At 45.3% G+C, this 71,669-nt stretch overlaps 5 protein-coding genes and 1 long non-coding RNA gene across 8 annotated transcripts in view; 3 read left to right on the plus strand and 3 right to left on the minus strand.

Moving 5' to 3' along the window:
- Positions 1–257: 257 nt before the first annotated feature.
- On the plus strand, positions 258–2,547 carry LOC310780723. Its single transcript, XR_014552930.1, has 3 exons — positions 258–347; positions 1,047–1,157; positions 2,450–2,547. It is a non-coding gene; the product is annotated as an uncharacterized lncRNA (long non-coding RNA).
- A 3,555-nt stretch (positions 2,548–6,102) lies between these two features.
- Positions 6,103–14,932, minus strand: ppdpfb (pancreatic progenitor cell differentiation and proliferation factor b). The gene is made up of 5 exons (XM_083642040.1): positions 14,773–14,932; positions 13,696–13,788; positions 12,373–12,450; positions 9,075–9,168; positions 6,103–6,606 (listed from the first exon to the last, which is right to left on the minus strand). Exons 2-5 carry the CDS (start codon positions 13,748–13,750, stop codon positions 6,492–6,494), a joined length of 342 nt encoding a protein of 113 aa, XP_083498166.1. The 5' UTR covers positions 13,751–13,788; positions 14,773–14,932; the 3' UTR covers positions 6,103–6,491.
- Positions 14,933–17,012: 2,080 nt separating this feature from the next.
- Positions 17,013–18,767, plus strand: LOC310781390 (E3 ubiquitin-protein ligase TRIM39-like). Its single transcript, XM_083642011.1, has one exon. It carries the CDS (start codon positions 17,030–17,032, stop codon positions 18,473–18,475), a length of 1,446 nt encoding a protein of 481 aa, XP_083498137.1. The 5' UTR covers positions 17,013–17,029; the 3' UTR covers positions 18,476–18,767.
- Positions 18,768–25,019: 6,252 nt separating this feature from the next.
- slc26a10 (solute carrier family 26 member 10) lies at positions 25,020–34,919 on the minus strand (the record flags this gene model as incomplete). Its single annotated transcript, XM_083642004.1, has 18 exons — positions 25,020–25,058; positions 25,174–25,280; positions 25,426–25,480; positions 25,570–25,658; positions 25,881–25,935; positions 26,050–26,232; positions 26,817–26,886; positions 27,192–27,298; positions 28,774–28,869; positions 28,976–29,053; positions 31,052–31,165; positions 31,280–31,427; positions 31,517–31,599; positions 32,128–32,280; positions 32,401–32,565; positions 33,224–33,381; positions 33,567–33,677; positions 34,655–34,919. The coding sequence occupies 18 exons, from the start codon at positions 34,917–34,919 to the stop codon at positions 25,020–25,022; spliced, it is 2,076 nt and encodes a 691-aa protein (XP_083498130.1).
- Positions 34,920–63,727: 28,808 nt separating this feature from the next.
- sp5l (Sp5 transcription factor-like) lies at positions 63,728–65,578 on the plus strand (the record flags this gene model as incomplete). The annotated part of the gene is made up of 2 exons (XM_083642015.1): positions 63,728–63,781; positions 64,526–65,578. The coding sequence occupies 2 exons, from the start codon at positions 63,728–63,730 to the stop codon at positions 65,576–65,578; spliced, it is 1,107 nt and encodes a 368-aa protein (XP_083498141.1).
- A 2,391-nt stretch (positions 65,579–67,969) lies between these two features.
- The window catches only part of arhgef25a (Rho guanine nucleotide exchange factor (GEF) 25a), a 61,946-nt gene continuing 58,246 nt past the window's right edge, over positions 67,970–71,669 (minus strand). For 2 of the 3 annotated variants that reach the window (XM_083641996.1, XM_083641994.1), the window contains one exon: positions 67,970–70,163. In XM_083641996.1, coding sequence (XP_083498122.1) covers positions 70,032–70,163 — 132 coding nt within the window. In that variant the 3' untranslated portion in view covers positions 67,970–70,031. The remainder of the gene's footprint in view (positions 70,164–71,669) is intronic. The other variant, XM_083641995.1, reaches the window with a different exon arrangement.

The raw sequence follows: 71,669 nt of genomic DNA on the forward strand, positions 1-71,669 counted from the left end.
AGATCATTGGTTTACAAGTCAAAGTAGGAATAACAATTGATTCCTGCCTAAAAACATTTGAATTGGGTGATGATCGCTGCAATAGGAGATTATCGTCCACTTGACTTGTCTTTCAAATTATTCTCTCTCTCTATCTCTCTGTCTCTCTCTGTCTCTCTGTCTCTCTCTCTCTCTCTCTCTGTCTCTCTCTCTCTCTCTGTCTCTCACTGTCTCTCTCTGTCTCTCTCGCTCTCTCTCTCTCTGTCCAGGAAGTTGACCCTGGAAGTCAGCGACCCCGCACATCCGACACACCATGACCAGCGTCAACTCACCTGCCTGTCTGCTCGCCCGAAACCACTTCTACAGAAGTACAGTCACACACACACACACACACACACACACACACACACACACACACACACACACACACACACACACACACACACACACACACACACACACACACACACACACACACACACACACAGCCCTATTTTTAAACATTGACATTAACTTAAAAAATGGTCAGAGAGAAGACAAATATTTGAATGGGAACAAGGTTGATGTCTCGTGTGTGTATGTACTGTATGGGTCATGGGTGGGTGTGTGTGTGTTTGTGTGTGTGTGTGTGTGTGTGTGTGTGTGTGTGTGTGTGTGTGTGTGTGTGTGTGTGTGTGTGTGTGTGTGTGTGTGTGTGCGTGCGTGCGTGTGTGCGTGTGTGTACACGTGTATGAGAAGAACCAGCCAGACAGTACCGGTTTCTGAACCTTTGACTGTCGACGCGTCAGATGAACTCATCTCTGTGTTTGTCTGCTGCTGAGCTGAGGTTCTGTCCCACCACAGAGGAGAGATGCAGTGGAGGGAAGGAGCACGGCCGGGCCGGGCCGGGCCTCCTCCGGTTCGCCTCGGTTTCTAACCTCCACCCGTATCCAAACCCTAACCCCAACCAAGTGGCTTTCCTTGCCTAACCCTAAGCTCCGGCCAGCGTGAGGCACTGTCTTGAGGCTCTCTTCACCACTGTGTCTGTGTGTGTCCCCCCCCCTCTCTCCTCTCCCTCTCTCTCTCAGACTTGTCCTCCAGTCCAGACCCGGTGGAGCCGGTGTTCAGCCGTCAGACTGACTGTTCTGCCAGACACAAACAGAGACAGATCACTGTCTGGGTCACCATGGCAACACCAGGTACACACACACACACACACACACACACACACACACACACACACACACACACACACACACACACACACACACACACACACAGTATCTATCTATCTATCCATCCATCCATCCAAATAGTAGGGATGTGGAGACCAGTATTTATGTATCCTGGCTTGTCCTCCTCCATGGCCCAAAAGCATGGGGAGACATACCCCCAGTGCCAGCAGCGTCCCAGGTGGGAATCGAACCCAGGACCTTCTTGCTGTTAGGCGAGAGCACTACCACTGTGCCACCTTGCTCCAATAAGCTACCACATTTCACAAAGCAGGTCATGAACCCATCTCCCAGACAGCAAAGCAGAGAAGAGGAGAAAGATGGAGAGATCATGTAACCTGGCTATGCTTTTTCTTCTCCAAAACAGATCATTTTTAAAATAGTTGTATGTATTTGTACTATAGGGGAAAAACACTATTTGTGCTTTTCCTTATACTGTATTTGTATTTGGCTCCACCCCTACTAAAGGCCTACTTACGCCTAAGTATACTGTAACTATTTACAGCACACATGGAGGCCACATGCACATACCATTCATAACATGCATACAGTATATGCACTCATAGCTACTGTATGTAGGTCACACACACACACACACACACACACACACACACACGCACACACACACGTACACATGCAGCACGCGCACGCGCGCGCGCAGACACACACACACACACACACACACACACGCACACAGCTATTATGCACAATTAGCAAGCTCTTTACATGACAGGTTCATTTATGTTCAACTAGTCTGGCTGCTTAACATTTGACAGACTCTCTCTCTCTCTCTTCCTTCCCTCTCTATGTCTCTCTCTCTCTTCCTTCCCTCTCTCTCCCTCTCTTTGCCTCTGTCTCTCCCTTCCCCCTCTCCCTCTCTTTCTTCCCTCTCTCTCTCTGACTCTCTCTCTCTCTCTCCCTCTCTTTCTTCCCTCTCTCTCTCCCTTCCCCCCCTCTCTCTCTCTCTCTCTCTGACTCTCCCTCTCTCTCGCCCTTCCCCCTCTCTCTCTCTCTCTCCCTCTCTCTCTCCCTCTCTTTCTTCCCTCTCTCTCGCCCTTCCCCCTCTCTCTCTCTCTCTCTCTCTCTCTCTCTCTCCCTCTCCCTCTCTCTAACTCTCCCTCTCTCTCTCCCTTCCCCCTCTCTCTCTCTCTCTCCCTCTCTCTGACTCTCCCTCTCTCTCTCCCTCGCCCTCTCCCTCTCTTTCTTCTCTCTCTCTCTCCCTTCCCCCTCTCTCTCTCTGTCTCACTCTCTCTCTTCAGGATTCCCAGGTGGTGTGGGAACAAAAGGTTTATGGGTCAGCATCATCCTGGGCTCCCCCTCCAAACCGCCCGGCCCCGCCGACCGGGGCGTCAAGTAGGAGGAAACAAGCGCTCCTCATTGGTTCAGAGACAGGAAGGAAGTTAGGATGTCGCGATCAACTTCACTTCCTGTGTTTCAACCCTCCGGCCTGCTCAGGATTTAATTGCCTGGACTAATGTGGACGAATTCTAGTTAAAAAAAAGACTGAGATACTTGTGCTGGACATTTATTAATCAAACTTCTTGGTGTACAGAATTTTGGTTACAATTTCAAATCTGAGGCATCGAGAGGCCGCAGAAGTTATCGATCCTCGCAAGATCTCAGATTTCCGATTATCTGAGGTTATTTAGAGGAAAGTAGTTCAAATTGCCTGATTCTATCAAGAAAAGGAAATGTTTCTGCGTCATAAAGTGAAATACAACAACATTCTACATAGAAACCCATGAGAATCAGGCGTATTTGAATGGCTCAGTGCTGTGATAGCGTTGCAGCAGGAATGAACTGTGATGCTCTGACCTACTTGGCAGATCGAGACATGTGGGCTTGAATGAGACATTTGTTGAGGAATCCTGCCAGCTGCCCTGATACACCTGATCCTGATCCTCTGACCTGCAGAGGGAAACCAGTCGACAGCAAAACCACAAGCTGATGTTGCTTTTGGTGAACATTCCCAGGTGGCAGTTTGCTATTTTTGAAGTAATAATTTACTAATTGAATCGAGTGTAGCTACGTGAATGTGATGACATTTGTGAATCTAAATAAATGATATATATGACTGTCTCAGTTTGTTATACTTCTAACATGAATGTTGAAAAAAAAAAACATTCCTGTTCCACGTTGAGCTGCAACGATTAATTGATTGTCAACTATTAAATTAATCGACAACTATTTTGAAAATCAATCCGTTTGAGTTTTATTATTATTTTAATTCTCTGATTCAGCTTCTTGAATGTGAATATTTTCTTTGGGTTGTGGACAAAACAAGACATTTGAAGATTTGAAGGTCATCTTGGGCATTGGAAAACACTGATCGACATTTTTCACTATTTTTTTTTACATTTTATAGACCAAACAACTAATCGATTAATCGAGAAAATAAGCAACAGATTAATCAACCATGAAAATCATCGTCAGTTGCTGCCCTAGTTCCATACATGGTGAGAAAACTGGATCCTTTGGCCTGCGAGCCAAAAGATGAACAGATATGGAGAGAGAGAAGGAAGAAAGGGGAGGGGACGGAGTGAGAAAGAGATGAGATGATGAGAGAGAGAGAGAGAGAGAGAGAGCTTTTAATGAACCTGGCAGCAACCCGTTGACCTGGAAGAAGTGCAGCATGAGAGAACAAATCCTATTTTCACACAGAGGCCATTTTGACCCACCACCAATTGTTTGTTTTTCCTGCGTTTCGTAGAGACAGAGAGGTGACACCGAGGTGACAGAGGACAAGCCTGCGTTTCATAGAGACAGACAGAGAGACACCGAGGTGACAGAGGACAAGCCTGTGTTTCATAGAGACAGAGAGGTGACACCGAGGTGACAGAGGACAAGCCTGTGTTTCATAGAGACAGAGAAGTGACACCGAGGTGACAGAGGACAAGCCTGTGTTTCATAGAGACAGAGAGGTGACACCGAGGTGACAGAGGACAAGCCTGTGTTTCATAGAGACAGAGAAGTGACACCGAGGTGACAGAGGACAAGCCTGTGTTTCATAGAGACAGGCAGAGAGACAGAGAGGTGACAGAGGACAAGCCTGCGTTTCATAGAGACAGAGAGGTGACACCGAGGTGACAGAGGACAAGCCTGTGTTTCATAGAGACAGGCAGAGAGACAGAGAGGTGACAGAGGACAAGCCTGTGTTTCATAGAGACAGGCAGAGACAGAGAGGTGACAGAGGACAAGCCTGTGTTTCATAGAGACAGGCAGAGAGACAGAGAGGTGACAGAGGACAAGCCTGCGTTTCATAGAGACAGAGAGACAGAGGACAAGCCTGTGTTTCATAGAGACAGGCAGAGACAGAGAGGTGACAGAGGACAAGCCTGTGTTTCATAGACAGGCAGAGAGACAGAGAGGTGACAGAGGACAAGCCTGTGTTTCATAGAGACAGGCAGAGAGACAGAGAGGTGACAGAGGACAAGCCTGTGTTTCATAGAGACAGAGAGACAGAGACAGAGAGACAGAGAGGTGACCTAGGACAAGCCTGTGTTTCATAGAGACAGAGAGACAGAGACAGAGAGGTGACCTAGGACAAGCCTGTGTTTCATAGAGACAGGCAGAGAGACAGAGAGGTGACCTAGGACAAGCCTGCGTTTCATAGACAGGCAGAGAGACAGAGAGGTGACAGAAGACAAGCCCGCTGTACAGGCAGAAAACTCTGGCAACGAAGCAAGTTTCACCTTTTCACAGTAATGCAATGTGTAGGTTATATACGCCATAACCAAATCCCACATCACAAGAGGCATAGTTTGGTCCAATTCACCAATAATTACCCCTAATTTCCCTGTTTGTTTGGGGGGTTTGCAATCATGCATTTCATCAAGACTTCTGAACAGACATGCACTGCTGCAAAATATTTATTTCTCCCATTCTTGCTATTTGGAGTAGATGAGAGGTGACACGAAAGAAAACCTCTTAGGGGTGCAACAAGCTGGGTGGGTTCATCCTAATTTACCAAAAACATTTAACATGAAGAAACTAAAATTAACACTTGAGCAGCAAACATTTCAACTGAGTGCAGTTTGCACATCAGCAGTTTTAGTAAAGCGGTCTGAGGTTTTTCGGACTTCATTTCCAGATGTGATGGTTCTGAATGGGAGCCAGCAGTTATGCAACTCCAGCAGCTGCTGAGAACTTTCTGTTCAGTTCACTGTTCTGGAACAGATCTGTACAACACTGACCAGCCACACAGCCTCCAAACAAACACTCGACATCAGTTCCTTGCTCCTATGTGCCGTGTAGACCCACAGCTATGGTGGCATCACAACACCACAGAGACCACCAATAAGTCAGGATTCCTATCCTTGTGTATCCTGCCATGATACAGTGGAATCTGCTTATAGTGATCATGGTTATAGTGATCAACCGCTTATAGGCTACCGATGAAAAGGCTTGGTCCCGAATCATTCATATACACATGCCGTTTAAATCATTCACTGACACTGCTCATTTTGGGCCTTGTCCCACCGGAGAATGGAAAAAATGTTTAAACCTACAGTAATTTTATATTTTTTTTTTACTTCCAAACTGCCAACAATTAGCCAATGAGCTACAGCAGCGATACTCGGTGCATGTCTGTCTGTATATGGAGAGATCACAACATCTCCGTCTGTGGAGAGATGGCGGTGTCTATGCGAGACCGCTGTGTTTGAAACAGCTGGAGGGCTAACTTACTGTATGGATTTTTAAAGACAATAACATTCCTTTATTTCACTGTATTCATGTCATACATATTCAAATGTCAATTAGATGGTAATCTGCATGAGAAATAAAGAAAATCGGTTATCATGACCATCCGCTTATAGTGATCAATTTAAGGTGATCAGTGATCACTAGACGAGGCGTGCACTCTATACCCGTGTGTGTGAGGAGAAACTGAAAATGAACTGGACAGAGAAAGTTAGGCTGCAAGTCTACTTTATTGCATCTGCAATCACAGGGTGACAGAGTGAAAAATGCTCAACAAAAGCAAGTGGATGTGTGTTCACCACAGTATCACAGACACTGAATAGTACAAATGTAAAAAAACAAACCAACAGTTACGTCATAGTCTCATCATTTAGTCTCATCATTTATTTTTTGTTTTGTTTTTCTTCTTCTTTTTTTGGGCTGGCGATAAAAAAACACAAGGTTACAAAAACAAGAACACAAATAAGGCAGCCTCTACTACTATGGTGGATAATAAAAAAAAACTAAAGCTTGTAAACGGGACGTCCTCCCGTCCCCTAGCGTTGGTCGTTGGTTTGATTCCCCCCGAGGTGCGGAATAGAACGGAGCGAGGGGGCGGGATCAGGAAGAGGTGGGCCTTCCTGATTCGCTGCCCTCGCTCGCCTGCCGCTGCATCACCATCTCCCTGGCAACGCAGGTGATCTGACCGTTGGTCACCACGCCCGAGACCCCCGCCCTGAGAGAGAGAGAGAGAGAGAGACTGAGTAAAGCTATTCTAATTTCAAATCATTTCATTTCATGTAATAATAATACACTTTATAGAGCATTTTCACACAGTTATAAAGTGATTTACAATTCAAATACAATAATACAAATGTATGGGTGAGTGTGTGTCAAAACTGGAAGGCTGAATTTCACAGGAACAGATAATCTTATAAAAAGTAGTTCAATTCTTTAACACTTTTTGGCACAAATCTGATTTGTTCATGAAGAAACCGAACACAAAATATGCTTTTTATCCCATTTATAAAGCCTGGGATTTTCCAGATCCGTTTTTCAAGTCCTGGAAAACTCAAGGAGAATAAGAAAATTGTCAACATCGTCTTGAAAACCCTTGGGTTGTGGAGCAAAGATTTTTGTATAGGGGTTCAGATCACATTCACACAGAGCTGGATGTCAGATCAGATCACAGGCACACGAGAGCTGGACGTCAGATCTTGGCCACTATAGTTCAAATGTGGTTTCATTGTGAAGGCAGCGTGAGAAACACTAAAGAAAGACATGAAGACTTTTGAAGGGAGCACATTGAAATGTGACAGCCGGCCTGCTACACTCTGTCAACACTCGGCTTTATCAAAACACGTGCACAAAGCTCCAGGCTTTACTGTACTGACCTACATTGTTCTACAGCAGGGCTGGAAACCTCATTGGAGTCCACGGCCACATGCGACCCGTCAAGTGGGCCAGACAATGAAAATCAATAATAACCTATAAACGACAAAACCTCAAAATGTTCCCATTTCTTTTAGTGTAAAGAATGATGTACAAACCTACAACACGGAGGGTTCATCTCAGCTACCATCAAGCACATTATCTACTGTCTGTACTGTGCATTACAAAAAGCTGTGTTCACACCGAGATATTTATTTTTCGCTCTGTCGCTTGATTCAACCCTTTGGAATCGCTCTGTCGCTCTGTTTAAATCGCTCATCAACAGGCACACGAAATGACGGACATGTGGGGGATATAACGTTATGCAATGTCATGCTGTTTGTCCACTACGAGCCACCGTCATTGTTTACAAGCTAAAGCCTATCAGCGTGCTCCTAATGCGAGCTCCATTCCGGTAGGACAGACTTCACTTCATGTCAGCTGTCAGCCTGTCAATGCGGTTTGTTGCCACACAATAAACCAGCGGTTTGTTCCAAGCCAGTGTGATCCTTGACTCGCTCTCACACGGCAGCCAATCAGCGTTGAACAGCGAGCGACTGATGCCAGCGTATTTTCGCTCGAGTTGGGATATTTCAGCGACGAGCGTATTTTCTCCCCATCGCTCTGTCTCTGTCGCTCGGACGCCCAGCGATTTTTCTCCCAGGCGAATATACGCTCAATCGCTCGTTTGTATTGACTTTGTATGTAAACTCGACGCCAGCGAAAAACTTTAATAGGTCGGTGTGAACGCACCTTAACTCACCTTGGATAGTTTACCCACATCTGTATTTATCACTACACTTCTGATTACAATTGATGGCAACTGTGCAATTGTCTATAGTCAAGCAAAGGTCATGAAAATAGCCGACCATTTAGTGATTCATGAATACAGATAACATGAATAGGCAACTTAATATTTAACTTGCTCCTGAAACCTGGTACCTCTTAGCCTTCACAAGTGCATCACATTGGATTGAAGGACTTCTCAGTGCAACTTTCACACTTTGCAAAGTCATCCTTTGGGGGGCCGGATCTGGCCCCCGGGCCGCATGTTTGACACCCCTGTTCTACAGGACTAACACCAGGCAAACATGTAGCTCCAGGTCACACGACAACACATCGTCCAATAAGAACGCTGCTCCCAGTCAAACTGCCCAAAGGCACAAGTCTCAGAAAACTCATTAACAGCCGTGGCAGCGGGGAATACATATCGCTGCGGGGCATTCTTCTTCGTTAAATCTGTTATATTACATGTGTCTCCATAGATTTATGATATTAAATGTGTCTCCATAGATTTATGATATTACGTGTATCCAGAGATTTATTCATCTGGAGTGCATGAGGATGGCATTCTGATACTGGTGGTGTGAATTAATGCTGGGCCATAATTGTATATATAATAATATTTCCATGTATTTATTGTGTAAACAGGAACTTGGACAGAACTTGTAAACTGGTTATGAAATACTGGTGCCTCTATATGACCTACGTGAGCAAATAAGACCGTCGGCTCGGAGATTGGACATTTCGTCTGCAGTGTTTTCACGTCACCGCGTGGTACCGGGTCCACAGCCCTGGAACCTCGACAGAGGCGGTACTAGAAGTTGTACGACTCAACCCGGGTTGTCCCGGTTTTTGACCGGTGGAAAGCTACAAAAAGTTGTATTTGCCTCCGACGCACCCGTCACATATTTAGGTGTGCAGAGATTTCCCTCAGTACTTTATAAATGCCTAAAACCATGAGTTGAACATCAAAATCATAATAAAACGTACTTCTGCTGCGCCTCCTCGGTCAGTGTGGTCATCCCCGGCTGCTTCCCAAAGAAGAAACTGGACCACCAATGGCCAGAGTCCTGCTTGGGGAGACCTGGGAGGGGGGGGGGGGGGGGGGGGGGGGAGGGGGGAGGGGGCAGAGAGGAGACAGGAGTCAGACTTTAATCACTTCTCGTAGAACGCATCACTTCCTGTGCGGCAGAGGATTTCTTCCAGGAAAGAGGTAGCAGACACCGGCTGTGTAACACGATATACCAGTAGGTTGGACCACTGTTGTGTTAGAGCAGTAAACTGTGACCTCAGCCACTGTAGTGAGTGCAGACAGACAGGTGTGCAGACAGACAGGTGTGCAGACAGACAGGTGCGCAGACAGACAGGTGTGCAGACAGACAGGTGCGCAGACAGACAGGTGCGCAGACAGACAGGTGTGCAGACAGACAGACAGACAGGTGTGCAGACAGACAGGTGTGCAGACAGACAGGTGTGCAGACAGACAGGTGCGCAGACAGACAGGTGTGCAGACAGACAGGTGTGCAGACAGACAGACAGGTGTGCAGAGACAGACAGGTGTGCAGACAGACAGGTGTGCAGACAGACAGACGTGCAGACAGATAGACAGGTGTGCAGAAGACAGGTGTGCAGACAGACAGACAGGTGTGCAGACAGACAGATGCGCACACAGACAGGTGTGCAGACAGACAGGTGTGCAGACAAGACAGACAGGTGTGCAGACAGACAGGTGTGCTGAAGTGAAGCCCTGCTCTGCTGAACAGTGACTCAGGTTTCCCTCCACGGTGTTTGGCTCCAGGTCAAACGAGACTCCGACGCAGCGCTCAGCATCTGAACCATGAGGCCTTTCCATTCCCCCTCTGGGCCGTTATACTTACAGTATTACAGCTGCTGCCAAACTTAGTTTCTAGGTCACGTTTTTAAAATAGTACCAGGAGGAGATTATTTAGCTGAAGAGTCTGCAATTAGTTCACTGGCCACTCAAATTACACCAAATGCTCTTTTTTTTGTGGTTCACTTTGTACTGAAGCAGGACATGCTGCTCCTGTGTGTCACTTTGTACTGAAGCAGGACATGCTGCTCCTGTGTGTCACTTTGAAGCAGGACATGCTGCTCCTGTGTGTCACTATGAAGCAGGACATGCTGCTCCTGTGTGTCACTTTGTACTGAAGCAGGACATGCTGCTCCTGTGTGTCACTTTGAAGCAGGACATGCTGCTCCTGTGTGTCACTTTGAAGCAGGACATGCTGCTCCTGTGTGTCACTTTGTACTGAAGCAGGACATGCTGCTCCTGTGTGTCACTTTGTACTGAAGCAGGACATGCTGCTCCTGTGTGTCACTTTGTACTGTTGTTGTATTCAAACTCATTCTGAGAAATGTGGCTTTTTCCACACAATTATTACGTCCCAGTGGATGAGAGCAGAATAGACTTTTTTTCAATGGAAGAATGCCCATGTCTGTACGCACACACACACACACACACGTTTCACCTTTCACCTCATTTCATTTATAATGTGGAGGTTGGGCGTGTCCGCGCATGTGTGTGTGTGTGTGTGTGTGTGTGGCCGTGTGTATGTGTGTGTGTGTGTGCGTTTTCACCTTTCACCTCATTTCATTTATAATGTGGTGGAGGTTGGGCGTGTCCGCGCACATGTGTGTGAGTGTGCCAAAAGACAGGCGAGCTGACTCAAAGCTGATGCAAGCATTTAACTGCAGCCCAGCTGGCTTCATATGAAGCTGCTGATCCAGGATCAGTGTTGAACTGCAGCCCAGCTGGCTTCATATGAAGCTGCTGATCCAGGATCAGTGTTTAACTGCAGCCCAGCTGGCTTCATATGAAGCTGCTGATCCAGGATCAGTGTTGAACTGCAGCCCAGCTGGCTTCATATGAAGCTGCTGATCCAGGATCAGTGTTCAGCCCAGCTGGCTTCATATGAAGCTGCTGATCCAGGATCAGTGTTCAGCCCAGCTGGCTTCATATGAAGCTGCTGATCCAGGATCAGTGTTGAACTGCAGCCCAGTTGGCTTCATATGAAGCTGCTGATCCAGGATCAGTGTTGAACTGCAGCCCAGCTGGCTTCATATGAAGCTGCTGATCCAGGATCAGTGTTGAACTGCAGCCCAGCTGGCTTCATATGAAGCTGCTGATCCAGGATCAGTGTTTAACTGCAGCCCAGCTGGCTTCATATGAAGCTGCTGATCCAGGATCAGTGTTGAACTGCAGCCCAGCTGGCTTCATATGAAGCTGCTGATCCAGGATCAGTGTTCAGCCCAGCTGGCTTCATATGAAGCTGCTGATCCAGGATCAGTGTTGAACTGCAGCCCAGTTGGCTTCATATGAAGCTGCTGATCCAGGATCAGTGTTGAACTGCAGCCCAGCTGGCTTCATATGAAGCTGCTGATCCAGGATCAGTGTTGAACTGCAGCCCAGCTGGCTTCATACGAAGCTGCTGATCCAGGATCAGTGTTGAACTGCAGCCCAGCTGGCTTCATATGAAGCTGCTGATCCAGGATCAGTGTTGAACTGCAGCCCAGCTGGACTAGTCAAATGAACTGAAGGACTGGAAATGTGTTCAGGTGATTTCATCAGATGGTGTGTGCGTGTGCGTGTGTGTGTGTGTGTGTGTGTGTGTGTGTGTGGTCATATAATCAGTTTAGAGTCAAATAAGGATGTGAGCTGGGTCTGTGGTCCAGGATGACTCAGTCACAGCCAGGTCATTCTGTATCCTCACTGCGGCAACACTGACTCAACACCAGCAATCCTGAGGTGACTGTGTTCTGCTACAGAAGCTGGTGCAACGCCAACAATATGAGGGAGGGGGCAATGTTCTGACAGGTTATTGAGCAATATCCTCAGCGTAAAGAGAGTGAGGCTGTCCTTCCTAAAATGTCAGTTGAGTCTCTGGATCTAATCGTGGGCCAAACTACACATTATTATGGTGACTCACCAAGATGTGTTCAGACACACAGAACAGTACTGTGGCTACTGGACTAGGAGCACGTTCTGTTCTGTCCCAAACCATACTACAGTTACAGTACATACACGCTGTGTCATACCGAGTCATTTATTATTTTAGACAGCGAATCATGTTGTTCCCTGTGCTGTAACAAGTTGAAATACATGCCATTTGGAGCTAGCTGAGGTTATGTTTAGTTATTTGGAACATATTGTTTTCCCCAGCAGTCACCAAACTACACACCAAAATACCATTTTGGCCAAACAAATAAATAAATAGATAATTTGTTAATTTTGGGAAGATTGTGTTTCCACAACAACACAAAGACACACCTGGATGGTGGGGGATGACCTCTCCAGTGTTCTCCGAACTGCCGCACGAGCTGCTGCTGGACGTAGAGCCGATGCGCCCTGGCAGGAGAGAGGCGGGAGGAGGAGAGTGAAGATGGAGCGGAGAAGCCGTGGAGGAGAGGGGAGAAGATTGGGACAGAAGAATCCATTTAATATCACTCATCAAACTGTTTGTGACAAAACACAAATGCATTTCAAAGTGGACTGTGCTTCAATTGCCAGCACCAACAAATGTGATTCATTTTGTCTGTATGTAGAATGGAAAAAGTAGCGAGGGTCTAGCGTCCCCACTGGCATCAAGTTCCATTTGACGTGGATCAGGCCTATACAGTGTTTGGGCGTTGGATTCTCTGACCCAAATGCAGAACTCAGTAGTTGTGTTAATGTTCTTGCATAATCGCCCCCCCCACTGTCTGATCCCTTCAAGTGAGGAGAGACCTGAACCATTCAAATCACTTTTCTTATAGCTGCATAAGCGAAGCTAGAGGGGCAAAACTGACTATTTGTAGGCTTGATCGGATTCACAGACAGGCCCAAGATACAAATATAAAACGGACTCTAATGTAGGCTTGATCTGATTCACAGAGACAGGCCCAAGATACAAATATCAGTGCAGAAAGGGTGTCGTCTTGTTGAACACATAGCTCCCCTCCCCAAAGCCCTATGTAAATATAAGTCTGGCTGTACATGTAAGACTTTGATATATGTCTTGACATTGGATCGCTCCACATGAATGCATGGTGACCAGGCAAATAATGGTGGATTTGACCTGTAGTTGGTAATGTGAACTCTCTGTGACTCTCTGGGAGGTAACAAGCCATTAGTCCATTCTCTATTCTAGTCTAAATATCACATGTGTCTGGTAAACAAACAGAATGTCTGGTCAACTTTATAATCTATCAGTCACTGTGGCTGGAGCTTTATTTCCTGCCCTGATCCAGATAAACAATAATATTGTTTCTAATATAATACTCATATTTTGCTGTCATTAATGGCACATTCTACAAAACCACATATGAACAGCCACATACTTCACTAATAGTCAGTAGGGGTGGGACAATAACGGGTATAAATATACAAACCATATATTAACAACATCTATGACACCGGCCCTAATGTTACTTGTGGCTGAATGACAAATGCAAAAGGTCCATATTTTACACTGAAAAAGAAAAATGTCTCATGATTGATTTGATGAAATATAATTTTTACATAATTGAAGCATCAAAGTACTACTAAAGCACCAATATGACATGGCACCAAGCGTATAAAGGACTCATTTTGACCACAGGCAGATGGACTCACTTCGGTAGTAGTCGGTGGTCGCCACGAGAGAGCCGCCTGCTGGAATAGCTGCCATTCTACTGTTGGTCACTGAATGCTGTGCTGGATGGAAACCTAAACACAGGGGGAACAGGGGGACACGAAACAGATGCAGGCTTGTGAATCATCAAAGCAGTATTTGGATATTGTTTTAGAACAAGAACACACAGGCTCTAAATATAATGTGATTATACACAGGAACAATGTAAAGCTAGAAACCCCCTGATAACACATCCTGGTCCCAAAAAATAAAAATAAAATACACTGTGCTTAAAATGAAGTACTTGGAGAAGTTTCACTCTTAAGTGTGGTAGATTTTGTTTTCATTTCTTATTTTTTGGACACCATACTACCTTCACTCAATTCACGAAAAACAAAAACCAATGCATCTAACAAGGGACAAAGAAAACACAGGACGTGTACCTATAAAATAAATAGAAAGTAGCCATGCCTACATCGCATTTTTTTCAGATACGACGTTAGATTTATTAGAGATGATCGTGAGGTACATCCCCCCACTGTCAACACGGCTCATCAATACAATGACGTCACCCCATGTTGTGTTTACATCATGACAGACACTGCGACAAACTGAGAATGCTGTTTGTTTCGTTACCAGCAAATGCATTTCAAATTATTTTACAAGACGCTTTACATCAGTGTGAGGTCAAGTATCTTTTAGAAACTGGTTGAAACGTGCCTGCTCGTAATGGGAACATGGTGGGCAGACAACACAAAGAAAAGAAAAAACAAATCTGACTTGGACAGCTGAGCTAACGTTAGCTGACGTAGTTAACCATTGTGTTTTGACATCAGTGGACGCAACGTCAATATAACCGATGGCATCCAGGGGGGGGGACTCTGATTTGAAATGATGAAGTAAACCGCTAACCTTTAACGTTAACGGTTACATGAACAAGACAATGCCATTAGAATCAGCTGCCGTTAGCACACGCGTTAGCATCGTTAGCTCATCCCCCTCTGGAGTCTGTCTGGACCGACCCTCCTCCACCACCAAAATACCCGACATTTTCCCCATCTCCCCGCACCAAAGCTCACCTTGTAGAGAGTCAGAGACGTGCTCGATGTTAAGTAGCTCAGTCGGCGAGGCTGGGGGAGTAAACGCTAGGCGACAGGACCCATTTGAAAATAAGTGTTGGCTAAATGTAACCCTCCAAGGTCCGATAGGATAACGATGCTATTTTTTGGCTAAAATGAAGGGTCCGCTGGTGCTTTTATAGAGATGCTGTGACGTCACATCGGGGCGGGTCGAGAGAAACCCACACGTACACGCGAGCCATCACTCTCTTGCTCTCTGGCCCATGCTCTGGCCTGCCTGGCCATGTGCCTGGCACATGCAGACATGGTGGCACGTTGCAATAATGTGTGTCACTCACTCAACTGTTGATCTGACTGTTTACATTAGGGCACAAAGCCAAAGGCAAACAGTAGAAAGTATTTTTGCGTTTCACAAGCAAAGTCAGAGGTCTGACACACACACACACACACACGCACGCACGCGCGCACGCACACATATATATACAGGCAACCGCGCTGGAAAGGGGGAGCTGCCGGGGCTGCAGCCCCCCCTGGTGGCGGCCTCAGCCCCTGCACCTTCCTGACGCAGCCCCCCCCAGCCCCCCCCAGCAGCCCCGCCCCCACCCTCATTTGGCGAAACTTCAGTGACTGTCACAGGCATCTCTCTCTCTCTCTCTCTCTCTCTCTCCCCTCATTTCCCCGTGGGTGCTCTGCTCTGGGCTCTAGGCTGTGGCTGGGCGGGTCGAGTCTCTTTACATTGATTTGATAGCAAACTCCTCCACCCGAGGCCCGCTGGCGGCCCCGGGTTACAAAACGAGTTGATCAAAACATAGCCCAATCTGATTGGCTCAGCTGCATGAGTCAGTGCACTCTACCCTGCTGACGTAGTGAGTAAACACACTTATGCATTGAGCGGTATCAGAGAGAGAGTGACAGACTGACACATACAGCATGCTTCGGTCGCTTGTTCCTATTCTGTCGAACTGAAGTGGTGTGTGAAGTGTGTGTGTGTGTGTGTGTGTGTAGGTCGCTGTTAAATCTCCTATGGTGCGTTTGCGTCAGCTTTATCGCTTTATCGGGGGATGGGTTGGGCGACGGGCATGCGCAAGCATGGGCACGCACTGGCACAGACATAAATCGGCACCCCTGATTCCATTCAAGTTTTAAGACAATAAATTGTGCATTACAAGTGCCAACTTCACGCAGCATGCTCGCACAAGGCCGCGCCGCGCAGCGCACTTTGCGTGTGCTCGCACCTCGCACGTGCACGCGCACGCACCTCACACGTGCACGCGCAAAGTGCTCGGCGTCCGACTATGCTTCAGACCCCCTCGTGGGAGATAGCTTCCCGCGCGCCTGTATACAGGCTATATATAGTGGGTCATATGGACTCATAATTCCATGTGCAGCTTTGTGTCTTTGTGTTCAGCAGATTCGATCACGATTATTCATTTGTCTATCTGCCAATGTGGACTGCGAATGCGATTGTTGTAGCCTACATGTGGAATTGGGGGGGGGGGGGGGGGGGGTACGTTCCTTAACCCTGATCCTTGTACAAGCAGCGCCTCCTTGTGGTAAAATTTGCGAATTACACTTTCAAGCCAGAAAGCCAGAATCATACCACCACAACGCACGGGGGTCAGCGGATTTTGGGAAAGCCTATTGGTCATATTTAGGGTTTAATAGATAGCATAGATAGATATGTGCTTCGTTCTGGCACAAAAGTGAAGTCTGGCTCGATAAAGCAGAGCCTAGATTGCGTTGGTTGGTATGATGTAATGACTCTTCCTTCTTTTATAGGTTCCTTGCGATAAACCGGTCATTGTTCCACTCAGTTGCATTTTCTCCCCAGGATGGCGAAGGCATAATGGTCCCACCCTACTCTATATCTGATTGGATTGGGTTTAGGCATGAGGAGTGTTGATTGGTTGGGTTCACGAAGGGGTAAGGAGGCGATCAGGGTGAGCCAATCACAGGCAGAGTAGGGTGGGTGATGCCTTCGCCATCCTGTGGGGAAAAATATCGCGCAGACCTCACGGAGAAGAGAGACGTTTCGAGAGACAGACACACGATAAAATTCACCTTCAGACCAACCACAGCTACAGGAAGGAATACTGGAATACTTCAACCTGCTGCTGACTCCTCTACGTGAATTTGAGAAGAAATACGACTCAAAAAAACGAACGCAACTTGCAGGAAAATTCTAGAGGGAGTGGTGCCACGACTGCAGCCCTATCTCTCTCTGTCGCACTGACTGACTGACTTCCTGCCCCATGTCATGGATCAGTTAGGTCTGTCCGGTTTGTTTTCAGCTTCACTCAGAGAAGACATGGCTCCCGGATCAGAGGAGGATCTCTGCTGTTTCGTCTGCTCGGACATCTATAAAGATCCCGTCATTCTGTCATGTAGCCACAGCTTCTGTAAAGCCTGTCTGAAGGGCTGGTGGGCAGAGAAACAACTAGATGACTGTCCACTTTGTAAGAGAAGATCTTCACAGAGTGATCCACCTCATAACTCGGCGTTACAGAACCTGTGTGAGGCTTTCGAAATGGAGAGAGAGGAAAGAGCAGGGACCGAGCATCTCTGCAGTCTGCACTCTGAGAAGCTCAATCTCTTCTGTGTGGACCATCAGCGGCCTGTGTGTGTTGTCTGTCAAGATTCAGAAACACACACCGACCACAGATTCAGACCCATCGACCAAGCTGCACGGCAACACAAGGAGGAACTCCAGGAATCACTGAAGCCCTTAAAGGAGAAACTGGAGCTCTTCAATGAAGTGAAGGGAAAATGCGATGAAACAGCAGAACACTTTATGGTCCAGGCCAGACACACAGAGAGGCTGATTAAGGAGGAGTTTAAGAAGCTTCACCAGTTTCTCCAAGAGGAAGAGGAAGCCAGGATGGCTGCACTGAGGGAGGAAGAGGAGCAGAAGGGTCAGACGATGAAGGAGAAGATTGAGGGTCTGAGCAGAGAGATAGCAGCTCTTTCGGACACAATCAGAGCCATAGAGAAGGAGCTTAGAGCTGAAGACGTCTCATTCCTGCAGAACTACAAGGCTACAGAGGAACGAGCCCAGCGCCCCCTACTGGATGATCCAGAGCTGGTCTCAGGAGCTCTGATAGATGTGGCCAAACACCTGGGCAACCTGAGCTTCACTGTTTGGGACAAGATGAAGGAGATGGTCTCATACACTCCTGTGATTCTGGACCCCAACACCGCCAGTCCTCTACTCATCCTGTCTGAAGATCTGACCAGTGTGCGATCTGGAGGGAGACAGAAGCTTCCTGAAAACCCCGAGAGGTTTGACAACCTCATTGTCCTGGGCTCTGAGTGCTTTACCTCAGGAGCTCACAGCTGGGATGTTGAGGTTGGAGACAGCACACGATGGTTCCTGGGTGTGGCGGCAGAGTCTGTCCAGAGGAAGGGAATCATACAGGATGGACTATGGATAATCGAGTTCTACGATGGGAAATACACAGCGTACTCCTCACCAGATCTATTCACTGCTCTCCCTGTGAAGACGGAGCCACAGAGGGTCAGAGTGAGTCTGGACTGGAACAGAGGAAAGCTGTCATTCTCTGATGCTGATACTGGCACACACGTACACACCTTCACACACACCTTCACCGATAGACTTTTTCCATACATTTACACTGAGAACGAGCTCTCTCATTCCAAGATTTTACCAGCGAAGATCTCTGTAACAGTGGAACAGCACTGTTAGAGATGATGATGACGATGATGATGATGATGATGATGATGAGGATGTCATCAAAATACACAAGCAATCTATTTATTTTATTTTTTGGGGGGCTCTTGTATTTGCCAGTATTATTATTATAATATCACGTGCTTCACGCACTAATTTCTAGCTTCCCGTGCTCGCACACTTGGCATGCTCATTTCTAGCATGTTTCTGCACATGAGCAATTGTGCGTCGCGCAGAACCCCTCGGCCTTATTAGAGTAGTGAGATTCTGCCTCTGCTGAGGATCTCCAATATCTTTGCTCAGTTGACACAAAACCGTCGTTAAAAAGCATCTTCAGACTGTCTTCCACAAACGAGCCAGCCAGGTTTTTGAATTAACCAAAATTGAGCCGACACTGCATCAAAATGTTTTGCTGTAAACGGTACTGTAAACAGCTACTGCAAATTCTCGCTAAATAAATCTTCAATGTTCATTAAAATAATTGACAAAACTTTGTTGTCATGGTAGATGAAGTGGTATATCAAATTTGTATCTCAAAAACAGATTATTTTTTTCGGGCAGTATTTTTTACTTTTGCCCACATGTCCCTCAATCGAAATAGCATCTTTAAACATACATTTTTCACTTATGGCACAATCCGTCTTTCTAAAAACAAAATTAGAGACATCTCTATTGTTGTCTAGATTAAGTATGCAAATTCTCAGAATTTTGTCTGAGAATTAAATTTTTTGTCAGAACTGCCGTTACATGCTGTTTTATGCATCCTGGTGGTTACCCTCCTTTTTCCACTTCTCAGGTAGCTCAACTAGATCATGACTTGTCTTTGGTGGCAAAGGTTGAGTTGGAGCCCTGGTTGGTGTAGAACAGCGCTTCCCAAACTTTTCCAACTCAGGGCCCACCCTTGAGTTGAGCACCCCCTTGCTCCTCAAAATGGCCAGGCTGACTCACCGCTGTATAGCACAGCTATAGTTTTTCTTTTTTCTTTTTATTCAAATTTTAATGAATTATATAAGCATTATATATATCCATTATTCTTATGTCTAGGACAGTCAGTGAATATAATCAACTGCCTAATCTGTGAAGATCTATCCATGTTGTCCGGATGAGGATGTTGCTGTCATGATGCAGATATCTATAACAACAACAGGAAACAACAGGAAACAAAATATAAAAACATCAACCATGTAATATGTTTATTTAAATAGCAACATACATAATTCAACATAAAGTCCTTTACATAAAATAGATGACTTAAAACAATAAATGGATTAAAAATAGTAAACAATAAACCATTACATTAGTTTAAAATGGTAAAAAATAATCCAACATAGGAATTACAGTATAATTAATTATATCTGTGTGTGTATGTGTATATGTATGTATGTGTGTGTGTGTGTGTGTGTGTGTGTGTGTGTGTGTGTGTGTGTGTGTGTGTGTGTGTGTGTGTGTGTGTGTGTGTATGTATGTATGTATGTATACTGTATATGTGTGTGTATATAAGAATTTTCCCATATATATATATATATATATATATATATATATATATATATATATATATATATATATATATATGGGAAAATTCTAAGTGCTCAAAATAATTAATGGAAATATTATTGAATAATTAAGCTAAATGAAAAAGTAAGATTAATAAATATAGAGTTTCTCTCTGTAAAAGCAGCAGGTCTGGCCTAGGATACTCCTTGGATGGGAGACTGTTGCTGGAAGTGGCGTTGGAGGACCAGTGGGAGGTGCTCTTCCCTCTGGTCTGATGAATAATCTCCCCAAATGCCCCAGGGCAGAGACAGGGACTCTGTCCTGTGAGTGAGCACCGTCCTTCAGATGAGACATTAAACCGAGGTCCTGACTCTGTGGTCAATAAAGATCCCATCGGAACTCTTCGCAAGAGTAGGGGTGTAACCCCGGTGCCGTGTGGGGTGTAACCCCGTGCTCTGGGGGGTGTAACCCCGGTGCCCTGTAACCCCAATGCCCTGGGAGGTGTAACCCCCTTGCCCTGGGGTGTAACCCCAATGACCTGGGGGGTGTAACCCCCTTGCCCTGGGGTGTAACCCCAATGCCCTGGGGGTGTAACCCCCTTGCCCTGGGGTGTAACCCCAAATGCCCTGGGGGGTGTAACCCCCTTGCCCTGTGGGGTGTAACCCCAATGCCCTGGGGGTGTAACCCCAAATGCCCTGGGGGGTGTAACCCCCTTGCCCTGTGGGGTGTAACCCCAATGCCCTGGGGGGTGTAACCCCAAATGCCCTGGGGGGTGTAACCCCCTTGCCCTGTGGGGTGTAACCCCAGTGCGCTGGCTAAATTGCCACACAGACCTTCCTTCCATTGTGGCCGCCTAATGATCCCTCGTTATTCAGTCCTCAACTCTCCACCGTGATAGGCTGATGTGTGGTGAGCGTTCGGTCACAAACTGGCTGCCGCGCATCACCCAGGTGGTTGCTACACATCACTGGTGGATGAGTTGAGTTCCCTCCCGATATGTGAAACACTTTGAGTATCTAGAAAGGGCTATATAAATGCAACCAATTATTATTATTACTATTATTATGTATTTGTTTGTGTATTTTATGTAGCCTTGTGTGGTGTTGTTGTAAATTAGCGTTTCGCTACAAACACTCAACACAGTGCGTCTGTTCCTTGTACATGTATGTTACAATTCTAATGCTACTGTGATGTCCATCAAATAAAATCAACGTAACCTCCTGTGATTATTTTTCATTTACTCCTGGATAACTTTGCATCTAAAACCAATAAAGAATGAAGTTAATATTAAATTATTTTGTATCATGTTGACAAATACCTCAGTTGCTGCTGTTAGTAGTTGACTAATTCGATCATTCAACGCACCAGCACTCACTGCAGAGGCTGTCATGCTGATACTTCACCACAAGATGGAGAGAACAGATCAGACAAAAATAACACCAATCCTAAATGAACTTCCTACTTTGTTCTGTCATGAAGAACATAGTGTTGTTATTAGTTGTACAGCAGTTAGCAGTAGTAAATTGCAAATATGAGATGAGCTTTTGATTGACAGGCAGTAAGATATCACATTAGCAACTGACCGTGTTTTTCTATTTATGACAGGAATTAATGTCTTGCTAAATCTCTTGAAATATTAATTATAAACAAGATTAAATCATTGCTTTATGTTTTATTCTTTTTCATATCACTCCACTGGACTTTGGAATCAGTCAGATTTCTTTTGAGGGGTGGAAGGTCCATGTATTGACTTGATTATTGACTCTTTTTTTATATTAATTTTTTATCAATTTCCTCAAAGGTTGTTGTACGGTGGTTGATTCCAGAATTTTAAGTGGGTATGGATATGTAAATTTACCATTTTGCACACTTACCTGTAAGCATTTTTATAGACAAATCAAAGCTTTGTATTCAAGCCTGGACATTCCTGGAGGAGTTTGAAGGTCTCCTTTTTGACTGTGTGTGTGTGTGTGTGTGTGTGTGTGTGTGTGTGTGTGTGTGTGTGTGTGTGTGTGTGTGTGTGTGTGTGTGTGTGTGTGTGTGTGTGTGTGTGTGTGTGTGTGTGTGTGTGTGTGTGTGTGTGTGTGTGTGAGTGTGCGTGTGCGTGTGCGTGTGCGTGTGTGTGTGTGTGTGTGTGTGCGTGCGTGCGTGTGTGTGTGCGCATGTGTGTGATGGCCTGTGTGGGTAGGTGTACAGTATGTGCCTGTTTGTGGCTCTGCCTGTGGAATGTGCCTCAGTAAACAGTTGGCCAGAGCCTTGTTGTGTACCATGTTCTAATTGAAGTGGACTACTTCCTTCCAATTAGTGAAATACTCCTTGAGCTTTAAAGGGAAAACCCAAAGGGTACAGTGTCTAGAGGCCTCTTTGAAATATGCACTGGAAAAAATTAATAACTTGGCTATCCAACATCAAGCAAGCAAATAATTAGTTTTTGCCTTTTTATTGCCCTGGTTTTGAACTCACAATATAGTTTTATCGGGTCAAGGTAACATGGCTGATGATAAGGTGCAGTGTGCACTGGGAACAAAGCCTTTAGCTTTCAGACAGCAGGGGGCAGTATGGTGATGAGGTGGATGCAGGCTCTTCAACTGATTCACTGGCATTTACCCAACTGTGGTGAAAGGCTTCTGGAACATCTTATGGTGTTGGAAGGAAATGTTTCATTAGAAAACTGTGCTAGCATGTAAACACTGTATTCCTTTGTGTTGATAGTACTATGATCATTAGAATACTGTTCTAGCATGTCAACACTGTATTCCTTTGTGTTGATAGTATTATGGGGTATTATCTATCCCATACGGCACTGACGCCCCCCCCCCCCCCTCATATCAAGAGGAGCGTCATCATATCATGGAGTCATACGCCACGCTTAAACTGTTTATTGGTTCAATAAAGTCTATTAATCTTTCCTGACACACTGGTCTGCAGTATCTTTATTTTTCAGAGACTTGGTGAACATCATATCTCAGCTGACACACTGGTCTGCAGCATCTCACCAAATAGAGACAAAGATTGCTCTTCTTCTCGCTTCAAACCTGAGGAGGAGCGTGCTTCACATTCCACTTCCAAATGCAACTGCATTTTCCCTCCAAATTACATCCAATCTTTAAAAAAATCCTAACCCAGGTATTGGTTTAATATTCAACAGGAAAATTTTCATCCATTCAATACATTTCTTTTTTTTTATTCAGCAAGAAGAAAGAGACACTTCATTTCCAGTTTTCTCATATATTTATTGTCAAAATACTAACGTAAGCTACCCACTGGATGGTAGTTGTCGAAAAATACAAAACTCATTCCAAGAATATCTTGTGCAGTCTCTCTGGAGTGAAAAGAAAGAACTTTTTAAGGCAAAGGCAATGCGATGGCATTTACACCGTTGCATATTCAAGCACATTCAAATGATATAAATATACATAATATTTTAAGAAAGTAATTCAGTGCAGTTCATGTTTATCTGTGTATTGCAAAAAATAAAATGAGAAACTAAATAAATACCAGTATCCTAATTTTCCAGCATATATGACAAGTAAAACTGAACAACAGTTATACAAAAATAATATCTACCACATACATATGTATACATATCCATAACTCATATTATTTGTCTCTTCTAACAGCTTCAGCAGATACTGAATGACGTGTGTGTGTGTGTGTGTGTGTGTGTGTTTGTTTTGTTTGCTTGATTTCAAAGTGAATTTGAGATTATATACTTTTAAATTAAATGTGCCAATAGATTTGTGAAAATATAAAAGAGATTTCCATAAATCCTAAAAATGCTAACACTGTCATGGAATAACTCCAATTTCATAATGTAGTGCTACAACAGGCTACTGCTTGTGTTTTTTAAACACTGGCATACAGTACAGTCTGACAATCTGCATGAAGTCCACACTGAAGGAGAAAAGAAGAAGTCCTAATGCAGGGGTGTCAAACATATGGCCCGCGGGCCAGAACCGGCCTGTCAAATGGTCCAATCCAGCCCATGGCATGACTTTGCAAAGTGTGAAAATTGCACTGAGAAGTCCGTCATTCCGAGTTTTCAATCAAATATGCGTGTTCTGAAGTGTTTTCCTCGTGTTACTGAACAGAGAATTGTCATTCTCCTTGCCATCAGTTCCTTAATGAGCAGCAGCCTAAACGTGTGCACCAATTGTTTTATAGAATGTGGAAAATCTGAGATATAATATTGTTGAAATTGCACTTACTTTGTCTTAAGACATCTCAGGCTGTTCATCATCTCTTTTGTAAATGGATGGTCCATTCACTCTGAATGTTTTCAAAATGTACCTGTACTTCTTTAAACTAAAACCAACTGGGAAATTGGGAGGTGTTGTTATTTATAGGTTATTATGCTATGCTTTTCTTGGTCTAACACACTTGAGTGGTCGCGCTGTCGCCTCACAGCTAGAAGGTCCTGGGTTCGATTCCCACCTGGGACGCTGTGAGCGCTGAAGGAGTGCGTGCCCGTCCGCATGTCCTCGAGTGCCCACCGCCCGGGTGGGCTCGTCAAAAAGGGCCTCTCTGTGTGGAGTTTGCATGTTCTCCCCGTGCCCCCTGGGGGTTTCCTTCATATAGGAAGCCGTCACCAAAAAAAACATGCAATATCCTGGTCGCTGAAGTGGTGCCTCCTCTGGTTGTTCGGGGCGCCTGTTCGGAGGGAGGGGAACTCGTTGGAATAGCGTGATCCTCCCACGTGCTATGTCCTACCGGTGAAGCTTCCCCTGTCAGGTGAAAAGAAACGGCTGGCTACTGCCCATGTCTCGGAGGAAGCATAGAGCCAGTTTTGGCTCTCCCCAGATCGGCAGAGGGTGGAGCAGCAACCAGGATAAATAAAATGTTAAAAAAAATAGCACTAATGGGGGATAAAAATGGGATAAAACATTTTTTGAAAATAAAATTAAAAGGGAGAGAGACCAAATCGGTGTGATCATGTGGCCCGTGAACTAAAATGCGTTTGACATCCCTGTACCTAACGCCTTCCGCCATTTTCTTCCCAGATAGATACTAATCAGCTTCATCTGTGAGTTGATCTGTGAGTACGGCCCATCATGAACCGCCCACCTCACACCCACACAGTTGTGGTGTTTTCTGGAGGTTTTTCCTGTGGTGGATAAAGCAATCATGTCATTTTTTTTGTTACGACCACATATGATGTAAAATTCAAATCAAATTCTGCAAATTCAATGCAGTTGTTACATTTCTGTTCTCCAGCTCACCTTTTGCTGTTGAATGTAAACCACGGCATCATGGACAGTAACGAAAATATGTTGAGGGTTCATGTAGGTCATTAGACCACTGGATGTGAGGATCTTCAAGACACTCTCTGAGGGAATGGAAATAAGATTTTTGATCAATTTGATAAGCATCATCATCCTTATAAAAGAAAAGTCCCTGAAATCATGTGCTATCATTAGCCAGAATATAAGAGAATCATTAAGAAGGACATGCATATTGATACTGGGCCTTACCATTGCAGTTTGCCAAATATATGTGAACCCCGACTTTCTGGCATTCAAGACACATCTGCAAAAAGCATAACAGCAAAAAATCAACTCCAATGACTCTATAACTAAACATATAGAGTATAACATGTCCTGCGTTAGCAGACTCACCTGAATAAAGAATCTAGCTCCAGCAACGTCAACGAATACGACACTGCTGCAATCGATTAGCACTGCCTGGATATCACTCTCAGATGTTTCTGCATGAAAAATAAATAAATGTAGCATTGCAATTAAATACAGCACATGACAATCTATATATAAAAATATATATATTTACATGTAATTAAAACACATTGGTGATCAATCTCTACAGTTGTTGTGATTATCAAACAAAACAATTAGAACAATCAAATATTTTCTAAAATTCATAGAGCCATTATGCAAATTCAACAAGGTGCACAAAGATTTTCAATACCTACCGGATTTGAAGAACTCACTTTCTGATGAGAACGAGGTGTTGGCGACACCTCTCTCCTAAAGGATGATCGGGGAGGAATTAAAAAACAAAGACACTGAGAAACCGGATTTTGATTTGACGTGCGAGCTGTAAAGCGTTTGACGCAGCACCAGTCAGTGTGGCGGGCTTACCACAGTGTTGAGGGCGCTCTCTCTCTCCCTCTTCTCGCGGGCCTTCCTCGCCTTCTCTCGGCTGCGGATCCTCTCTGGCGTCAGGCCCAGCAGGCGGCTCACCTCCTCCCTGAAGAAGCTGCGGTTGCCGTAGTAAATGGGCCCGTTGTAGGTCAGGATCTTCACTCCAGGCACCTCATAGCACTGAGGGGGGGATACAGGAGGATACACGCCAACTTCATTCTAGGCTATAATAGCATTGCCTTTAAGCTTATGGCTATCACTTAGTCTTGGAATAACAAATACGCTGGTAACACTCTCTATGAAGGTCACGTCTATAATGCATTATGAGCTTTAAATTAATCTGGAATCTTGTATCCCCATGGGGGGATTTTGCTGCCCTCCCTGCTCGGCGTAGCTTGATGCTGCTGGGCCGATTCAGGGAGGAGCATCTTCTGTAAAGAGCGGAGCCTTCAACGCCAAACATAACTGTATTTCCATTTATGCAATAAATGGTTAAATCTATAGACGAGTGTTCTTGAATGAAACCTTGTTATACGTTTCCATGCATGATTATAAACATTCTTGAAGAGTTTTATAAACCTTTTTTATAAAGCCTTGTATATGCATTAATAAAAATATATGCATTAATTATGTCTTATTGTGAATGTGCTCATAATGCATTATAGACATGACCATAAAGGTTGCTTCAAGAGGGTCCTGAAGAGGATTGATATATTTTGCATGTTAGACAGAAGAAACTCATACTCGAGCAAGTGTCCTCTCACCTTGCTGTGGTTCTCCACAGGTCTGTAGATCTCCGTGTTGCTGGCCCGACCAAGCACTGAACAACCAGCCCTGTTGAAACACCGTGCGTCATTGTTGTGTTTTTAATTAAAATAACATAGCACAAGTCTCCATAGCCTGAGAGTGATGCAGTGGTGTTTCCCTTTAATACATTTTAGAAGTTCACAACCCCATGAAAAAATCTGAAGAAGTTCTCAGCGTCCTCGTCTGAAAGAAGATATTCATGCAGTGGCCTCCAGGGGCTTTATATTTCCAATAATGAGCGTGATTATTGTTGCCGATGAGAGTGATGTTCCCAATTCATGTTTCCACCTTCAGATGTGCATCATATTGTGCAGAGGGGATGGACAATGTACCTCTGTGTACGGCAGATGACGGTCATCATAGAGAAAACCACCCCAATGGCTAGACCAAGGTCCACGTTGAGGACCACCACAGACAGCCAGGTGACCACCCAAACCGCCTGCACAAACACAGAGCCACACAAGTTCTTCTCATATCAGAAGACAACACTGATCATTAATGTCTGTGCAAATCATGGTTTATTCCACTAAATGGGACTAAAAGGCCAGTCACACAGGGACAGATATTCCGCTAGTCACAAAGAATCTAAGCTAGCATCATCTACAACCAGTCAAGTCCAGTGGTTTTCTACCACTTGAGAGAGCTGCAAGTTACAGAAGGACTATCTTGCTGAAAGTCAGTAGTAAGAAGAGCATAAATTAAATTAAATTAAATTAACACGTTCACTGCCATTGACGAGATATCTCGGCTTACAGAATCCAACAGTTCACTGCCAATGACGAGATATCTCGGCTTAAATTTTTTTTTTTTTTTTTTGACGGTGGGACGTGGATCAACGCTCCCCACGTCTCCTATAAAAATATTGAAGCCAGCGAACGTGTACAACCTATTCCACGGACCCACTAAGTGGCGACAGTGCTCTCCCAGACTAGAGGAAGGCAAGCAAAAAGCAGTTTGAGGAAGCCATTCTCATGAAAATGGATTGGCGAAAACGCTTTCGTTTTCGCGCTGATTGCTGGTGGTGCGGGATTGCAAATTTGCATAATAGATTACGGGTGGAACACACTTTGAAACACGCAGCATAAATAAGACCAGAATCGCAAAAGCTTCATCAAAGCTCTCAACCGAAATCACAAGAAACGAGCGAGCCCATATCCAGACTTGCCGAGCGGCCGCCAGCAGACAGGCAGCAGCAGCAGAAGCAGTGAGCCTGGTGACGCGAGGTTACAGCAGCAGCAGCAACGAGCTTGTGACATGCCCGCTGCAGCCAAGAAGAACACACACGGAGGGAGGAGTTTGAAGCAGAGGGGTGTTTCCTGCTGTTATGGAGGAAATTACTGTTCAAAACTATTGTTTAGATGTCTGACGTCTTACTGATGCCAGAAATGAATGGTTAAAGTGACTGTTCTATCGAATTTCACAAAAAGCCGTTTATCTCAGAATAATTTTCCAGACGCTGAAACCATGCTGTATTCAACTGCTAATGCTTACATAACTACTAACTCTACAAACTAACTCTTTTAGACAGAGAAAGCACACATTCTATTAGTTCTTTTGAGATATTGTGTGTTCACAAAATCTTAGCAGAAAATAATCCTCGGGTCTTGAAAGATGAGCCAGAATCCTCAAAAAAACCCTCTGGCAGAACCTACCTACAGTAAAAAAAAAACGGCTGGCAGTGAATGTGTTAAATTAAATTAAATTAAATTAAATTAAATTAAATTAAATTAAATCGATAAAAGATTAAGAACACTTTATTTAATTAAAAATGTGATTGTATATTTTGCAAGTGGCTATGGACATCCAATTTGTGCCGTTTTTGAAAAAGCCCAAATACCGTAGATTTGTGTAACCAATGCAGAATATGCAGAATACACTCCCATGTCTGACTGTTATATCAATCAATGGCCTCACAAAGTCAATCTTGCTGATTCTCCACACTTCAGGTAAGTCGTGGAACTGCAGAAACATCTGTCTGAGGCTGGTGACATTGATGCAGGCCAGTACTGCCTGGGGACAGAGATGAACAGAAGAATGATTTGAGTGTACTGCTCTCTCTCTCTCTCTCTCTCTCTCTCTCTCTCATACACATAAGTACAGACACAGGCAAACACACCTTGGGTAGGAAGTAGAACAGCGGTCCAATCAGCAGCAGGACAATCAGAACCACCAGACTGGTGAACAAGCCAGAGAGCTACAGGAACACACAGAGATACAGTACACACACATCAGTTATTCAACCAAAAAAAAGTTCACTGTGACCCATAAACACAGGACCTTTGTCCTCCACATAGTTAATTCCTGCATATAGATAATATACATCAGAGTGAATGCTGCGTTATGAAATACCTGTGGAAAGTCACTCCTACATTTTAAGCCATTTGAATAGGATCCCTTTCATGTGTCAGACAGTGTCTATTACATGATAGTTTACATGAGATGACGGTCCACAGTTCAAGCCTGGCAGAGTGCCAGCGCTGAATGAAAAGGGCTTACCAGTAGCCTGAGATGCTTAGAGGCAAGGGCGACATTTCCACTAGAGACCACGACTTTTTGACCGCAAAAATCACAGACATGGCTGACATGACTGTCTTTCAGAGGCTGCAGCAGGCCAACATGGCTGACACGATTGTCTTTCAGAGGCTGTAGCAGGCCAACATGGCTGACATGATTGTCTTTCAGAGGCTGTAGCAGGCCAACATGGCTGACACGATTGTCTTTCAGAGGCTGTAGCAGGCCAACATGGCTGACACGATCTGCGCCTGCGTGAGTCCTAGGACTGTGGATATACAAACCAGATACATGAAACAAAGCAGTGTTTGCCCAACATTTCCCCCCCACCATCGCTCAAGACTTTCATGATATAGCTACTTTTAATCAAGAATATGTGATAAAAAGTTTCAAATGGCAGTGGCGTAGTCAGCCCTGGCCTGGTGTTTTGCTTGTGGATGAAGAAAGGAGGAGGCAGAGGTGGAAAATAAGGAGAAACTGCACTAAATGGGTGATATACAGCACCAGGGTCAAGGTTTTTTTCCTGAAGGCCATGTTTTTGTGAAAATAGTTGTGTGTTAGAATTATCAGATGAGACAAAGTTGAAAAATAAAGTGCATTTTTTGCATGCCCTCTCTTCTCCTGCACTGAGCTGACCAGCCAATCAGAGGGATTTCTCTCACCGGCTGCCCGACGCCGATTCATTCAGGGGATGTCTGGCTTTATATTGATAATAAGGAGGTTTCTGTACTCGTCACCCAATCAAAGAAAAATGCAATTCTTCCACAAATGTCAAACGTTTTTCATATCAAATCACAGCATGAATCTTTCTACGATGTTCCTCAATGTAACTGGCTTGTTTGTCATTTTGTGCTCAGAATTATGTTAGTTTAAAAATATTTATATGCAGCCTTTGCAGACAGCTCTCCTGGTTGTAGCTTTGAAAATCAAGCATCACACTAGGCTACCAAATACTGTAGAAAATATCAATATAAAATTGCATGAAATTGTGTATTAGAACAAAAGATTCTGGGGGAGGTCAGCCCACTTCTCAAACCAAAGTTACTGTTGGAGCCATTGCATGTTAGTGCTGCCCCTACCTTTGGCTTGGGGAAATGGCAGCCTAATTTACTTGAATCATGAATCATCACTCTCCAGTATGTTAGTGGTAGTCATAAGAGTGGCTGAGTGCAGTACCTGTGTTTATCCTCCAGCACTCTCCAGTATGTTAGTGGTAGTCAGAGTGGCTGAGTGCAGTACCTGTGTTTATCCTCCAGCACTCTCCAGTATGTTAGTAGTAGCCAGAGTGGCTGAGTGCAGTACCTGTGTGTATCCTCCAGCACTCTCCAGTATGTTAGTGGTAGTCAGAGTGGCTGAGTGCAGTACCTGTGTGTATCCTCCAGCACTCTCCAGTATGTTAGTGGTAGTTAAGGGTGGCTGAGTGCAGTGCCTGTGTGTATCCTCCAGCACTCTCCAGTATGTTAGTGGTAGTCAGAGTGGTTGAGTGCAGTACCTGTGTGTATCCTCCAGCACTCTCCAGTATGTTAGTGGTAGTCAGAGTGGTTGAGTGCAGTACCTGTGTGTATCCTCCAGCACTCTCCAGTATGTTAGTGGTAGTCAGAGTGGCTGAGTGCAGTACCTGTGTTTATCCTCCAGCACCCTCCAGTATGTTAGTGGTAGTCAGAGTGGCTGAGTGCAGTACCTGTGTGTATCCTCCAGCACTCTCCAGTATGTTAGTGGTAGCCAGGGTGGCTGAGCTTGGGAAGCAGGTGAACAGAGAGGACACAGTGTTGGAGATGCCATGAGCCAGCAGCTCCTGTAGGCAAACAGAAGTTCAATGCAAAGAGGTCAGACTTGGGTTTGCCTCTAACAAACGCACTGGTGACAAATTTAGATTTCACTAAGTAGCCATATCACTTCAGGACTATACCTGGTTGGGGTGTATGGAATAGCCATGTTTATCAGCATAAATCATTGCCAGTGAAACGGACACCGCATAACCGACAAATGTGATAGCTACTGTGTCTCCAGCAATATCAGGGAAAGTGCGCAAGGCCGGCATCCGCGGACTCGGGAAGCTGAGGATCGGAGATTCATAGTTAAGCCACTGGAAAAGTCACACGGGATCGACAGCGTTTTGAATTTTGCCAAATCTACAAAAGCTTACCCAGCGGGGATATGGCCGACTATCTGAACGTCATAAGTTGAGTCCAGCGAGGAGGCGTAGGCCACTCCTGTAGCTATAATCACCTGAAAAATAAAGACATTAAATCATGATTCATCACCTGTTAATTACCATGTAAATATCAAATACCACTGCCTACCAACACAAGGGTTGCAGGTTCAAGCCCCCATGTTACCTCCGGCTTGCTCGGGCATCCACACAGGCACAATTGGCCATGTCTACTGCGGGTAAGAAGCCGGATTAGGGGTATGTGTCCTGGTCACTGCACTAGTGCCGCCTCTGGTCGGTCACCTGTTCGGTGGGGAGGGGAACTGGGGGGAATAGTGTGATCCTCCCACGCGCTACGCCCTGCCTGTGAAACTTCTCACTGTCAGGTATCGGAGGGAGCATGTGCTCGTCTACAACTCAGATCGGCAGAGGGGGCGGAGCAACAACCGGGACAGCAGGGGGAATTGGCCAAGTACAATTGGGGAGAAAACGGGAAATCAGAGGGGAAATCAGATTTTTTTTTTTTATAATAATAATGATAAAAAATAAAATAACTAACACTAACATTCATCATACTAGCGGGTGTAGCATATAACCAGACTGACCGTGAGAATCTCCACAGGGATCGGTGTGCGCAGTCGCTGGCGGAAGCGCATGTTGATCTCCTTCACTGGCACCAGGATGGACAAGCATACCAAGGAGATGAGCAGCTCAGCCAGGTTGGTGTGAGGCAGGTTCTCCAGCACTGACGCTAAGGTCTGAGCACACAAACAACGCTATGAGCCAGTGCTACAAGACACACGCCCCACCACCCCTGCATCGGTCGTCCCACTATTGGATCAGACCAGGAGATCTCATGGTGAAGCACAGTTGTTGACCTTGAAGAGTGAGAAGTTCCCGGTGTGGCGAGGGAGCCGCAGCCCCAGCATGCTTTGCAGCTGCGAGATGGTGACATGGAAGGCGGCGGCGCTGGTGAACGCCTTCACAATAGGCTCCGACAGATAGGTGGACAGGAAGCCCAGTTGAAGACCAAACATACAGAGCTGGGGGGGCACAGAAGATTAAAACATGACATAACGCATTGTGTCAAGGAAGGAGGTCTTCTTGTCTCAACAAAAAAACAGAATAAAAATGAAGATGGCTCTGCCACCTCTGTCCAATTTTTTTTTTTACTGCTTTAGGTTATTTAAAGGTCCCATTTCATGCTATTCTTAGCTGTTTAAAACATGTCTCATGAGTCTTTAAAACAAGGTTATGAATTCTGTGGCAAAGCACAACAACGACGACGACGGCGATGACGACGACGACGACGACAACAACTCAAATCTAGCCTCTGTGGGATTTCTCCATCTGCTCTGTTTCTCCCCTCATTAACTATGTGCTGATTTGAGGGGGCGGGGCCTCTGATAAGATGATCTGATAGGATAGATCCATCTTTGATGCAGTTGATTGTTTTCTGGATATTTTGTGATGTCACGGAAGTCAACACAGCTCATTTGGAGGCACTTTTCCAGTACATGGCTGGTGTGGCTTTATCTGGGGACCATGTGTGTTTTGAGACTTCCACGATGTTTACAGGCTATATAGCACGCTCAAGTCCTTTATAATCACAGAAACAAGGACATCTTGTTTGACATGAAATGGGACATGTAACTAACTTCACTATACTTCACAATACTTCACTATACTTCTCCCAGTTACCATCATGATCCCTGAGAGCAGCGCCACAGCTGAGGCCACCCCGATCCTCTTGGCCTCGAATTCTGCTGCTTCAGAGGAACTGGAGTTCAGCTCCAGAGGGGTCGGCACCAGCTGCTCCACCACCGAGCCGGTCATCAGACTCACCACAGCAAAGGTACCTGAGAAGTAACAAACGGACTTACATCAACATGAACAGTGAGTTAACGGGCATGTGAGAGAACATGACAGGGTTTAGTAGCTTCTGATACAGCAAAGCCATTGTCCATGTTTGACAGTCAAATGAATATGGAGCATAGGCTAGTTTTGTGTGAAAAGGAGTCGCTGTGATGTGGATGAGTCTTACCTGTGGACACGTGCCGACCTGTGCCAAACAGCATATAGAGGACCACAGGGAAGAAGGAGGTGTAAAGGCCAAATATTGGTGCCACAGATGTGAGTAAAGCGAACGCCATTCCTGTTTAGAGAAGGACACAGGTATCCATATAATCTGTGTATATATAATAGGACGAATCAGCGTGACGTCACTTGCCACCCAGTCAGAAATGCGGAACCCCGCGGCAGTTAACTAGTATGAGTTGTGCCAAACAAACGTTAATATCTAAAAAAAACTATCGATCACATCGCTTATATTTTGACATTCTGAGTGAGAGCAGAATTAGCTCAAGAGTTTGATGTTAAAATGTAAACACAGTCAGCCGGCTAGAGTCAGCCACTCAAGCCTCGCAAAGCTCAGGCATGTAGGCTATTATGTCCTTGTTTCTCACACTAAAGGCTGGTGCAACATACAGGATATGAGGACTAGCCTACTGTTAAAGTAAAGTAAATAAATAAATAAATAAATAAATAAAATACAGAAGTGGCTGCCAATAACCAGTGACGGCATTATTTATCTTCACTGTGTGACAATATATGTTTTTGCAATTACAATAGCCTATATGTATTGTATTATCTTTCATATTTTGCTTGAATAGTCTGTGCTTATAGAAGAGTTGTAACAACAAAATTAACAACAAAACTGTGCATTTCTCTTATAGAAGAGTTGTAACAACAAAATTAACAACAAAACGGTGCATTTTTGTCGGAGTAATATTTTAGTGATGAGGCTTTAAATGTCATGATGACCAATCAGATTGCTTGGTCGGAACTACCTGTTGTATAATTGTAGTTTAATTTGAAGGTTGTTCAATCTGACACCTGCTAAAAAAAAAGAGTTGAAAGAATTGTAAAGCTGTCCTTGCCACCCACTAAAGTTCGTAGGCTATTCAAAACAAGTGGGGAAATGAAATAATTAGGCTAGCCTACATCATTTTCTCTCGAGCTTGACCGACCGACCTTCGTATGAGCGACAGCGAGACACGGTAATTGACAAATGTAACTTTGTGATATAAAGGTGTGTAGTTGTTAGTTCTTTAGTTGTTTTAGCCGACTCACCTTGCGGAATGTGAAGAATACCAACTGTCAGTCCCGCTATGGTGTCTCCTAAAATCCATTTCTTTAGCTTGTATCTGGGCAACCAGCTGAAAATGGGCACTCTCTCCTTCAACAGGTGGACGCAGGCTCTTCGGGAACACCTGCAGCCTCCAGCGAGCTTCTCCCGCAGCCGCACGCCTCCAGTCGGCGTCTCCTCCGAGCCATATGCCTGTTTGAAGCGGTCCTCCGTGTAGATGTTCCGGTAAACAGCCACAGAAGCACTCATCTTGTCCCAGGTTAGTTCACCGGTCCATGCGAGGCGAGCACTCCGCTCAGAAAGAGTCTGAAAAAGATCGTCTATTGTGCATTACATTATATAGCAGACTCTGCCCTGACATCAGGAGCCATTGTACTTTCCTGTCAGACGCTTCTTAGCCAATGACATGGCTCAAAGCTCAACCTGTTTTGTTGCTGTGTTCAACTACTTTGGAAGGATTTTTACATCTTTGTCTGACAGAGACCCTATGAAGGTGTGCTTGTCCTGTGTGTGTGTGTGTGTGTGTGTGTGTGTGTGTGTGTGTGTGTGGGGGGGGGGGGGGGGGGGGGGGGGGGGGGGGGGGGGTGATGGATATCCTCTGGGTCCTACTGCTAAAAGGTGTTTACTACCAGTGTTGGGCACAAACTTACTGTAATTGTATTACTTTTCCCAGTAACTAGTCATGTAAAGGATTGCAATTTTCAAAAAGTAATTATATTTCAGAAATCCAAGTAACTTCAAGTTACTGCATTAGCGCTGGTACAGCTCAGATCTGGCTATGCAAGACTACTACGTTGCCAGAATGTGATTTGTTTTTTGTCCTAGTAGGAGTAGGCAGATTAATAAAAAGTATGTAGTTTGGCTGATTGTTGACTCATCCTGTAAGGTTAATTATAATTATTATAATTATTATTATAATTATAATCCAATGAAGTGGATTCAGTTCTAAAAGGAGCTGACTAAACTTTTTCGGAAGGGGGGTAGCGAAAGTATACGAGGGATCAGCGTGACGTCACTTGACACCCAGAAAGGAACCCCGCCGCAGTTAATAGTATGAGTTGTGTCAAACAAACGTTAATATCTCAAAAACTATACATCACATCGCTTATATTTTGACATTCTGATTGAGAGCAGAAGTAGCTCAAGAGTTTGATGTATAATATATGCATGCATGTCGTGTTAAAGTTGTGTGAACTGTTGCAGTTTTTAAAATGTAAACAGAGTTAACTGGCTAGAGTCAGCCACTCAAGCCTCGCGCCACTCGGGCTCCATAGGGTTCCATTGCCGTTGCCACCCAGTGACGCGGTTTGGTTACCAAAATGCTGCTCGGCTGATCCCTCGTATAGTAATGTAACGAGTAACGCAACTAATTACTTTTGAAACCAAGTAATACGTAATTGCACTACTTTTTTTAAAGAGTAATCAGTAATAAGTAACTAATTACACTTCCTGAGAAACTTGCCCAACACTGTAATTACTACAGAAAAAAATAATGCAGTCAGCCATATAATCTGCCTATCTCTTGCTCAGACACACTCCCCCACCCCCTCCTCTGCACTGCACAGTCCCTGCCTGTTTGAATATCCTCCCTTTCGGCCTTGCCTCCTCCACCTCCAGAGAGCTACAACCTAGGAGGTACAAGTCACACAATGTATCGCACTGTGAAACACCCAAGCAGATCAAAGTAGTATTGTTGGTGGATTGGAGGTGTAACCTCAAACCGTGTATATTAGCGTTGTTACAGCTTTTCATTTCCGAGGAGGATGGATGTCAGTTTAATGGCCGGGTGTTTAAACTGTGTAGCCATAAGGAAAGAGCCCTGTGAAACTCAATCACACATGGCCGTCTGGTTCACGGATCAAACCACACCTTGACTCTGATCCGAGATCGTGTGTGTGACGAGTGAGATGCTGTTCCTGTCAAAGACGGGAGTGGATACAAGGGAGCTTTGAATAAATACATGATGAAATAGATCCCTATAGCAGTGGTTCTCAAATGGGGGTCCGGGGACCGCCAGGGGTCCTTGAGGGAGTTCCAGGGGGTCCCCAGCCAAAAGTGGGGGTAATTTATTTCCGCTATAATTCCATTCATAAGTAACACAATCACTATTTTGGTCATGGGTTTTATACACTTTCTGTAATAAAACATCTAAAAGCGTCAATCTTATGATGATATGGGGGACCGTGGGACAAAATCCTATCAAATGGGGGTCCGTGGTCTAATCTTTGTCAGTTTAGGGGTCCTTCATGTGAAAAAATTTGAGCACCACTTATGCAGCCCCGCCCACTTGACCCATTGTATCACGACTTCCTGTTCAAAATGCCGGCTGTTTTACCTGCTCAAACTAGTCTGACTCACCTGGTCAAACCTAGTTTGACTCACATCATGAGTCAGACTAGGTTTATGAGTCACAGGAAGTGTAAATACAATCGGAAACGTCCGATTGTATTTACACTTCCTGTTAGTCTCTCAAGCCAGACGGTCTCTTCTGCATAAGGTAGTCTCGCTGGACAGCCTCCTCTCGCTTCCGTCCGAGGAGTCTGGCGCCGCAGGTCTCCATAACTGGGATAAAGCCTCCCCTGCTCTACTCTGCTCTCCCATTGGAGGCGTCAGTTTCAGTGGCAGCCGGATGTCCGCTCCCCGCTTAAGAAGCTCTGTCATTGGCTCCGACCATGTCAATCAGAGTGGCTTCCGCTCCCTCTTCCCTGTGTGTTGCTGTAAATAGTCCCCTGTCACCTGAGCCTCAGGGAAAACAACAACGCTAACTAGCTAGCAAGCTAACGGCAGAAACCCACACGCTAGCTCGTTGCTACATGCTGAAAAGGGCAAGTTGGATTGTTTGAAACTATTTTCCAAGGGCACTGCCACTAAGCGCCGCCCATCGCAATCCCACTATGGAGACCTGTGGCGCAGACTCCTCGGACGGAAGGGAGAGGAGGCTGGCCAGCGAGTCTAGCATAAGGTGAATAGGATGTGATGTGAGTCCGTTGGTAATAACATGACATTGTTCACAATAGATAGTTTCACTTGGAAAAGGTCTACCCGATAATAAGCAAAATAGAAATGGTCATGTGTAGGAGTGAGTGACACAGTCATATGGTTCACTGAACACTGAATGAATTTCCTCGCTTTGAATGAAATGATTCAGACGCAGATCACAATCTAAAGAGAGCCCCAATCTGAATCCAGCGAATACAAACAATGCCACAATGAAGTGGAGAATTTGTTTTGCTGCCAGCCCAGTTTGGAGCCCTGTGAATGAACCTCTCCCATCCACTGTGCTAGAAGGCTACGTGAAGAAGTGCATACACACATACACCCAGGGCTCGACAGGGCCTAGACCCAGGGCTCGACGGCCTAGACCCAGGGCTCGACAGGGCCTAGACCCAGGGCTCGACAGGGCCTAGACTCAGGGCTCGACAGGGCCTAGACCCAGGGCTCGACAGGGCCTAGACTCAGGGCTCGACAGGGCCTAGACCCAGGGCTCGACGGGGCCTAGACCCAGGGCTCGACGGCCTAGACCCAGGGCCTAGCCCCAGGGCTCGACAGGGCCTAGACCCACGGCTCGACGGCCTAGACCCAGGGCCTAGACCCAGGGCTCGACAGGGCCTAGACCCAGCGCTCGACAGGGCCTAGACCCAGGGCTCGACAGGGCCTAGACCCAGTACTCGACGGGGCCTAGACCCACTACTCGACGGGGCCTAGACCCAGGGCTCGACGGCCTAGACCCAGGGCCTAGACCCAGGGCTCGACAGGGCCTAGACCCAGCCTCGACGGGGCCTAGACCTTTGCTAGTAGGGCACAGACTTTGTGGCATTCAAAAGACTTGGCCATAAGACAGGGTTCATGTTTTGGCTGTGAAATCATATAGATTATATACCTTAAGCATTTGATATGGAATGTCATCATCAACCCATATAGAAGGCTATAATAAACATGAGGGGCTCTATCGTCCCACCGGCCTTATATTAGCGCTTAGCGCCAGGCGCAGCTCATACTAGTGGCCGTGGACTGGCGCACTACCTATTCTCGTGTCGGCGCTACACGTGGCCTTAAGCATTATAACCACGCCTTTTAAGCGTAGAATTATTCACACCGTGCTCATTGGAGAAGTGCAGTAAACTAATCACAATGTCCCTTTCATGTTCCATTCCACGGAGCGATCCAATCCGGTGAGAAAAGCCCGACCAAAGCGTTCTGAGCTCCCCCCCTCCCTCTTTCATCCCCGTCTGTCTCCATATATATTATTCCACATTATTATGCTTCTCAAACCAATCCCACTGCAGTTTAAATACAGTAAGCATGTAAATATGCTACACTATAGCAAGATCAAAGTGAAAATAATGTTCTAAACGCATCGGCTAGTAAAAATATAGCCTATCCCTGGCTGGATGTCATGATGAGATTAGATTGGTGAAAGTTTGGGCAGAATGATATTGTTTTCTGTTGCTACCTTTTCTTATCCCCCACTGCACAGGTAGGATGATGCAACAGCCTCTGAATGACGGGGCTCAAAACTATGGTATAACAACTTTTTTTTTCATCGGTCATTGTGCCTGTCTGACGCGCGAGAGAGAGAGAGAGGGGAGAGAGAGTGAGATGGCAGAGGAGAGCTGTGCGCAATTACGCACACACAGTAATATCCGCGGTGCACTGAATAAGGCCTGGCTTTGAAAAGCGCTAAGTGCTAAATTAACGCCAGGGGGGAAGATAGCGTTAGGCCAGTATTTAAGGCGGAAACGCCCATTCTGGCCTATTCTGGCACTGCGCCACGCCTCTTCGGCGTAAAGCGCATTTCGGGGCCTAAAACCATGATGCTATCTTCCCGAGGCAGGCACAAGGCGCGTTTTTTTGCATTTAACGCCAGTTTTAGCACCTAAGGCCAGTGGGAAGATAGGGGCCCGAGGTGTTTGGTAATCCATCCCACACAGTGAAAATGCTGCTGGCATTGGGTCAAATGATTTAGCTGTGATAAATGTCTCCATTTCACCCCAATTATGATGAGCCTATTGTTGATGCGAGAAAGGAATGTGATGGTGAAGAGTGTTCTGGAGGTTCTGCCCATGCTGTTGTTCTTCCATGAGTGATGTCTCACTGGAGCCAAGCAGGGTGTGGGTGAGAGGTCCAGTGATGCCTACAGAAACTGAAGCACTGACTGGACACGCTCCACAGTGTGATGCACCTCTGTCTCACTCATGTTTTTAATTGATAAACTCAACAGATTTTTTTATTTTATTTTTATTTAAGAAATGTATTTAAAAAAATCAGACCTTTTCTCCCCAATTTTCCACCAATTTCCCCTGCTGTCCCGGTCTTGCTCCACCCCCTCTGCTGATCTGGGGAGAGTAGCTCATGCTTCCTCCAATACACGTGCAGTCGTCAGCCGCTTCTTTCCACCTGACGGCGAGGAGTTTCACTGGCAGGACCTAGCGCATGGGAAGATCACGCTATTCTCCCCAGTTCCCCTCCCCACCAAACAGGTGAGCGACCAGAGGAGGACTAGTGCAGTGACCAGGACCCATACCTCTAATCCAGCTCCCCACCCACAGACATAGACACTGTATGGATGCCCAGCAAAGGCAACATGGGGGGGGGCTCGAACCTGTGACCCTCGTGTGGTACGGCAGGGAATCTACAGCGGCACTTACCCAGACGCCTGCATGTTGTTTTCGCTCCACTCATGTATTCCTAGAATGCGTGTGTCTCTGGTGGAGAGGAGATGCAGTGATATAAGGAACTTCCTTTAGAAGAATGTGGGCCATTGTGTTGATCAGCTCCAGAGAATTTGTGAACATACTGACGGCGTGTGTGTGTGTGTGTGTGTGTGTGTGTGTGTGTGTGTGTGTGTGTGTGTCTGCTGGCTGTTTAAACAAGATATTAATCAGTGGTAAAAGGAACAATGCGTTGAATAGGAAAGGATATGGAGTGTTAACCCCAAAGGTAGACGAGTCCCCTCAGCTCCGGGCCACAGACAGACAATGCAACATGAAAATAGCAGAGTGGCACTTCAGCGCACAGAGATCAGTGTCGTGCACTTCATCATACAATCCAATCCAAATGGACATCTAACAAATATGCAGCCGGTTGTTATGGCGACGTAAATACAATAGGACATCAACAGTCCTTCTCTGTCTGGACACTAAAAAATGGGTAGACTACACACAGTAGCACTTAAATTTGATGGGGAAATGTGTGCAGCCACATCAGCTCACAATGGAACAGCTGCGAGAGTTCAGTGACTTGCTGTCACATTTGAACACATGTGACGTGAGCTGGTAAGGCATATTAAATAAGCTTCTACACACACAAAAGGGATCTATTTATTTGACCCGGCGGTGTGTTTTGTTGCATTGTTCGCCGCTGTTGATGTTGCACTTTCTTGGGAGGATAAGCAGCTATCTCAACTTCTTAAACAAAGCACTTAGAGAGTTCTGAGGCTTGTGCAAACAAACGATGATGGCAACTGTAGTTGTGTTTGGCAGCATATCTTATGATCCCATGTTCCTTGTTGCATCGATATGAATTGCATGATAAACATATCTCATCCAGCCCGTCTCCTTCGTGCTGAGTGTTCTGCTCTTACAGGCTCTCGCTGTTATTCTGCTCCAAGGAGAGGCTCCAGTCATTTTGTGGCCGATAGTTCCTCCTATTGTTCTTTATCTCCTTTATAGGATGCTGGTCCTGACCCCCCATGGCATGTGCTTTGGAAATGACCTTAAGTCTATGAGGCTGACTGCTGGCGGGCATCCTCTCCTCTCCTCGCTGTCTCCACCCTACCTCTCCCATCCCTTTCCGCTCGCTGCTCCTCTCCATCCATTAATGCCTCTCCTCTTGTCTCCATATTTGTTTTGCATTCTCTGACATCATCACTCATTGCTTTGACATCATTCTCTGACATCATTACTCATTGCTTTGACATCATTCTCTGACATCATCACTCATTGCTTTGACATCATTCTCTGACATCATTACTCATTGCTTTGACATCATTCTCTGACATCATCACTCAATGCTTTGACATCATTCTCTGACATCATCACTCATTGCTTTGACATCATTCTCTGACATCATTACTCATTGCTTTGACATTATTCTCTGACATCATTACTCATTGCTTTGACATCACTCTCTGACATCATTACTCATTGCTTTGACATCACTCTCTGACATCATTACTCATTGCTTTGACATCACTCTCTGACATCATTACTCATTGCTTTGACATCATTACTTGCTTTGACATCATTCTCTGACATCATTACTCATTGCTTTGACATCATTACTTGCTTTGACATCATTCTCTGACATCATTACTCATTGCTTTGACATCATTCTTTGCTAACCCATAGAGCTCAACAGGCACGTTACTTTTTCATGACGTCATTGCCCCGGAAGTAAGTTCCCCATTCATTTTCTCCATCAACATTTCGAAAAATCCTCATATAACCAGTTTCTGGTTATATGGTCCCTCACTGAATCGTGAGGGACCATAAAACATTCGTTTTAGCGCAAAAAAAACAACAAAAAATAAGGGGGGGAATCAAATGTTCAATTCCCCTCCCCCGTTGTTATTTTTTAGGGTGAAGAGTGAATCACAACTCAATAATTTGTTCAAAGCCCTCTGATGTTCATTCAAAGTACATTTCATGGTAACTTGTTGGGCTCCAAACAATCAAACAGATTATATTCTTTGTGACATGTCCAAATAATGTCAAGGAGCTTTTTTACTTTCTTTTTTGCGTTACTAGCGGTAATTCTTCTGTACTTGATTCACTCTACCTGTAATTAGGCGTGTCTCGATTTCCCCGGATAACACGCTATGAGATCTAATCACTTTTTGTTGAAGTCCCTTGGAAAATGTTCCTATAGTTCATACCTCTCGTTCTCCTAAACTGAAGACCCTTCTTGTAAGGCATACAGCTTTCTGTTTCATCCTTACCCTCTCTCTCTTTCTCATGTATTCTCATATATGACCCTAGGCAGTCTGTCTACTGTAGCAGTTTAAGTGGTGATGAACATCTCGTGACCTCTGCCACACCTACACCAGCCGTGTCTATAATTCATCCAGCATCTGTGTCATCCATCTCCTGGGCGGGGCAGCACCCTGCCATCCTCCTGCCTGCGGCTGACGTCCGCAGCCTCCCTCGGGACTTGTGCGTGAGGGCGTGGGTCCTCCTACCATGCATCCTCCCCAATTGTGTTTTATGTTCTCGTTGAGGTAGCAGCAAAGGTGATGACTCGGGGACCATCGTTGCATCGTCATTTCCATCTGATTAAGCAGCGGATGGGTTTTGATTGTGCGATAGTCTGGTCTGCTTCTTCTGGTGAAGGGAGTTGTCCTTCTCTTCCACACTGGAGGCCGCAGTACCAAAACAGACTTTGAAAAGGTCACAGTCTTCTTGCCGAGGCGGCCTGTCCATCTTCTTAGGAGAACAAAGGTTCAGACCTTCTTCTGCTTGTTGCTGATCCCATTAGTCTCTGTCCTCTCCGCCTCCTGTCTGTCAGGATATGGTACTGTCCTCTCCACCCCCTGTCTGTCAGGATATGCTACTGTCCTCTCCACCCCATGTCTGTCAGGATATGGTACTGTCCTCTCCACCCCCCCCCCCTGTCTGTCAGGATATGGTACTGTCCTCTCCACCTCCTGTCTGTCAGGATATGGTACTGTCCTCTCCACCCCCTGTCTGTCAGGATATGGTACTGTCCTCTCCACCTCCTGCCTGTCAGGATATGCTACTGTCCTCTCCACCTCCTGCCTGTCAGGATATGGTACAGTCCTCTCTACCTCCTGTCAGGATAGGGTACTGTCCTCTCCACCCCCTGTCTGTCAGGATATGGTACTGTCCTCTCCACCTCCCCCCCCCCCTGTCTGTCAGGATAGGGTACTGTCCTCTCCACCCCCTGTCTGTCAGGATATGGTGTCACAGGTGAAAAACAAACCCCTCAGCTGTGTTTAGTCTCCTCTGGGTATTTGTGTCTGTCAGCTTCTCACTGACTCTATCTCCACTCTCCTCCAGGGGAGAAATGGGGCACTTGTTTTTAAATCAAGTTCGAATTTCCCCCATTTTCTCCCCAGTTGGACTTGGCCAATTCCCCGTGCTGTCCCGATCATCGTTCCTCCACCCCCTCATGCCGATCTGGGGAGAGTTGCAGACATGCCTCCTCTGATACATGTGCAGTTGCCAGACGCTTCTTTTCACCTGACAGTGAGGGGTTTCACCGGCAGGACGTAGCACGTGGAAGGATCACGCTATTCCCCCCAGTTCCCCTCCCGCCCTTTCCTGAACAGGCGCCCGGACCGACCAGAGGAGACACTAGTGCAGCGACCAGGACTCATACTCTTAATCCGGCTTCCCACCCTGCAGACACGGCCAATTGTGCCTGTATGGACGCCTGACCAAGCCGGAGGTAACGCCGGGGGCTCGAACCTGCGACCCTCGTGTTGGTAGGCAGGGAATCTACCACTGCACTACTACTACTACCACTACTACTGTATGTGTTATTCATCTTACTTCGCCTAAAATCTGCTTTCATGCTGATACAGCAGTTTTGCCACACAATAATGTCTCCGTTTAAGAATAACAACAAGCAGTCTCGACTCCAGCATAGTGGGGCTGCTTTGTTGTCAGAACGGGCCTGGCTGGACTGAGTCTGGATGTGTCTGTGTCATGTGACCCGTGCCAGAGCATTGTGCAGCTCAAGTACACAGCAGTGACACAGCCTTGAACCACATTGTGAGAGCGGCCACATTGTCTGCTTCACCTCCGCGCCGCGTCCACACCAGATTCACTTTCAACTGCATTCAACACGGCGAGCAGAGGAACTGGAGAATTTCCCTGCGTTGTCATTAACTCATTGAATGCCATGGACGTCCTTCGACGTCCAATTAAATAGTGACGTAGAATGCCACGGACGTCCTTCGACGTCCAATGCGTTTTTTGACGGTGGGACGTCGATCAAAGCCTTCCGCAGCTCCTGTACAACTATAGTAGCTATTGGAGGTGTATAACCTATTTTACGGACTCATTAGGTGGCGACAGTGCTTGCTCGGTGCAGTCCAGATTAGAGACAGGTCCGAGAAACAGCCTAAAAGCCGTGGATCAAAGACAACCCGATGCATGCTCCCAGAGCCATTTGCTCTGTCGCGGAAGCTGACATTGGCTCCGAACAGGAGTCAATCCGCGCTCACAACTGAGCCCCTCTGTCCCTGTCTGTCTGTCTGTCTGTCTGTATAGTTTCCCCACCCGATTAGCAGCCAGGAAAGCAGCCCCTGACGCCAAACCATTCAGCAATCCGGGTTGGCTCTTCCCTGCTGTGGCGCTGAGAGCCGACAGCAGCAGCCGACGCAGCACTCCGAAAATATAATGGTTGCGTGAGGCTGTGTGCAGTGTGGGGAGGAGTTTACGGGGGGAGGGGGGGAGGGGGGTGGTGCACGCAGGGCATCACACAACAACTACGTCACTACATCAGAAAATATTATCTTCAGACTCAGTGAATGTGCTTGAAATGCTGCATTTCACAAAAGGCGGATTATCTCAGCTAATAATTTGAAAAGCCTGAAAACGCTGAAAACAACCTATCTTCTCCGGCTCATAACTAAAGAACGGAAAATGGTATCAATAAACTTTTTTTTGCTGATGATACAATAGAGCCAGCTCGTTCTTGTGCGTGTTCGGTGTTTACATAGTAATATCACACAATATTCTGTGGGCCTCGAGAAATCACTGAAAACGCTCTGAAAACTCTGGCACTGGGAGCATCCGTTCTCCAAAAGTGGCTGGCACTGAATGAGTTAAAGCCTGATGGGGCACCACCCTATTGTAAAGGCCCTCATAACTGTGCTAGGCTACAGGAAAACAATGAGCGCTGCTGTGTATACTCATGATACTGGCCTCTTGGCGGGCAAATGGAACAGAAGTAATACCCGTGTGTATTTTTAGATGTTTCACTTTGCTGGGGCGTGGGGTAGTGCAGAGGTAAAGAAGCACTCGCCTACCACCGCCGAGGTTTTCTCGGCAGTGGTATACCTCTGGCTTGGTCAGACGTTCCTATAGACGCAACTGGCCATGTGTGCGGGTGGGAAGCCCTGGTCACTGCACTAGCGCCTCCTGTGGCCGGTCGGGGGGCGCTCCTCGCTGTCAGGTGGAAAGAAGTGGCTGACGACTGCACATGTCTCGAAGGAAGCATTGTGCTAGTCTACAACTCTCCCTAGATCAGCAACCAGATATTTGACATTGCTCTGGTGGTATCATTGAAGTTAGTTAGTTAGTTATGTCGAGACCACTGGGGCAACTCGGGCTCTTGAGATGACACCACGGAGGCACATCCCGGTCCAGCATGCCAGAACGCAGTTCACCGCGCTCCTTCTTCAGCACATCCACGGTGCGTGTCCATGTTTCTGCCACGTACCAGCAGGGGGCAGCAGTGAGTGTCCATGTTTCTGCCCCATACAGCAGGGGGCAGCGGTGCGTGTCCATGTTTCTGCCCCGTACAGCAAGCTGGGCAGCAGTGAGTGTCCATGTCCAAGCAGCAGGACGGATTCCACAGTGGAGACGAAGATGTTGCGCTTGATCTTCCTGCTGAGCCCAGAGACTTCCACATTCTCCTCGTGTCGTGCAGCACCTTCCAGGCGACCGCCCTTCTGGTCTTGAGGTCCTTCAGAGAGGATGAGATCCGGATCCAGATCATTACAGAAAGTTCTGAATAATCCTGAAAGGTGTATGTTTTCAAGTCAGACAACCCGGTATTGTAACTGGTTGTGAAAATCAGCCATAGTGATGAAAGCGAAGGGGATGGGCTTTGGGTTGATCCACTATAGTGCCTCTATTGAGTGTTGTGCGTGAGACCTTCATGGAGTGGCTGCTTGAGAACCAGCAGAGCAGCCAGGCTCACCTCACCTCACCTGGAGGTCAGGGCAGATTGGCTGTGCTCACTGCTCACTACCCAAAGTGTTGATTCAGCAACTTTAGCAAGACTTCCATTCATGATGCAGCATTCTGTTATCATGATGACGCATTCTGTTATCTTCACATTACTGATGTGGAGAGTCAAATAAATCTAGCAACATTTTAAATGTGAGCAATATTGCCTTTCAGTTGCTGTCAAATGTAAGGCTTTAAATTTGAGTTTCTCTGAGCTTTTGCTTGAGAAACTTGACATTCCAGTCTTCTTACAATGTATAAAAACAATAAAGGGACAAGAGACAGGTCAATAACTACTTTTTGAGGAGATAATAAATTATGTGGTATCACATCGGTGCATATAGACTCCCCGCTACCCGATCCAGTATTTTAGGCAGTATTGGAGGCATTTCCGATATACTGGTAAGTATCGGTATCGGAAACAACTCTATATAACAACTCCCTATAGACACACATCATTCAGTAATATTCTGACACTGGACCCCTCCTGAGCTCGGCCTGCCAAGCCTATGAGAGCCTTAGAGATTGGGCATGGGCCTTGGCGCTGCCCCAGTATCCTCAGTCCTCACTGATCTGCTCAAAGATTTAACTGAAAGGAAGTGGCTGTGGAGGGTGTTTGTTCCATCAGTACACCCCCTCCACAGCACGTACAGTACCAGGCTGGAGGGTGTCTGCTCCATCAACACACCCCCTCCACAGCACGTACAGTACCAGGCTGGAGGGTGTCTGCTCCATCAGCACACCCCCTCCACAGCACGTACAGTACCAGGCTGGAGGGTGTCTCCTCCATCAGCACATCCCCTCCACAGCACCTACCAGGCTGGAGGGTGTCTGCTCCATCAGCACCCCCCCTCCACAGCATGTACCAGGTTGGAGGGTGTCTGCTCCATCAACACACCCCCTCCACAGCACACACCCCCTCCACAGCACGTACAGTACCAGTCTGGAGGGCAGGGAGACGTGGACCCCCCAACTGTACGGGTGGCCACTGGCAGAACCCCTTCCTGCCCCACAGTACCATCAAACACACATACAGTACATACGCACACAAAAGCAGTGACTAACGCCAGACAATGAAAAGGCAACACCAAAGAGGGTTTTTGTATAGAGTGCCGCAACCCGGAAATGAGTGAGCCTGGGTTTCCTCGTCTGGAAGTGGGTTTTTTCAATGGGTTTTCGGTTAGATGCCTGAAATAAGGTCTGTGATTAAGAGACGTTTATCAGCCCTTTGTGTTCAGCAAGGTCATCTTCACAAATCAACACCTCTTTGTAAGAGGTGCAGCCACTTCTATAAGTGACTATGTGTGTCTTAGAGCACGAGATGTTTGCGGGCGAGATGTGTGTGGATGAGATTTAGCCTAGGCCCCGCCCCCAGCTCCCCGGTCTGCACAGACAGAGACACACAGTATATATAGAGAGAGAGAGCGTCTCATCTTAACACAGCATTACCCCTTGGCCTTGCTCTCTGTCACCTATCCATGGCTCCCAGCGTTAACTCTGGACCTTGTCTCTGCTCTGCACCCCCTGTGCTCTCCATCATCCCTGGCTCCCAGTGTTAACCCTGGATCTTGCTCTCCATCCATCACCTTTCCCTTGCTCCCAGGGTTAACCCTGGGCCTTACTCTCCGTCACCTTTCCATTGCTCCCAGGGTTAACCCTGGGCCTTGTTCTCTGTCAGCTATCCTTGGCTCCCAGCATTAACCCTGGACCTTGCTGGCCATCACCTTTCCCTTGCTCCCAGCATTAACCCTGGGCCTTGCTGTCCACCTTTCCGTTGCTCCCAGCGTTAACTCTGGGCCTTGTCTCTCCTCTTCCTCCCCTGTGCTCTCCATCACCTTTCCCTTGCTCCCAGCGTTAACCCTGGGCCTTGTCAGCGCAGCATCAAAGGACCGCCCGTGGCTCCGGCTGGGTGGCCACTGGCTTCTCATTTCCTCCCCTGCTCGGCAGCCATTCAGCGGTGGCGTGCTCCGTCAGGGCTGAGCGGACCCCAGGGAGTCCCACCAGAAGACTCGGCGCTCACCGCCACTTCCTGCTCATTTAAGAGAGCCCTCAGAATGGAGCGCCATTGTCCCGGCTGTTATCTGATGGCCCCACTCAACAGGCAGACAAAGCCAAGAGCCTGGGGACGCCCCCCGCCTCGCTGGCTGTGTTCAGCCTCTCTCTCTCTCTCTCTCTCTCTCTCTTTTTGTACATGTCAGTCGCTCATGAAAGGAGTTCTGCAAGCACTGAGAGATGCACAAAAGTGCTACACATTTTCTGGGTATTTACAGGAAAGCTATACTCGACCACACAGACCTGCGGAGGATAGTTGATGTGCGGAACCCGATCTAGGCAGGTCTAGATATAATTAGGTGAATTATACTGACTGACTGATGGACTAGTGGTGGTCCATGTAGAGATGATCGTAACAGTGATGTTGTTGACCTCTTTAGGCTTCATCTAGTCTCGCAGTGCCAGCTGTAGATGATATCTGCCTCCGTCGCTGGGAAAGCTTGCTGACGTTGACATTGGTTCTGATCACGTGAGACCAGGGTTCATCAGGCCTGTCAGTGAGAGAGAGACAGGGTGTGTGAGTTTGCTGCTTAGGCATTGATCAGACAGTGTTTGTAGCTGACTTATTGATCAGACAGTGTTTGTAGCTGACTTATTGATCAGACAGTGTTTGTAGCTGACTTATTGATCAGACAGTGTTTGTAGCTGACTTATTGATCAGACAGTGTTTGTAGCTGACTTATTGATCAGTGTTTGTAGCTGACTTAAATAGCACTGCAACAATTAGTCGATTAATCGATTAGTCGATCGACGGAAAATTAATCGCCAACTAGGGTGGAATCCGCTTATAGTGATCATGGTTATAGTGATCAACCGCTTGCATTGAAAAGCTTGGTCCCGAATCATACCTATTCACATGCTGTTTAGATCATTTGCTTATACTGATCATTACTCCGCTTACAGTGATCAATCACTTTGGGCCTTGTCACACCTGAGAACAATGGAAAACATGTTTCAAACGACTGTAATTTTTTTATTTTTTTTTACTTACAAACTGCCAAAAATGAGCCAATGAGATACAGCAGCGATACTTGGTGCGTGGCTGTATATGGAGAGATCGTGGCATCACTCTGTCTGTGGAGAGATGTCGGCCTCTCTGTCTATGCGAGATCACTGTGTTTGAAACAGATGGAGGCCTAACTTACTGTATGGATTCATTACTTTATACTGTATGTACTGTAGTCATGTAATAAATGTACACATGTCAATTAGATGGTAATCTGCATGAGAAATAAAGAAAAATCTTTTTTTTTTATAATGATCATCTGCTTATAGTGATCAATTTGACCCATCCCAAAGTGACCATAAGAGGTCAAGAGGAGTACACTGTATTTTTGTAATCGATTAATCATTTAGAGTAAATTTTATGAAAAAAAAAAAATCCAAATCTAATCTAAATCTGAATATTTTCTGTTTTCTTTAGTCTTCTATGACAGTAAATTGATTATCTTTGGGTTGTGGACTGTTGGGTTAGGACAAAAGAAGACATTTGAGGACATCATCTTGGGCTTTGGGGGGAAATTATTGTTATTATTTGTTACCATTTTGTGACATTTTATAGACCAAATGACTAATTGATTTGTGGAGAAAATAATCTGATGAATTAATAATGAAAATAAATCATCGTTAGTTGCAGCCCTGGACAAACAGAGGACCATGCTGAGCTCAAACAAGGGTTTTTGACTCAAAGAGCTGTTCGACATCTCACATGTCTCACATTTTAATTCCAAAGCAGCAAACATGAATAACTGCAATTGTTCTACTCTGTGGGCATGGCACTCATGGTGTGAATTGTCTGTAGTCGTAGCAGCATGGAGTATAGATACAATATGGGAGCAGTGTCCTCTTGTGGAGAGATAGGGTAAAGCCAGGAGACCACTTGCATGGTTGGTCTCCTCTCTGGACTAGCTTTGTCCTGCTCTCCAGTTTGTTTTTTGGCTGTGGAGTCATCTTTTCTGTTTGAGAAGCCGTGCCTGATTGTGCCCCCACACACAGAAAGCTAAGGTGCTGTCCTATAGAGACAGCATTGTGTGCGCTGTAAGGTGCTGTCCTATAGAGACAGCATTGTGTGCGCTGTATCAAAGGGAGATTTGTTCAAGGGGCTTTGGTGCTGTGATATCACCCTCATCAGTCAGGGGCTGCCCATGCAGGTGCCTGGGGAATGGCTGGCCTGATCCTATTTCAGAGGCTTGTGACCTGACGGAGTGGACTGTAACAGAGGGGACGCTATGGGGTCAGGTTTACGGAGACTTAAAGCAAAATACTGATTAGTTCGCTCGTCCTTGTTATCGATGAAATACTAAAAATGTGCCTTTCGACAAGTGACCCAGATGTGATCGATTGTCCTTTCATCGGACAGCCAAAATAGTGTTGTTTATACCTTTCAAGTGACTTGTAGCCTACTGCCTCCTCCTCAAGAGCCCTCTCTAGTGGCGTGGCAATGAACTGTATGTTGCCTCACTCATTGTCTTGATACTTTAATTATACATTAGGATGTAATGGCAATGTGGAGTTGGGTTAAATTTCCCTAAATCTACTGGTGTTATTAAATCAATTTAATTCAATTTAATTGGCATCCCAGAAGTAAAAATGAGAGAAATGCAGAGAATACAAACCGTACAACCGAACAACAAAGTACAAAGTAATGATAGATCAAGTGTCAGGTGTCATACCGAGTCATCAGAGTTGTGAATTTAACAATACTGGTGCATCAGATCATCCCTGTGTTATGTTCTGCTGTATTGGATGGAAAAAATATTGATGCATAAACATGCTTATATTGAGTGGACTAGCTGGTTATTTTAAGTTTAAAATCTTGTGTTAATGTTACTGTGTACAATAGACCCTTCTCACGGGGGACATTTTGTGTCGAAAAGGCAGGGTAAACACAGGTGCAAGCAACACACTAATGAGGGTTTCAGACTTCCATGATTGGAAGTTGTAAACCCTCATTAGTGTTTTGCTTGCACCTGTGTTTATTCTGCCTTTTGGACACAAAATGGACCCCGTGAAAAGGGTATGTTCAATTTTAAATGATAAAGACATAGGCTACCAATATTATTTTATTCATTGATCCAGGAAATAGAAGGAGGAATACATTTTAAATATTTTTCTACTATTAATTGCGAAAGAAACAAGGAAACCCAGGGCAAAAAATTAGAAAAATGCTTTGGAGTAGTCTATAATTTATTTGTTAGCATACAGGAGGCTCATTGTAGCCTACTTGTACAATGAAGTAGCCAAAAATGGAAAGTGGCTGTACGGATAAATACACCAGATGAAAGTGGCTGTACGGGTAAATACAGCAGATGAGAAAACGGACCCTCATGAAACAACTGAAGAAGTCCAACTGATTCATCCATCTAGGTTGTCCTCGACTTTCTCCTCTTCTTTTTTTTGAAGATCAAGCAATGGCAAAAAGTGGAATAATTCTGCCTCTTTGATCTGCACACACAAGTGAGGGTTCATTTCCATTTTTGATTTTTTTTCTCCCCCCCCCCCCCCTCCTTCCCTTTCTGTAAGAGTGCCAGCATCAAGATTTACCTTGGTGTGCAAATGTGCTGGAATAGGTTAAAAGGAAATCTCGCTGCTCTCTCAAAGCACAAGTGCAGATGTTATGAAGTTAATTAAAAATTTAGCAATTCGTTTCTCCCGTCCCAAATTAGGCTGCATCAAATAGAAGAAACCAGACGGGAAAATGACTTCTGAAAGAAGTCTGTGCAGGCTGTCTTTTTACATGTGTGGCAACGTCAACATGGAGAAGCACTTCTGTAGTGTAAAATTAAGGATGAAACAACAATCATTTCAACATCTCATCTATTTACCCTATGTATCTTATTATATAGCCTAGGTTAATATCCCTGTATGTCAGATATAATTTGATATCTAAATACAAATAAACTATCCAACAAATAGTGATAATCCATAAATGTTTCAAATCAGTGCTAGATCTACGAGTATCAGTCCAGTCAAAACTCATCGGTTTTCCTCATTTGGAAGACCACAGCAATGAATAAACACATTCATTTAAAAGCTCCCCATCTTCCCAACTAGTTACCCGGCTTAACACGTTTACTGAAATTGCATCAGTATGTTGACATAAGCCAAGTTTCTTTTGCAGACTCTTCCATCTCCTCCCAAATCAAAGTGCCATCCACAGAAAGGGTGTCACGTCTCATGGTGCTGCGCCCACCCCCTCTCCACCCCCCCTATCAGGAAGATGCTCCAGGAGGAGGAGGTAGGTGGTGGAGGAGGAGGAGGGGGGAGGGGGTATTGCTTCTGCACAGGTGTTGCAGCTGCACGCGTACATAATCCCTCTTTGTGTGCTAGCAGTGGCGGTGTTAGCCTATGTGTTAGCCTGTGTGCGGGCGCACTGGGCTGCCCCCCCGGTGGGACCCCCTCCTCCACTGAGTGATATTACAAGCGGCAGCAGCGCGCCTCTGATCTGCGTGCGCTCGGCTCCCTCCTGGTCCTCGGTGAATAGCGCTTGACTTGTTCAATTTGTTTAGAAGGCCCGTTCGACGCTTTGAAGCCACACATTTTAGCATAAATCATAACCTGTCTCCTTGCTCACAAGCGCTTTGAAATGCAACATCTGCTTTTTGAGTCGCCGCGTTACAATTAGTTAGGCAACATCAATAGGTCGACTCCCCTCTAATTTTTCCTTGATAATGAACTCGCTTTGCGCGCGTGCGAGGGCATTAGCGTTAGCCGCGTTTGATTTTTTTTTCCTCCAAGGCCAAAGTCCTGAGATGGATCAATCTTCATGAGGGCCTGCTATGTTGGGACAGTGTGAACTTGCTGGCGCTCTCAGAGCGAGATCAGGCGCGCGTGTTAAATTGGGTTACCTCACATGGGTAACCTACTTAGGAAGTGTCATGGTTGTGGGGCATGTTAGCGGGCCATGTTGTTGACTCTTTCATCACCACTCTTCAGGTTCTCCGTTTGTTGCTTTGTTTTGCAAAGCACAGCCTTCTGTTCAGCTGTGGGAGACGTCAGCTGACACGGAGAAGCTCGACTTGTCACTGTGCGTTTGTCTGAATGACATCGATGCTCAGGTTAGATCTCTGGAGGAAGGAGCACTGCACGCAGAACTTAGGTGCATCATGGTGATGATGCTGCTGCCGCGCCCATAGAGAGAAAGTCTACTCTGTGTCCAAGATTGCTTCACAAATGATGACGTTTGACTAGCTCGAATCTCAAGTTAATCCCTCAATACTGTGCATAGAATACACATCATATTGAAAGGGGCCGTGGTTCAATATAGCCCATAAGTTTGAACTCTCAAAAAAGGATTAGAAACCTCTCACCAGGTGCATTAAGAATTCTTTTTGCAGGTTGGGGGGGGGGGGGATAGAACAACCCTGAAGATTTCTTATTTTCAAAGGCGAGCATTTGATCAGTAGTCATCAATTAAACTTACTGAGGTGCAAATTACACCAGGAGGATTAGATGAAAGGACCTGTGTGTCATCCTCCCCCCTCCTCAACGCTCACAGTGCACACAAACAGCAGGCATGGCCGCGGCACGGCGGTGACAGGGTGACGGTGACACGGTGACATGGTGACACTTCCCCTCACATGAGGAGGCTGAGCTGACGGGGGGGGACTTAACAGAGAGTGGCATCACAGCCAGGCGTACGTTTGCAAAGAAGCCTACAACTGCTCTGGCTGTGTGGCTCTCCTCTGCATGTGTACATGTAGGCCTGTGTAGCGCTGCTTCTGCTTTGCATTACTGTTGTCAGCTGGAGCCTTGCCACCAGATCTAGTTACCATATCGGCGTGAGTCCTTCTTTCCAGATGGCGTGCCAAGATTTCTCGGGTAATATTTGGGAAACCGGATCTGTGGGATTTTGGCTTTGGTTTCTCCTTTTTGATGTAACTGTAGGCCCTCAACAGACTACAGTACAGAATCTTGCCACCCAGATTCTAGAACAATGGTTCTCAAACTTTTTTTGGCATCAGTACCCCCTTTCCCTGATTTCTAAATCCAAGTACCCCCTTTACCCGACTACAACATTTCACTTAGAAAACGTCAAGAGGAAAACTATATAGCATAATGATGCGATGAATGAATGATAACCCACCTTTTGAAGAATATAACATTACAAAATCAGAAACGGAGTGAAAGAGTTGCAATTAGTGCCTCCTGAGCACTGAGCAGATGTTTTATTTTATTTTCATGATTTATTCTTACATTTTTCAATTTTCCCCTTTCTCTCAAGTACCCCTAGATGGTGCGTGTACCCCCACTTTGGGAACCACTGCTCTGTAAACAATATTTTGCCCAATGCTTTCCTCCTATGACTTTAAACAGTGCTCAACATGGCCTTGATATGGAAGATGAGTCAGTCAGCCGTAGCCTCCTGTTAGCCTGTAGTCTTTTGTCAACTCATATAGTTTTATTTCTATTTAATGCAAGCTTCAGTACATAACCCCCCACTAAAAACATGCAGAAGACCAGTGACGACAACATCTGAAGTTGGTCCAATGATGGTCCAATGAAGGTCCCCGGGCGCTGGAAAGAAATAGCGACCACTGCTCCTGGCCTGCCCCCTGGAGGAAAGGACAAGCCTGGATGGGTCAAATGCAGAGGACATATTTCACCGGCCACCGTCAGCATGAGTGTGTGTAGTGGCCGCATGCATGTGTTGTAGTGTGTTCATGTCACATAAAGACGGGCTGCCGTCTGAAATCGTGTTCAGTCTCCATCTGAGCACACTGGCTAAGATCAGACGCCAATATCAATATGACAGGTGCTCACATCTGCCTCACTGAGCAAAGCTTTAAGATCAACTGGCAGTGGTCCATGCCTGCTGCAATACCCACATGAACCTGATGGCTGTAAATGATACTGTCAAGTGTTCCAGCTAACCAGCTTACCTTTGTTCATATATGCGTGAGTGTGTTTGGAGGCGCGTTATGATTATGTGAGTGCGTTTGGAGGTGCGTTATGATTGATAATCCCATTGTTTCTTCTTTTGTTCCTGTCATTGCTTTTTTATTATTCATACCGTGTGGCATGACACAGACAAGCTATTGTAGGGAATTAGTCGTTTTAGGGAATTTCCACAGCAAACCCTATGAATAAACAATTCATTTTCCCCCCACAGTAAATTAGTTATCATTAATTTTGAATGTTGTGCTGCAAGGAATTAGCATAGACATGTCATGCTCAGAAAGGCTGTGAGTGACAGTGGATACTTTCAGTAAAGACACATCGTCAAATTCACAGGAGCAGTTAGACAAAAGCGTGTATAGGCTTCACCTGTAGAAATGTAAAACCATACCATAAATAAACACAGAAGGTCTGATTTAAGGGTGATATGACTGTAAATTAATGCACCAGTATAGACATTAAAAATATGAAATAAACCTAATTTCTTTTTTGTATATTTCCCCTCCCCCCCTGCTTCCGAAGAGTTTCACCGGCAGGCCGTAGCTTGTGGGAGGATCACGCTATTCCCCCCAGTTCTCCTCCCCCCCTTAACAGGCCAGACCAGACCAGACACTAGTGCAGCAACCAGGACACATACCCTTAATCCAGCTTGCCACCTGCAGACACGGCCAATTGTGCCTGTATGGACGCCCGACCAAGCCGGAGGTAACGCCGGGGGCTCGAACCTGCGACCCTCGTGTTGGTAGGTAGGGAATCTACCGCTGCACTACCCGGACACAGTATTACTGCCTCTTGATTGATTAGCAGTATGTATCTTTTCATGACACGATGTCATGTCTCTCTTTCTCAGATCAAACATCTTTGATGGGCCGAAACCATCAAAGCGCGTCGTATCCCGTCAAGATGATGAAATGATTAAGAAGCAGCATGAAAGTGACATTTGGCAGATGGACTGTAGTTTTCAGTACAGAGTTTCCTGCTCTACTTTCCTTTGATAAAAAACATGAAACATATCCTCCGCTCAGGTTTTTCAGTTTGGGACCAGCTTCCTGACTTCAGTAATGCTACATAAGAAAGATTATTGGGCCTCTCAAATCAATGATACAAAAGAACAGAAAAACGATCCTTTTGTAACGTGACCTTGCAGGGCCAAGAAAATTAGGTTCGGTTCAAGTGGGGTTTTGTGACTGAAATCTCTTGCATGATCTTGCGTGATCTTGCGTGATCTGTATCAGTAGGTAGCTGGCCATTTAGAGCCTACTGGCTCTGTTTAGACCAAAACAAGTTTTCATAGAGAACAGCAGTTGCCTATAGGGCAGTGGTTCCCAAACGTAGGGTCGCGGCCCTCAGTGGGGTCGCCTGGAATTCAAATAGGGTCGCCTGATTTTATTTTAATTTAATTTGTTTTGTTTTACACCAAACACAATTTAATATTATCGAAGATGATTAGGGTCACTTGCCATTTATTTTATTTTAGTTTTGAGTTTAAAGTGATCATCTCTTGGGTGACACCTAAGGCAGTGGGTGGTAATTGCAGGTGAGCTCCAAACAGTGTAATGTCACATGATGTCACTATCTACTGCAAAGTCTTCATCCAAATGAACATAGCCTCAATCAACATTGTGAGTGACTCTTTTTTTTTTTTTTACATGAAAATCTTTTAGATTATAACTTTAAATCACGATTCTGAGAATAAAGTCAAAATTCTGAGATTAAAGTCCGAATTCGAAGTTACTGTCAGAATTTTGAGAAAAAAGTCTGAATTTTTAGATTAGAGTCAGAATTCTCAGATTAAAGTCAGAATTCTGCGCGGAAAAAAGAAGCATAATGTGACACCACTGACGATGTCACTGATGATATTATCGATGGTCTCCCGGAATTTGAAACTTCTCGGGTCCCTAGGTTTTTGTGACGTCAAAATAGGGTCACAAGCCAAAAGAGTTTGGGAACCCCTGCTATAGGGCATCTCAGTTCATTTTATAGAACGTTGTCACAAAGGTGAAGAAGGCAATGTACAGTTTCTTCATATCAGTCTTTATATCTACTTCCAAATCCCCCCCCATCTTCCCTGGATCTCTCCTTGCTTCCGTCTCTGGTCTCTGGGAGTATGGGTGCATGTCAAACGATTGTTGAATTGAAATATTGATGTGGAGTATCAAAGCGTGGCGTAGCACTCCTGTGTTTCCACAACTAACCACCGAGCGCTTTGATCACATCTCCGTGTGATCTGACTTCTGAAGTTGTTAAGAGTGCTGCGAAACAAAATGCAAACAAACTTCAAGTGCTCTCGGTATTGATAAAAGTTTTCTTTGACAAGTGGGGATGCGTGCTGCCTACCTGTGTCTGCGCCAGAGTGCCGATTTTGGGGGTTTTCATACATGCTAATGGACAAGAGATGAGGGAATAATTCTATTTCCTCCCTCTCTCACAGACAGTCATGTCAACTGTAGTATAGGGGTGGGAAAAACAGCAGTTAAAACCTGCTGTGATGTTAACACTATACTGCCACAATACAATAATGAGAATGCCTTTCTTAATGTTCTGCACTTGATTCATTTTCTGTGATTTGGTGCTGTGATTGTGATTTGATTCTGCAGTATATTGGGGGTGTCTGGTACGTGGTACAGGTAGAAGCGCTCGCCTACCACCGCAGAGACCCCGGGTTCAATTCCCGACAGCAGTAGCCTACATCCAGCTTGGTCAGACGTTCCTACAGAGACAATTGGCCGTGTCTGCGGGTGGGGAAGCCGGTGAGCTATGAGTCCTGGTCACTGCCCTAGTGCCTCCTCTGGTCGGTCGGGGCACACTGTTCAGGGGGAGGGGAACTGGGGGGAATAGCGTGATCCTCCCGCGTGCTACAGTATGTCCTGCCGGTGAAACTCTGTCAAGTGAAAAGCGCAGGTGATATATTCCACCAGAACTTAGCTGTTATCCCATTAACACTATTCATTAGAGAGAGAGAAGTATATTGGTTTTCTATTAAGTTCTTAGACATGAGAATGATCATTTGCTTGATATGCAGAAGGATTAAGGGGGCAGAGCTAACCTTTATGAGGTTAGAGGAGAACCAGCTTGAAACCCTGGATGAGCTCGACAATGTAGTTGGATGCAAGTGCAGGTTTTTCAAGATTCACCACTGGCACTGCTGGAGAACAACTATCAGTTAACTGATAGTATCTCCATTGCAGACTGAAGAAATGCCACACCATCACTAAAACATGGCTTTGTGACTACCATAACCACCCCACACCTCTCGATGTGCCACTGAGCTGCAGTAATGAACCTTTATCAGAGTGTGTATATCAATCTCTTATCTTATCTCTTTCTCTCTCTCTCTCTCTCTCTCTCTCTCTCTCTCTCTCTCTCTCTCTCTCTCTCTCTCAATTCAATTCAATTTCAATTCAAAGGGGCTTTGTTGGCATGAGAAACATACGTATACATTGCCAAAGCAATCTCTCTTTCTCTCTCTCTCTCTCTCTCTCTCTCTCACACACACACACACACACACACACACACACACACACACACACACACACACACACACTTATAACTCAATAGGACAGTTTTTCTCAAACGTTTTCACGTCAAAGACCCATAAACTGACGCAAATTAGACCACGGACCCCCATCTGATAAGATTTTTGCTTTTAGATGTTTTATCACAAAGTGTATGAAACCCGTGACCAAAATAGTCCTACATTGTGTCATTGTCTTCCTTACGGGTGGTAACTTGTAGTGAAAATCAAGTTTTCCATTGGGACCCCCTCAAGGACCCCTGGGGGGGGAAGCACTGCAATAGGAGACAGGAAAGAGACTCCTGAATGAGCTATCAAATAATAGTTGCACTGTAAAGTCCAGCTGCTGTGTTCGTCCTCATGCCAATGAAACGGAGTGTCATGGTAATTACAGTCCATCTTGTGGTGTCTTGGTTGGTGAATGGTTAAAAGTCAGGGCACTATAGCGAGCAGCAGGCTTTTACATGCTGTCTGTCTCATACATTAGAGCGCGTTTGTCACATGAGGGCTATTTAGTCGGCACAGTGCTGTAAAATTGGCTTTTTGACATCATGGCCACCAGTACAAAGGGTGCTCTCCATGTCTGCCCTTTTAGAGTGCAGATGGTCAAGACAGCTGGGACAGTTTAGTGATCTGAGGCTTTTAAACTGCCCCCCAGGCATGATAAAAACAGCTTGAGCAGCTACTGGCATCATTCTGCATTGTTTGGGCGAAGCTGAAGAAGTGAGACTTATGGGAAACCAAAACAAGAACATTTGGTTTGTGCAGTGTGGGCAAACAATCATCAGGAGAGATCTCAGCACAAAAAGCCCTGCAGTGGCCGGGCTCAGCAAATATGGTTGAAATCAATATCATGATAAGGACTATGATTTTTTTCCGGTATCGACATATATCGCGATATGGCTCCCTTATTTAAAAAAATCTTGTTTAAATCTATAGTTGAACTGAATGGTATGAAGGTTAGGTCAACCAAAATAGAAATACTCAAATAATATTTCTTAAAAATGTTTCATACTTAATTCTGTGTAAAAAAAATGGGGGGGGGGGGGATTATGTTGTTATCATCAAGACGCAGAATTGTGTCACGATATCCCAAAATCACAATATGATTCCTCTGAAAAATGATCATATTGAATGATCACCCGGCCCTACACAGTGGTGTCAAGTCATCTTATAGTTAGTTTCCTTCTCACGTGTCGTATCTGTCATGATTCTACTTAGGAATAGGTGCACGAGAAACTCTGTATAGACCCTTCTCACTGGGGCCATTTTGTGTCGAAAAGGCAGGGTAAACACAGGTGCAAGCAAAACACTAATGAGGGTTTCCAACTTCCACGATTGGAATTTGGAAACCCTCATTAGTGTTTTGCTTGCACCTGTGTTTATTCTGCCTTTTCGACACAAAATGCCCCCCGTGAAAAGGCTCTATTGCCTCATCGGGTCTCAGCGCATGAAGTCAGTTGTGAAGTTGAAGTTGCTGCTGGGTCTGCAGAGGGAGAGTGCGGGCCTGATTAGGGCCCGTCTCGTCTCAGCAGCTGTCTTAATGAACACAGGGACCTCTTTCTGTGGAAATGAGTTTTCCCTTGAAAACGGTGGAAGCCGTATCCAGGTCTATTTAAATGAGGTAACATGGGGAAGGTAAGCAGCACCACATGAGCATTGTTTTCACAGTTCAAAGTGAGGAGAGAGTACTTTGCACTTCAAAGCCACTCATCTGGGAGGCAGTACAGTGGGGGTGGGTGGGGGGAGGGGGGAGGGAGGGGGGGGGAGAGGGGACAGGAAATAAGAATCAGGGTAATTAACAACTTCTGCTCCGTAATAAACCAGAGACACAGCCTGGAAGATGCTCCTATTTTGATGTCCTCGCTGTTTTCCTCTACTAACACTTTCTTTCATCCTATAATGTTGACTTTAATCGGTTATTAGACTGTTTTCCTCAATACTGTAGAAATTACATCATATTTATGAACATTTGTACGGGGTATTTGTGAGAAAGAAAGAAAATTAATTGTGTTTTAATTATAACAGCAGTATCGATCTACAGATGTTGGTCTAATATTGAAGTAGGGCAGCCAATTATGTATTTCAAGCAAGAGACATGAAGGAATTACAGTCTTGGACTATTATAATTTATTAAAATGCATCTTTCTTAGGCATGTTCCATTTTGCTATATCTAGTATTTATCTGGTTTATCATTCAGTAATTACTTGAAAAAAGACATTGAGGATTTGTCAGTTTAGCATGATCACAATTAGACCATGCTTTTATTTGATAGAGAACACATAACACATATTCAATTATGTTTAGATTTGCTCAGTTTTAATCCTCGCTTAATATAAGCAAAACCAGTGTGACAGATTAGTCTTCATTAACAGGCTGCAGATTAATTTGTGGAACATATTACACCTCATTGGGAGGTAAATCTTGGATAAATCTTTGTTTCAAGCTGAGGTTTCTGTCAAGGACATGAAATTGACTGCACTCTGTAATCACCTCCTCTGCATTCACCCAACTTCTTCAAATAGGCCTGAGGCACAACCAAGCAGAGGAGACAATCGTCACTATCTTGCCTTTATTTTTGGTATAGCTGTTAATTGTTACAATTACAGCCTAAGTGGAATAATGGTGTATCTGCATTGCATTTCTGTTCAAATCATCATATTTTAGGCGGGAACTATCATCATTTATCATTGAATTGAGTTATTTTCATTCTTTTATGCAATTTCTCCTCGGGGGAAGCTATATGTTTATTTAAGAATCACAGGGAAAGCTGTGAAAAAGGGAACAGTATAAATGAGGGACTTGTAATTTACATGAGAATTGGGTTCCCAGGCTGGATTTAAACTCTTAACATTGTAATGGTGAGCAGACTTACAGAATGAGATTAAGCCTCAATCTGCATTTAATGGAGTAGATCTGAAGCGGCCTCTACTTGAACCTTGAAATGTGAGAATGTCACACAGGGCAGCCTATTTGACATGTCACCTACCGCTGACAACTGGCTGCTTTGATTGAGTTTTATCAATTTGCATTGTGAGGGAAAACACTGTGGCATTCTTCACTCCTGCCAGGCAGGAACTGTCTGTTGCCAGGTTCAAGAGAGAAGACATTTTCAAGTTGTCATCCACAGACTATTTTCTAAACATAAACATGTTGGATATCTTCCAAACATCTCTCTTTATTCATCTCTGTACCGTACACACACACACACACACACACACACACACACACACACACACACACACACACACACACACACACACACACAAATCACATATAAAGTGCTATTCTTCAAGACTACACATGATGACGTCAAAGATCATTTAAGCAAAACAATAATTTTGGGCTGCGGAGTTGAACATTTTCATGATGTTGGCCCATCTTCAATGCTTGATTTAACTGAACCAGAAGCATTGTTATCAGGAATTTAGCAGAGAGAGTATACACCCACCTAAAATCAATCAAAAAAATAGGCATAATATATTTTAATTGATTGATTGATTTAATTTTAATTTACTTGCCTTTTTACAGTATAGGCTATCATGAATCTTTTCACCATAAAGTCATAGACTTCTAGATCATCTAAGTTGTATCAAACTGATATACTGTAAAGATATGTCATTAAGGAAAAGAAAACATAAGTTTATGCTTTTCTGTAAATAGTATTGATGTTTGGTTCCATTGATAGTTGTTTGTTCTGATAATCACCAACTGGAAGTCATCCATCTGTTTTATTTAACACTATACATCACTGATTGTTGTTACCATAAATAAAGTATATTTATTCATTACATCTGCTTGGATTCCCACAATTGAGTTGAAGCAGTATGCAAATGCCCTCGGTGAGAAAAACTTTGACTAAGCAGGCTATATTAATCTTCAATTTTTTAACAGACTAAGCAATTTTTCTAGTGCACAATTTAGTCATAAATGTAGATAATTTTGCTTACCCCCCCCCCCCCCCCCAAACACTAAATGGTGGCCCTTTGAAATGTTCTTTAAATCATATAGCCTACAGTGATGGTGTCCTTTGAAAATGAAGGATATAACATGCAATTACACACGTCCAGGAAAGTTCAAATAGAATAGCATATAAGCATGCCCTGAAAGTCAGATATTACAGAAGATCCTTTATCAGGCCTCAAGTTTTGTCAGAACAATTGGAGGAGGAGGAGTCAGTTCGTGGGGTCAGCATTTGGTTGAAATTGAGTGAAATTATGAGTAGCCCACCCCTTCAGCTAATAGTCAATGTAGCCCCCCCCCCCCCCCTCCTTCCTCACATCCCCCTCTATTGACTGGCTGTGCTGCATCATACTGGAGAGACCCCGTGGAGAGAGAGAGAGAGGGTCTTTTCTCTATAAAGAGAAGACGCAGCCTGCGCGCTGCATGAGATGATCACAAGGATTTACTGCGCGCGTCTCTTCTTCCTCCAACTTCAAAAGGCATAAAAAAAGCTCCGGCTGCTTGAGTAGCTAGTAGCTTCTTGTTAAAGAAGAGCAGATGATTTGGACCGCTAGCGCTCCTACATTTCGACCAAGTTGGACTGAATGACGCGGGATTACCTGTAGCCTTGTAGGACAGAACAAAGTCCAGGATCCCGGTGCGTGGGCACTGGTTGCCTCTCGGCGCGGTTTGTGTTGCAGCCAGGTGTGTGGAGACGGAGCCGGGACCGATGGCTGCGCTGACGATCCAAAGGACGGACAACTTTTTGCACACCTTTTTACAGGTTTGTTGTATAATCCTTTTGACAATACACTAGGCTGCGCTGCATGGATTGGCGTTTATGCATGCTAGCCCACTACTGGATGAGCGTAAAAGCGCAGAGTTTGTGCGTAATGAATGAACGCTCGTAATGTTTCTATAGTTTTAAGTTGACTTGGATGTTCAATGTGTCTGATGCGTAATTGGGAAATGAATTACTATTTATTGCATTAGAAATAAAATACATTTGAGTGACCGAGATCACAGAAAAAGAGACAATTAAGAGTAAATACTGATATTTCAGATAAAGGTAAATAGATGTGAAAATAGGATTAAAAATAGCCTACACAATTTCTTTAACAAAAAGGGACATATATTCTAAATATTTGATGTTTGCATTATTTGGTTGATTGATTGGCTGCACCTGATTCTAATTGATTGGCTGCACCTGTGGTCTAGGTGTGTCTCTGTTACAAGACTGTGCTCTTCACCTTGTTTGTACATGACTTGACAAAGGCCACCAGGCCGAAACGTTGTCCGTTTATTAAAGTCATTGCATCGGAGCCAGAGTGTGCGGTTTCTATTCTTTTTATAGATTCTTGTCCGTCACCGGCACCTCGCTGATTTCATGGTGTTCATTCTCTCCATTTTTGACAAATGCATTATTTAACACAAAATAATAATTAAATTAAATATGTCTATTTCAAGCTTTCCAGATAGCTGCATGGTGGCTGATATAAAATTCTGGTGTGTGCATGTCCCCTCGCAGGACCGGACCCCCAGCTCCTCTCCAGAGGGACCACCGAACGCCCTCTCCTTTCTGGCCACCACCTGTAGCCAGGCCTGGCAGGTGGGGGGCGCGATGGGCTCCGAAGGCTCCCAGTTCCCCTACGAGGGCACGGTCAGCTCAGCCTCAGGGATGTTTCAGCTCTGGAGCAACGACATGGCACCCAACTCGGCGCTCGGCACACACCAGATGACCTTCACCGTGCCAAAGGTGCAGTTCCCCGGACACATGCAGTCTGGCCTGGGCCGCCACCACCATCACCACCACCACCACCACCACGAGCTGCCCCTCACCCCTCCGGCCGAACCTCCCTCGGCCTACTCCTTCGAACTCTCCCCGGTCAAAGTGCTGTCCTCGCAGCCACAGGGCAACAGCCCCTACTATCCTCAGCACAACAGTGTGCACGGACAGAACTTCCCCAGCTTCCTCCACCAGAACTCCTCCGCCAGGCATCACCACCTGCCTGGAAGCCATGTGGAGGAAGGGCAGCAGTGGTGGAGCCTACCCCAAACCAACGCCGCCCCCCCAAACCATCCCTTCTCCCTGGGCAGGCAGCTGGTCCTGGGTCACCAGCCCCAGATAGCTGCACTTCTCCAGGGAACATCTAAGGGGCTACTGAGCTCGACGCGCCGCTGTCGACGCTGCAAATGCCCCAACTGCCAGGCTAACGGCGGCGCGCTGGAGTTTGGAAAGAAGAGACTGCACATCTGTCATATCCCCGAATGTGGCAAAGTGTATAAGAAGACCTCTCACCTCAAGGCCCACCTGCGCTGGCACGCCGGGGAGAGGCCCTTCATCTGCAACTGGCTCTTCTGCGGGAAAAGTTTCACCCGTTCAGACGAGCTGCAGCGGCACCTCCGCACGCACACCGGAGAGAAGCGCTTCGGCTGCCAGCAGTGTGGCAAGAGGTTCATGAGGAGCGACCACCTCTCCAAACACATCAAGACGCACCAGACCAGGAAGAGCCGCTGTGTCCAGCCTTCACAGCACGGAGCCACAACAGACCCTCTGCTCGCCACCATCAAGAGAGAGTAAACCTCTCTGTGCTCCACTATTTAGACAAAACACACAGCAAGGGAGAAGTGACTTCCACTCACTGCCATAGGTTTGCACCCGGGTCTAAGCACCCAGCTTCCTCTGCCATCTTCTGTCATCTTCTGTCGTTTTGACTTAAGCAAAATTAGCTACTGTGAGAGACTTATGTTGAAATATTCAGAGAGCATTTTGAGTACATTGTAACTTTTTTCAGTGATTGTGTGAGTTTTGCTACATTCACTTACTGGTCAAGATGCCACACAAACAGAGGGGAGCTCTGTTTGATCAAAACGGATTCATGAGTGATGACAAATCAAGACTGGTTTCAAATTATACAAACTGCTATGAATATCCATGACCATATGTTTTTTTTCCTAATCAAAATTCATTGTAGACCATATATACAAACAGCAATGAGCTGACTGAGTGACTTACACTCACTGCCACAGGTTTGCACCATGCATGGTAAGCATCCAGCTCCTATTACATTTTCTGTCAAAGCACTACTTTTGACTTTAGCCAAATTAGGGACTGTGAGACCAATCAGAGCGCATTTTGAGTAAATTTTTTAAAGAACTTTTTTAGTGATTTTGTGAGTTTTGGTCAATTCACTTGTCAAGATGCCACAAACAGGGGAGATCTTGTTGATCAAAACATGCTGATGACAATTAAGACTAGTTTCAAATTCTACGAACTTAATATCCATGACCATAACCCCCCCCCCTTCCCCCCCAAATCAAAATTCATGATGTAAATATTTGCAGTGGCAGACATGGGAAAAATTCCAGTTTTACCATTATGTTGTCCATATTATCATGTTGAAATAAATGTATGCCTTAGTACAGGCAGCTAAAGGTTGCTGTATAAAATTCAACTTGTTGCTCTTTTACATATAGATTCAGTATGGAATAATGCTTTGGTTGCGGTTGATAATTTGATTTTTATTCCAAAAAGGTATCTTAATTTGTCTGCTACAAGGTAGGGATCTTTTTTTAAATGTAAACGTGAGCCACTTTGATCTCCAGATTTATCTCATCTGCTCTTAATCGGTATATTTATCATTGTGAAACACCATTGCTCCAGATAAGCTAACGTTTTAAACTTGCAAGTTCTTTGTAAATTATGTATAAATATCATGAACAACTTTATTGAAGTTATGGCCGCATGTAAATTTTAATAAACATTGTCCTTGCTGAAACAAATTCACTGCTTCTAACAATATTATTTCCTTACATTTTCAAGACTCGGAGTAAAGTTGAATTAACGGTATTTACCCTCTTACATGTGTGGATTTTTGAAAATGCCCTCAAACACCAAAACACCTAACATTTTATTTGCATGATAATTTGAGTGCATTCAGAGGAGAATACCAAATGCTGGAAGAAACTGCCAAAGACGGCCCTGAGATGGTGGGGTGTTCAAAGATCTTCACACCTCAAAGTAAATACTAATCCCATTGATGGGGGTCGGTTGTCTCGCCTTCTGCAATCAAGTTCACAGTCATGTGGCTTTTAATGAGTGTTTTCTTTCTCTCGGTGGAGGAGATTGAGTCAACAGATGCGACAGAGCGCGCTGGGGAGGAATTCCCTGTGAATGGGACCCCTGTTGCTGAGACCCCCTCGGTGGTGACAGGAACTGCCTTTGATTGTGCACCCTTGTGAAAGTTAATACCCGCTCCCCCCCTCTCTGTCCCCTGCCCCCCATATATCACAGCCACGTTACGATCAGCCCCTGCTTTACTGCCCAGAATGGGGCTTTATTCAGAGGCCAGCCAACCAGATGTCAGCTCATCCAGGGGTTTCTTCTCTTTTGTCTTCCAGCCTGTTTGAACTTTCTCTTATGATGCGCTGAAAATAAAGCCAGCAAAATGCTCTGCATTTGTTTATATCAGTGGTTCCCAAAGTGGGGTGCAAGGGAGCTCCAGGGGGGTCCCCCGCAAAATGAGGAAGAGTTTAATTTCACTATTTCATTCATTTCATTCGCAGAATGTGATAATTTATTTGGTTTTACTATATTGGTTTCACTCGGGCCACAGTGGTTCACCCCACCTACAGACAGTTGTATAAGTATAATCTTTTAAACATAATTAACAACAAAAATCTTGTTAGATTAGATTATTTAATTTTTTTTTTTACTAATAACGCTAATGTTGATCCATTTAGGTGATCCTTCACATGAAAAAGTACGGGAAGCCCCATGGTACATTTGGCCAGAGTTACGCTCTTTGTTGATGTATTGGTTGATCAAAAGGAGAGAGGGACAGGCTTTATTGAGGGCGATCGTAGAGAGAGAATTCAGTGCAGTGCAGTGCCATTTCAGAACCTAAACCACTGACCAAACACTGCACTTACTTTCAAAAAGACACTTTTTATTTGATATGATACAACAGATTCTTCTCAGTCAAACATGGCATCAACCAACCCCTCTCTTGGTCTTCTACATAATGTCCATATATTTCTTTTGGTTCTCTGTAGTGGTATTCCTTTGTGTTACATGCAAAATGATCAATAATCCCCACGAAAACACGCCAGCTCACAATAACTATGCGATCTGTGAGGTGGTTCCACTCATCTCATTTCTCACCTTTCAAATTCACTCGGTTTAGTTTTGTTCAGTTTAATCTGGTTTTGTTGGAGATATACTGTTGATTTGGTTTTGTCAGAGAGATAGACTGTTAAGCAGCTTTTGCTTCAAGGAGGGCATGGAGATATATGAGGCCTATTGATCTTTGGTGCAGCTGTGTGATCCAACTCAACTGGACGTGGAAGCCTTGTGGGGACCTCTATTGGCCACAAAGAGGAACTGACGCGACACTGACAGGAGAACCTATCTAGTCTCCCCTTTGTACAGTATAGTATATGCCACGAGTTACTTAGTCATCACACAGTCCATACAATCATACAGATATTTATGATTGCTCCAGCATTACTTGCAAGACTAGTGGCAATCTGCACTATTAGAGGAGGCATGAAATATTTGCCCTACGGTCGTTTTTTTGGCACTGTGAGGAAGGGAGAGCATGCAGATTCGCCTTCTTTCCGTTGATCAATTAATACCCTTAATTTTAACCAACGAGCAGTAAAATCAATTAACTTCTTTCTTTCATTCTTCCTCTTGAGTGGAAATGTAAGCTTGGCATTATGGTAAGCAGCACTGTATGTGTAGTGTATAATGGGCAAAAGCGAACAGAGAATATTGAAACGGTGCACAGCCTTGACATGACAACATTGGACTTCACTAATAAACCAACTACATTTCATATTGGTTTAAACCGATGCATTTCTCTTTGAGGAGTGGTTTCCTCAAACCACCAGCAATCCATTTGGGCCTGGAAAGAAAGATCCATGTAAAGTAGCACTACCATGCCAGCCAGTCGCCCAAGGAGATGTTTGCAGGCCGCACTTTGGGTCAGCACAGCGGTCCCGTTAGATGGCCACGTCTTCCTGTCTCCAACATAAGCTATAGACTCTTGCACCTGTCTAACCATCAGCAACTCCGCTAGAGTTGAGCAAAGGAGTCTTCTGGAGTGACGTCATGCCCACAGAGGACCTCCAGGGGGCTCCCTCATTCCTTTTTTGTCCACATCAAACGAGGGCCAATCTCGGTCAAACAGAATAAGAGAGAGAGCAGAGGGGCTCTCGACACCCGCCGGCAAGAACAAAAGTTCTCCACTTTCACTTGAAATTCGAGTGAGTCCGGTCCTTGAGGCATGTTCAGATCAAGTGTCCTGCCTTTGCCGTTCCTGTCTACATCAACAGCAAACTCAATTGTCAGCAGGGAAATGACATGATGTGTTCGTAGAGCTGTTTTGTCTTCACAAAGGTGTGTCCGAAAAACCTCAGCAGGGGCGAGGAGGAGAGTGAAGGAGCTGAACGGGTTCACAAGAAGAGCCACCCGCAGTCCTGTGCACAGCCTCACACACATACATGTCACTGTTGCACTTAATGTACACAGTCAAGCACACACATGACACAACTCCAGTGACCGCCCCAATCAGGAATGGATATTTTGTATCATCTTTGAACAAATTCCCCCCCGTGCCCTTTGAAAGAGAGAAGAGTCAGATATACAAACTCTCCAAATGGTCAAAAGCAGAGATTGCCAGAACACCCAGCCAGCGTCGAGCATTCATCTCAGCCCCGGTAACATCTCCCTGGGTGCGCTTCATAAACACTGGCGGTGGCCAAGGCGAGTCACCTGACCTCACGTTTGAAAAGCTCTCTAAAAAACAGCAGCCGAGTCACTTGATAGTTGCAGCCCCGTTCGTTATTCCTTCATATATTCCTCCATGGCGTTCCTTCACTGTCCCCTGGAAATCGTCACTGAACCAGGTTAGGGTCCAGCCCCCCACAATAGTAACACCGACCAGACGATAGACGAGTCCTCTTGTCTCTCCAGCTGTGGTGTTAGCATAGCGCTGTCCTGGCCCTGGGGTCAGATGGGGGGTCAGAGTTCATAGGTCATCCTCAGCCAGCTGGGCCAGGTTGCTGGAGCGTCGTCCGGACGAGGGGCCGTGGCCCGACACTGAAGCCTGGCTCACAGCGTCGGTGGCCGGGCCCCTGCGGCAGCCCTCTCCTGCCCTCTGCTGGGGAGAGAGGGGGAACATTACTGTAATCACACAGCTATAGGGGATCACTCAAATAACTACTGAAAGCAAAAGGAAGCCTCATCCTAAATTTAATTTTGAGTCTTAACAAAGAACAATATATATGCTACTTTTTCTTTCCTGCATGTTCACAACCAACCTGGTAAACATTTAAGTAATTGTACAGATTACCTGTTTCAAAGTACCCTACCGCCTGTTGCGGCAGTACGTCTTTTTCTTCAGATGCTAGTTCAGTGAGTTTTTGGTCATAGCGTGATCAGACTGATACTATTGGAATCTTCATTTGACATCTTGTTGTTCTCTTTATGGTGCAAATAAATTGGAAAAAAATCCAACCAAACACGGGGGGACTTTCACTGCAATAGTGTATTTGGAAACAGCCAGGTACCATCTATATCAGCAGAGTGCAATTTTCTGTTTACAGCCACAGTCCCAAAATGCATTAGCCTAATTTCCAACTATGCGCCCCACCACTAGTATGAGAAAACAATGATCTGCCTCTGATAGGCATCTTTGACTTCCTGTCCCGGCTCAGTCAGTTTCCTGTTTGTTATGGACCAAGCCCATGCAGTTAGATAGAGAAGACAGCATGTCAGCATGGCCCCACTAACAACAAGTGGCCAGTGATGACAGAGAGAGAGAGACGTATTCACGCTCGTCTAAAGCCCAGCAACAGGATGCGCACATTGTTGACTAGCCACATGGTGAAAAGCTCAAAGTAAGGGCAGACGCATCTGCAATTTTTGGACAGCTGCGTAGAAAATGTAGAAGTTAAGTTAAGTTATCCTTTATTTATCCCCATGGGGAAATTCATCCTCTGCATTTGACTCATCCTCTACTAGGAACCTTCCTAGAACTAGGAGCAATGGGCAGCCGCAGTGCAGCGCCCAGGGACCAACTCCAGTTATTTTGCCAGTGCCTTGGTCAGGAGCCCTGACAGGAGTATTAACCCTAACATACATGTCTTTTGGTGGTGGGAGGAAACCTGAGCACCCGGAGAAAACCCACACAAACACGGGGGGAACATGCAAACTCCACACAGAAAGGACCTGGGACGGATAATTTGTGTGAAATGTGTTTTACATATCTTTTACATTCCACCCACTGAATCAAGTGTATCTAGCTGCCTGTGACGTCAAACAAACTTTCATTCAGAAATATCCTGATTACCAATTCCTTTTTTATCCAATAGGGGGAGAAGTAACTCTCCTTTTGACTGGACAAATCCCTTCTCTGTATGTGTGTCTTGATAAATGGCTGCCATTTGCCAAAGTCTTTCATCTTTTAATCAACACTAATGAGCACATTGGAATTATTGTTGTTGACTTCCTACAATGGCCCGTTATTTCCCCAGTGGCTCGTTTCCCCAGGCCATGTTTTGCTATTCATTTTCCAAATGAAGGCGGGTGATAAATTATGACTGCTAGACACCGCTAGAGCAGTGTTCATAAATATTACACACAAAGACCTGTGTGTGTGTGTGTG

This window comes from Poromitra crassiceps, assembly GCF_964638095.1.
Source record: "Poromitra crassiceps genome assembly, chromosome: 8".
Classification (NCBI taxonomy): Eukaryota; Metazoa; Chordata; class Actinopteri; order Beryciformes; family Melamphaidae; genus Poromitra; species Poromitra crassiceps.

Excerpts from the sequence above, each read along its gene's own strand:
- LOC310781390 (XM_083642011.1), top strand. The coding sequence starts at position 17,030 with ATGGATCAGTTAGGTCTGTCCGGTTTGTTTTCAGCTTCACTCAGAGAA.
- ppdpfb (XM_083642040.1), bottom strand. The coding sequence starts at position 13,750 with ATGGCAGCTATTCCAGCAGGCGGCTCTCTCGTGGCGACCACCGACTAC. Across the intron at positions 12,451-13,695 it reads GACCACCGACTACTACCGAA|GGCGCATCGGCTCTACGTCC; the intron begins GTGAGTCCATCT and ends CTCTCCTGCCAG. Across the intron at positions 9,169-12,372 it reads GGTCATCCCCCACCATCCAG|GTCTCCCCAAGCAGGACTCT; the intron begins GTGTGTCTTTGT and ends CCCCCCTCCCAG.